Source organism: Vigna angularis, chromosome 5 (assembly GCF_016808095.1).
Source record: "Vigna angularis cultivar LongXiaoDou No.4 chromosome 5, ASM1680809v1, whole genome shotgun sequence".
Taxonomy (NCBI): Eukaryota; Viridiplantae; Streptophyta; class Magnoliopsida; order Fabales; family Fabaceae; genus Vigna; species Vigna angularis.
This window is the reverse complement of record NC_068974.1, coordinates 14504771-14568954: the sequence shown is the minus strand read 5'-3', so window position 1 is coordinate 14568954 and position 64184 is coordinate 14504771. Positions and strand designations below refer to the sequence as shown.

Here is a 64184-nt window from a genome sequence, read left to right as displayed (position 1 = left end):
GGCAGCTCAGTCAATATCCTGTATTGGAAAACATTCTTGAAAATGGATTTGTCCGAGGATTTAATAGCCCCATTTAATGAACAAATTATGGGTTTCTAGGGGAAAGAGTCGATGCTCGTGGATATTTAGATATGAGAACTCGGCTTGGATTAGGAGAAGAAGCGAAAGAGGTCAGAATAAGATTCTTATTAGTAGAAGCACATACTTCGAATAATGCCCTATTGGGACGACCCTTATTGAACGCCTTCGGAGCTGTGGTCTCCACTCCTTGTTTGACTATGAAATTTTCTTTAGACAAAGGAACCATATGTACCGTACGTGCAGATAAGCGAATGGCGTGAGAATGCTATGTCGCTAGCTTAAGAGTCACACCTTTCATTCCCCCTAAAAAGAATAGAGAAGCATAAACAACTACAGGATAACCTCGACACCTTGCTAGAGGAGCTTATTGGCTTGAGTTACTTAATGTGAAAGTCGGCCCTAACAATGGGAAAGCGATCCATCTCAAATTTTACTTCTGTTGAACATTACTATCACGTTTTATTTCAATTTCGTAAGACATAGACTTTTGTTTTTTAATTTCTTTTGTTGGAGTAAATAGTGTCGAACAATTTTTCTTTAATCAAGCGATCAGATACTCGGTCAATCGACCTCAGATTTTTGGCCATCCGGCCTCATAGGTATTTGGCCATTCGACCTCAGATATTCAGTTATTCGGTCTTACAGGTATTCGGCCATACAGGTATTTGGTCATCCGGTCTCACAGGTATTCGGCCATCCGGCCTCACAGGTGTTCTGTCATTCGGCCTCAAGTATTCGGTCATCCGGCCTCACAGGTATTCGGTCATTCGGTGTCAGAAATTCGTCCATTCGGTCTTACAGGTATTCGGCCATTCGACCTCATAGGTGATAGGACCCAACACACAGGCCTCTTGATCAAACGAGAGCTTACCGTCCAAAGAAACCTAGGGACGTTCTCCAGGAACACTTAATACAAAGAAACCTATAGACGTTCTCCAGGAACCCCTAGTCTAGGGAAAGTTCTCCATAACTCCTAGGTCAAAAAACCAAGTGGTGAAGGTAGTCCCCGATGGACGATCACTCTCGTCCACTAGGAAGTTCTCTGTAACTTCTAGGTCGAAAAACTGAGCGGTGAAGGCAGTCCCTGCTGGACTGTCACTCTCGTCCACTAGGAAGTTCTTCGTAACTCCTAAGTCGAAAAACTGAAATGTGAAGGCAGTCCCCGATGGACGGTCACTCTCGTCCACTAGGAAGTTCTTCGTAAGTTGTAGGTCGAAAAACTGAGTGGTGAAGGCAGCCCCCGATGGACGGTCACTCTCGTCCACTAGGAAGTTCATCGGAACTCGTAGGTAAAAGCCGAGAGGTAAAGCCCTCTCACTAGGAAGTTCTCCAGAAACTCTTAGGTCAAAGCCAAATGGTAAAGCCCGTTCATTATTTGGTCATTCGGTCTCATAAGCATTCAGCCATTCGGTCTTATAGGTATTCGGCCATTTGGCCTCACAGGCATTCGACCATTCAGACTCACAAGTGCTCGGTCATCCGGCCTCACATATATTCAGTCATTCGGTCTCACAGGTATTCGACCATTCGACCATCAGGTATTCGGTCCTTCGGCCTCAACTGCTCAATTTTTCATGGCCTCACATCGATCGCTCTTATCCATATGACCGGAGAAAGTTTATTTAGAAAAATATTACTTACAGGATCACAAAGTATAAAACACCTACAGCTCATCCGAGACACATATTAATGTGGCTTCCTCAGTTTGACTTACAAACATTCAACCAAAGACCCAGCGGTCTTATTTGCTTGGCCGACCGGCCTTATAACATGACCTATTTTGACATTAATGCATTGGTTTGTTTGACTACTCTTTTTCTCACCATGTAAAATTTGAATTGTTATATTTTTCAGTGCAGGTGATAGGATCCTGCAAACCACTTGGCCAAAAGGAGTACAAAAGCCGAGAGGTAAAGCCCTCTCACTAGAAAGTTCTTCAGGAACTCCTAGGTCAAAGTCAGTCGGTAAAGTCCGTTCATTAGAAAGTTCTCCACAAACTCCTATGACAAAATCGAACGGTAAAGCCCGTTCACTAGGAAGTTCTCTAGGAAATCCTAGGTCAAAGTCGAATGGTTACAAACGTTCTTTGTGGAATCTAATCCGGCCTTATAAAATGGGACGAACCACTTTGCCAACTTTGAGCGAACTGTTCAGTGAGGAACATTCTCCGTGAACTCTCACCCAAGATTCATTGACCTACAGAATGTTTTAAGTAAACTCCTAGAGTTTGCTTCTTAATGCAGGGAGAAATGAAAGCTTAAGGAGCGCCGAACACAGCCTCCCCAAATACCTTATCATAATTCCTATAGTTAACTGTGGTTAACTCGGACTTGGGGGCATATGTATGCTATACAGTATGGACCGAATGGTTAACACTCAGTACCATTCGATCCCTCCATTAAGGGTCGTTCGGTCCATCCGCTATATCAATACTGGGCCATAATTGGGCCAGCGTTTAAGCTACTATTGTTTAAATCGTTATTGGGCCAAAAGCCCAACAGACGGTTAAAATAACCAAAGATCTTATTAAAGATATTGATAAAGCCGTTTATGAGTAACTAACCGAATCTCCAGCTAAGTTTGTTATTATTTGGTTTATGAAACACTTATAAATACAATGATAGGGCCAAAAGTCAGGTACATTTCACTTATATTCTACTTACGTTTAAATCACTCTACAAGACTCAAATATTTAACTGTGATAAACAGTTCATTAAACTGCTCCTAACTTGAGGGTCGGAGTACCTTTTGCAGGTATCTCCCTCTCCCGTCAAAAGTACAACCAATCGGAGTAGATGACAATCGAGCGGCTCAAACTGAAAACGAACATCCAGATAAACAATTCAAACGTTCTAGACATTCGAAAGCAAGAAAGACATGTCAAAAAGGTTAATCTCTCGATCCTGAACTAATCCTTACAGAAAGAACAATATAAACTAAAGTTATAATAAGTGATGAAGATGACTTCGATGAAATATGAAAAGATTAATTTAGTGTTAAGATTCATTGTCGTCTCCTGTATTAAGTAATTTAAGTAATATTTTAGAAACATATATTTAAAATAAAGAAGACAACCTTAAAGACCACATATCTTATATATATTACACATAATATAATTATCATACTTTTAAAAAATTATTAGTACTTGCGTTAATGAGTGTTTCGAGTTAACTATAGTTAAACTTAAAGACTACAAATAACACAGAATATCAATGATTTTAAATTAATAACTTTAAAAAGGATAATTCTCTATGTCAAGTATACCTTTATTTTTATTTTGTGTTACAATGTAATTAATATTAAAAAGAGTTACGAAAACATAATGAAATACAATTAAACAAATTGATTGATATATAATTAGAACATTAAAATAAAAAGAATAATCTGAAATTTCTATCGAACGTAGGCTTATATTGTTAAGATATAATAACTAGAATCAAGTACTTAAAAATTAAATCACGAGACTAAAATTTGTTTTAAGAATAACAAAATCATTAAATAAAGTAATATCAATTAAATGGACTTAAATAATAATACTCATTACACAAACATTTGAATAAAAATCAAATATAAATAAAACAAAGCAAATGCCTAGTTTACTTGTATTTGAATCTATCAACAGTATTAAACATAATTTTTTCCAGCCAATGTTCTTTTGTCCATTCATCATCATAAGCCAGATATGTTTAAAAATCTAACATTATTCTGAAGAATTTAAAATTGTGCACTAAAAATGGACGGAACGATGACCAATATTAAACTTGGTTTACAAGATAAATATTTAAGTATATAAAATCATTTGGAAAAAGGAATTAGGAATAGTTTTTTCTTGAATTGTGAAGTGAATGCCCTAGGATTCATTCTCATGTACACAAAATAGTACACATTCACAATAGCTGTATGGCTAAACACTTAAACAATTAAGATATTACACAAATGGCATTCCCCGTACCACAAACTAAAATGGGGAAAGTGGGGAAATTAGAAACATCGTGATGCACAAACAGGATGAATCGTGTTTTTCCTGAATCACCTGGTTCCAATAATTCTAAATATACGTACCATGACAAATGCAATTACAGATCTTTGCATGTGATGGCAAAGGAAACCAGGAAAAAAACTCTACTAACACATGGAAGCAATGTTAAGCAACACTTGTACCATTGTCATAACTCTGAGAGAATGGCAGGAATGTAATGTGATAACTCCGCTGTCAGTGACTGGAAACCATTAACAAGCTGTGTATGGAAATCCTGATCTTCCTCGCCAATCAATCTGAAGTGTACGCGAATGGCACGTTTACAAACAGCCATGAACTCAAGAAGGGCTGCTATTAGTTGTTGCAGTTCCTGTGACCGCAACCTTGTTGCAGGCTCCCCAGACAAGAAGGCTGTGCAAACACTCAAGACGCCACTATTCACCTGTACAAATCCAAGTGTGCTGTCACATTAGAAAAACAAAGAATGATGCATGTATATTTAAATATGGGTTTTAATTTCAACAACCAATATTAGGATTACTAGAAATACAAACTATGTTCTTTTGTAACCAGATCGATCAATGAATCAATGTTTTTTACTGAGTTAATGCTTGAATTGAGGTCAAAGTGGTTTTAACATAATAATTAAATAATATAAAAGCCATGTTATAACGTTATAACACTTAATTTTAAATAACCATCATTGTATAGATTTTAAACATTAGTAACATAAATGTACAAATAAAACACAACATTTGGGTCTAAGTTTCAAGACAATACACAATAATGTCTATTAACAATAACAAGTTTACATCTAAAATGAAAGAGGAAATGACAGATACTTTGGTTGACTTTTATTTTTTTATATAAAAAAATGTATTTAAGCAATTATCATCAATGCATTGTTAACAGCTTTTTAGCTTTATCAAGGCCAGTTCAGTAGTTTATTTGGACCAAGCACCCAACCGAATCCCTGGTTTTCCAGTCAAGCAGGTCCAGTCCGATTTTTAGAATCAAGAATACTTGTATCCATACTTTTTTCGAATATAAAGATAGCAGAAAACATACGATAACATATCCGACTACCAATACTAAAACGTACTTGTACTGCAACACTGCCTTGGAGAATTCTTTGTAGACTCTGAAGTCTTGGAAGTTGATCACCCTCAGAGCTTCGAGGCTCTTCAAGCTCATTTCTCAATGCAGCTGTTCGTGTTTCAATCATTCCGATTGCATTTTCCACTGGAGAGAATTCAAGGGACTCGGATTTGATTACCAATAGTCTATTTACTAACGCTGGAAAGGAACCCTCGGTCTGAAGAACAGTACGTCTCTTCCATTGATCTTCCAATCCACCTTGAGTCTTGCCATTTTTGGTAAATGGGGTGTCAAATAAGAATCGGTCAAATACCCGGGCTCGAACACTTCCAGTAGAGAGGGAGAAAATTCTTTCCCTCCTACTTCCCAAATCTTCATCTTCCATGACTGGATCAACAGCAGTAATCTGAAGGTAACAGACACCAGGCTGTAACTCCTCTGCCTTCACTTGTCTAGAATCTGGAATAATATGCAAAGTGTGATTACCATCCATTCTAGACTCGTATATGTGACTAAGTTTTTCCATTATGTCACCTAGACGTACATCACGAGGCTCACGATAGACATACTCCTTTTTATCAAGTTTCCCAAACCTATCACCATAAAATCCAACCCTATAGTATGTTGCATCTGTAAAAGGAATTGGACTAGATTCCTGTTCAAGAATTGATTCATAGATATTGGTAAGTAACGTGTGACATTTAGCCAGCTGTCCATAAGCCCTCCTACTTTTGTAAACTGGGATTACAAGTTCAAGAATGCTTGCACAGAAATGAAAAAGTTCAGCTTGTGAGAAGAGCTTATTAGCAAGCTGCAAGTATTTCACGGCAGAGTCAACAGTTAGTTTTGAAGCACCATATCCCTCAACTTCAGCGGCAGATGCTTCAGAGGTGATCTCATTGCTGACCATAGGACAAATCTTCCGTAAAGCAGCAACGTGGTCTTTGCTCCACACACCATCGTTTCTGGCAACAAGAGCCTGCATTAAAATTTAAAAATGGAGTAAGAACAATAGTATTACCATATAAACCAGACGAACTTTTCTGCTCTAACCCATGGCATAAATTAAAAATGATAATGGTCCCTAAAATGGAAAGGGCAGCCATTACAGTAGTTAAAATATAAAAATATCAATAGTATTTGAAGAATCAAAAGAATGAGCACTACAATTTGGTTTCCTTAAATTTATATTTAACAATGCTAAAATAATTAATAATCTTAGGTTAGTTAGCACTATCCCAAGGCTTTAATTTTTTCTGACAACCCCCAAACAAGCGGGAACAAAACATGAAGAAAATTAATATTATAAAACAAGAAAAAATATTAGCAACAAGGGGGCAACCTATCTATAATCAGAGTTAACATTCGTTCAAGGGCACGAGCAAATTGCAATATAATATGTCTTTAGATAGGAAGAATAAGCATGATAATTCAAAGCATAATTGGTCTCGTCACATTTTACTCAAAAAGAAAAACATCCAAGAATCAATAATTGAAAATCCTCAGTAAAATACACCTTATTTATAATCATGTTGACACTAATAAGATCTGAGTGCTAAATATGTCCCTCACGACCATTTATGTATTTTCTGGAAAAAAGTTGTACAATTCATATATAAATAAATCAATTGCCTTTACCTGCATTACAACACCAGCAACAGCAACAGCACACTGAGCAGCTTCTGCCCATGATTGCATTTCCTGATGTGCATCACATAGATGAAGCAACCACATTATGTGAAGATCAGGGACTGGGGCAAATGCCATGGCCAGTTTATAGAAGCTTTCAGCAGCGGCATATCTATCCATAGTCATCATGGGGGCCTGAAACAGACATTTTAAACCAATTATTTGCCAACTCGGTAATTCTAATACAGACTAAACACAAAGCAAATTCCAAATAGATTCTACCTATTAAATGGCAATTCTGAATAGTAAATCTCGCTGCAATTAAAGCCTACAATGATGCATCAGTAATAAAACTTACCAATAGCGCATGCTCCAAGCTGCCATCAAGGGCCAAAAGAAGGCTATCAGAGAGATATTTCACCTCAGACCAGGACCATCTATTCTCTGTTATTTTTTCTGGTACGACCACAAGAGCATTCTCAGATAATCCACACTCCTTCAACAGGTAGAAACTTTTAGTTTCATCCTTCATTTCATCTAAAGACCTCCTAAGTCGCCGTGCTTCGCCACTTTCCTCTAGGCTCCCATCAGATCTCATCTGAGTAACTTGCACATCAGACATTAGCTCAGACAATGTGATAATCAACATGACTCTCAATCTTGCTGTCTGCATAAAGTAATGAAATGAACTCTGCACAAATTGGACAAACCAAAAATAAGGATTTCATTAACAGGATATGAAACCAAAGGACATAACAATCTATAATGTTTAAAGAGAAGAAAACATACCCTCACAAGTATCTGAAGGCCCACAACTGCCCTTTGCCTAATATTTTCATTTCGGAAAACTGCAAGCCGGAGGAGATGGAAAGTGACTTGTTTTAAAAAACGATCATTTTCCCTTGCCATCAAAGTTGCCCCATGTAAATCAAAAACACTGTTAAATACAGGAAAAAATGCTTTCCAAAATGTCAATGGCTGATTTCTGGATAAGAAGCTCATGAACACGACTGTTATGCAATCAAGTTTTCCATAATCAGTTGCAATGCTGTGGGATTCAGCCATCATGGAAAATTTCTCAGTCACCTCCAAAACCTGAAGACTAACTGAGGCACTCAAGTTTTCCTCCCAAAGTTCCTACAATATGTACACATCCATAACAAAAGAAAATGTAGAGTCAGTTACCAAAAGTAAACAGAAAAAAGAGAAGCACAAAAACAAGTGGGTGGGAATTCTTTCAAATGAACAGAAAATACATCCAAGTTTAAGAGCCATTGCAGCTGATGATTAATTTGAAACTGTGCATAACAGCATGCAAAGCTTTGACCCATAAAATAAAGTAATGATGAGCTTAAAGCATGACCCATAAACAAATTAAAATTTAAAAGCAGAAAGAAAAGTAATAAGGAGCTTCAAGCATAAACAAATTAAAATTTAACTACAGAAGAAAAAGTGTACCAATTTCTGTCTCAAAAGTGGATGTAAAGATTCTCGAAGTGCTTGAGCAGAAGCTCCAATCCTAGAAGACTGTGCTTGAGCTAGAGCCTCTCTCAAAGAATATGGCTGGCTAGGGGAGCTTAACTGGGAATTAACTCTCTGCCACAAATACCCGTTATCTGGTGTTCCCTGAGGCTGCCAAAAAAAAGTTAATGAATGAGATGCACAATATGCAGACACCTACATACATCCAGTACTTAAGCCAAATAAGAAAGCATGATATAGAAAGATATCAAACAGCAGAAAAACATATTAGAACTCTGTACTAGTACTGGCTAATGAGCTCTACAGAAGTTGGCTCACCCTAACTTCTTGCCGTGAGGCCTCAGACAGATAGTTGTTGATTGCAGGAGAAAGTCTGTCAGAGTACTTAGGGGAAGCAGGTGCCTCACCTACCGGATTGCGAGAACTGGAGCCAAGTAACATGCCATCAGCAGGTTTTTTGTGCTGTAAAACAAGACAGTTATCAGAAATATGACAATTGACAAAACCAAGATTAGAGGACAAATAAAGAAATGTTGTCCCAATTAGCACAAATACTCAGCAACATCAAAATTCCAAATTAATCAACAAGGAATCACAGGATTGACAAGTGATAACTGAATTTGCTTCACAAAGTGTAACCTCAAATAGAAGCAAGCATTCTTCCATGAGCTTGAAAAACAATCTAGTCCGGGCAATGCTTTGCTGCCATGCCTTGACAAGGGATGCATCATCAAGGTTTCGAACTATTTGCAAAATTACAATTGAAACTTCCCGCTTTTCAACAGCATTGAGGTTGTAGAAAACAGGCATTTCATCTAATATCTGAAAAGACAAGAATAATACATTAGAGAAATTGCACATTCAGAAACAGTTTAAAAATTGATAACATAATTAAGTGAACAGAGAATCTCATTCATTCACCACGTGATATTACAAAATATATTAACTAATCAAACAATTGTGTCCAACATCATAAGGTTCCCACTAGTCACAATTTTACTTCAAATCCACACATCTGTAATTTCAATTACACACTACTATCACATGAGACAAATATTGGTGAAGAATTAAGTTTCTTCTCTCAAAGATATCTGATTACTACACAGTACTTGTAGGAACGAAACTAAAAAGCAAGAATGGTAAGTAGTTAGTATATCAATCATATTATTAGAAATGTATTGAGCTTAATAACTCAAGAGGGGAAGATTTCCCAAGTATGACATGGGAATCCACACAAATATTTCAACTAAAATAATAAATGCAAGCAAATAATAATTAATATAATTTTATACACCTGTCCGACAAGTGGAAAATATAGTTGAGCAATATACAACTTATCCTCAGGCTTCTGGTATCTCACATCAAACTCATGTTTGCACAAGAGCACTACCAAGATTCTTGCCGCCTACAAATTGGATAGACAAGGTTGATAATAGCAAATAAATGTGTGATGAACCAGAAATTATAGCACTTTGGTCAGGCAGAAGATAATCAAGATTTTACCCTTTATAAATATACTCACCTTTGCTCGTAAAGACACGTCTTCATGATCCCAAGTAACAAAGAGTTCTTGTATTAATACAGAAGAAAGGTAGTTCCTATACCAATAGAATTGAAATATAAAACTTCAGAGTTTCCCCTGAGCAACTTACAACGGTACATTAAAATATCACCAGTAAAAACAGATGTTATTCAATATGTTCCAAAGTTGTATTCATCACCTTTCGGTTCAGTAAAGTATCCAAATGTGACAGAAAGAAAACCAGGTCCAAACAGAGAGGTCATCATAGGTATACTACAACTGATATAATCAATAAACAGTATTGCTAGAAGTACATAATGCATAATAGTGGTTCAAAAACTGATTTAAAAAATCTGACCACATGCTTCATGATATTGTGAAGTTACTATCTTTGTCAAGGATGAAACATGATAAAGTACCTATCTGAAGGGTCCCTTCCAGGCATTTCCACAAAAAGATCTTGATCACATACTATTTGTAAAAAGGTAAGTTTGCATTCATGAAGAACTGATTGACAAACACCAGAAAACTTGTCAAGATATAATGATACCTGCCACACAATTAAGTTTGCATTAAATAGCAGATTTAAAGCAAGGAAAAAGGTTAGGAAAAGAACACCAAAATACAAGAGGCAACACTTCCCAACCAAAACAAGATTTAGCATGTACAAGCAACCATCACAATTACAAAATTAGAAAACAGAAGTATAAACTTTAAATAGGTCTCAAGTATACCAAAGACAAGATACTAATATAATGAACATAATTATAAACACAAACAACTGTCTTACTAACTATCTTTTCATGATACACAGTATGTATATGACCACAACAAAATAACAAAAGCCTTACCCCACCTAGGGGATATACATGTCCATAGACTCTTTTTCAACTACCGGAATGCAATTTGTATGTGTCAAACTTGTGACAAAGAAAACCTATCCAAAGACCTCTTAATAATTTGGTAAACAAACCCAGTGTTTGATCATTTGTGAAAAAATTTGTGTCGGCTAAAGGACAATATCAGTAACTCAAGATTTGCAAAAATCTATTAAATAATTTGAAACCTTAATTTTACTTTCCCAGCACCCACTCACGGAACTCTCTTCCCCTTTCCCCATTTTCGTTTCACCTCCCCACCTCCCGCATTTCCATTCCTTTTTCTTCCCAGTTTTTTTTTTTTGGTTTGAAAGCTTCCATTGCCACCGTGGTGTGGTGTGAAGGAGCGTCGCCGCCGTGATGTGGAGGAACATCAAGGAGCATCCAGAGCATCAACCAACGTGAGGAAGTATACATCAACGGAGGTGACATCCTTCAACGGATGTCTCCTCATAAAACAAACTCTAAAATAAAAAACGTAACTTTTGAACGGAGGTGACATCTTCGACGGATGTCAACATCCGTTTAAGGTAAAACGGATGTTGACATCCGTTGAAGGATGTTGACATCCATTGAAGGATGTCACTTCTGTTTAAAGGTTACATTTTTTATTTTAGGGTTTTATTTCAAGGTTTATTCGAATACGAAGAAGCACGACACGCACTGCACCACTCCATGCACTGCACCACGAGAGTAACACTGCACCACGAGAGGAAGACTGCTTGATAATTCTTTCCACCACCACCAATCTTTGCAACTTGTAGTATCTTACAACGACGAAAGAAAAAGAGGAAGAAATATAATGTTAAAATGAAAGAATAGTATTTTACTCATGTACGGGACTAGAATAGGTTATTAGTGAAATAGGTTGTGAATGGGTAAAATTAAAAAATAATAACCCTAAAAATAAAATTTTACTGAGGGACAAAATAGTAAAGGAGAGGTGGAGGGAGAAAGGTGTGGTGATGGAGGGAGCAACACCCAAATGTTTTTCTACCCCTATGACCCACCTAATAGGAAAGTAATATTTTTAATCTTGTAATGATTCTTCTTAAATTATTTTATATTTTAAAATAAAAATTATAGGATTGGTGTTTATATGGAATGTTTGTCTATCACCACCCTTTCAAAAAAATAGGGTTCTTTGAGTTGGGTCTGGGTCAGGTTGCACTGACTTGAGACTTCTTCCTCTCCAAAGGGATCACAAATTTCCTAATATTCTCTAGACTTTCTTCGTATTCTATTTCCTCCATCTGCGTTCTTGAGGCCAAATGCGACCGCAATGGCACCATGGTGCCATGTTGTGGTGGCAAGCTACAACTCCGCCATGGTAACAACTTACCCGACTTTTTATACCACTGATTATATATATATATATATATATATATATATATATATATATATGAAAAGACCAGAACAAGTACAATGCTACAGCTATGACTCTTGACGCTAAAATCAGATACATCCAAAAAGGAAAGTTTTTTAAATGCTAAACAACAAATCATAAACAATTATTAAACAATCCCCCTCAAGTTAGAAAATATAAATTTTATGTAGCAAGCTTGGAACATGTAACCTAATTTTAGGTCCTCTTAAAGACTTGGTTAGAATGTCTGCAAGCTGATCATTATAGTTGATCATGTAATTTAACTTAGTTCAGGATCAACAACACAGACTGAAAAAGGACTGTCTTATGTTAGTTAGAAATAAAAAGTCTTATTTTATAGTTGATATGCATAAGCTATTCTTAAAGTAAAGAAAAAATAAAATCCAAATACATATAAACGTGGGGAGCAAACTCATAAATTCATACCAGCTCAAAAACCTGTCGTGGCTCAATGATGGATAGAAGATCATAACAAAAGAAAGCCAAACTACTATTCAAGCGTTTTGCCAAGCTTAAACCCTTCTTACAGCGCTCATGCACTTCAGTGAGAAGACAATCATACAACTGCATTATACATCTGAATACACCATCCTTCAACTGCATTGGTGGGATATCTTCACCTTTTCAAAATAAAGGGGAAAAAATCAAGATCAACATTCAAGCCAGAAGTTAAGCCAATTAAGAAATGGCGTAATTCTAAATTTTGGTTATTAATTTGACTTTTAAACACAACAAAAGAAAAAAAAAACACCCTTTCCAGCGAATCTAGTTCATAACCAGCAATGGGAACAACCAAACTATATAATACTAAACCCTTGAGATGCATACTTGTATTGATTAATTTGACTTGCAAACACAACAATAGAAAATAAAAACAAACCCTTTCCAGTGAATCTAATACACAAAACCAGCAATGGGAACAACCAAACTATATAACACTAAACCATTGAGATGCATACTTGCATTGATAAATAAGCATGTTCACTTCTCTACTGTAAAGTCCATTTTGTTGCAAAAAGGCAATATCCAAGTGTTTGACAACAGGCCTAACATATGGTGAGACAGATACATGTAGATTCCAAAATATATGTGCATGAAAAAATAACAGATGCGATCATAAAAAGAGTTGTTCAGATGAAGGCCCACATCCATGTTTCAAAAGTATATGTTACATTGATGTTCATGTACATGAATGAGGAACACAATAGATTGAATTAAACTAATTTTTGAAAATATAATCTTCCTAAAAGAAACCTTTAATTAAACTGTGCTTGGAGAAAAAATTATCCAATATCTGATTTCTATTGAACGTAAACAGTCAAGCTGTTACTTAACTGTTTGTTGGACGAAGTTAGTTTGGTTAGTTAGGATACACAGTCAACTATAACTAGCTGAATATACTAAATTTAAATCATAACTTGGCTTCTCAGAAATACAATTTACACTTTCATCTCTTAATTTTCTCTCTGAATTATCTTTTATTGAAAAAAAATTATTGAATGGTTTAGCATTTGGTAGATTTACAGCAATGTAGTTTGATCCCACCACAACTACATGTATAACACCCTAACTTATTTAATGCATTTTCTAAATAGGTCCGACCTATTTTACCTACTTTTAAAATTTTCAAACAGCCCAGACAAAGAAAAAGCCATAGTTTTTGGAGCCAGGATTGAAAGATCTAGTCCTTAAACCCAAGTTTGTTTCCCCAGCTCCCCCTATACCAATATTCCTCATAGTGGTATAACAAATAGGAAGGAATTAGGTAGAATTGAAAAGGACTAAATTTTTTTAAGAAACCTTGCATTGATCAAACAAGCTTTAAAAGGTACCTATTGGAAGGCTGTGATAGAACAGGCGAGTCTTCTCCAATGCCATTGATTTAACAATTAACTCCAGAAAAAACCAAGCCATAGCCAAAACATCATCATACACAGGTCCAACACGATACCCTTTGGCCTGCAATATAAACCCATTTTATTCACTACCATGAAGGGTGAACAGAAACAAATATTTGAGAAATCATGCTAATCATAATTAGCTGATTTTGTTAGGATCATCTATCGGTAGCAAGAAATTCATCCAAGTACTAAAAGTTAAACAAATAAGAAAGTAAAAATTAGGGAGCACATCTTAAATAGAACGAATGATAATGAACATGCCAGTACCTTACTTCGTGCCAAGCTTCCCCAAACAGTGGACAGTCCAGGATATACAGGTGGTTGACGACCACCAAAATCATCAAAAGCACAGTCAACATAGTTGACTAGAAAATGATTTCTTTCAGCATCATCAACCGACTCCTGCTGCACCCTACATTAAACTCACATATTCCAAACCATAGATACAAAATCTAAGTAAATTTCCCACAACATTAAAAGGATATAAACAATTGTCAAATCAAAGATTTAATGCCTATGAATTCATGTGTCTTTTACCCTACTTATTTTCCATTTTGCATATCTGGTTACAGAATGAGACAGATTGCATGCCAATTTACTAATTGCATGTGACACAAATACCATGAACTATACAAGTAATAACAAATACTTTCTGGTTGCCCGAAGTTCTCCCACTCCAGGTGATAGGATTTAATATGATAGGTTATAATGGGTAATAGGTGTGCAGGAGAGAGAAAACAGTTGAAGAATTAATTGTTGTTGGGTAGTTAGAAGTGGGCTGCCTTTATAAGAAGGTAAGGGGGGGTCTGGTAGACAGAGTTTTTGATATCAATTGTATAAACAGGAACCTTGATCCTGTGGAAGGGGATTATGCTCCCAATTACTGGTTGTACATGACATTGGTTGATGTGAATACATATTTTCATTCTTTTCTTACCATTTGGGTGCTATTGTGTGAGTGTGTGCTGTGAGACAGTTAGGTTTCATACCCAGAAACCTAACACCAGGTCTCCGTCCTTCAAAGTGGTTTGATCAAGAAACTGTATTTGAAGTTCTTAATACCTCTATAAGCAAAGTTGTCACAAATTAAGGATCTCAAACAAAAACATTTTACTCTAGGCAGAGTCAATAAGAAAATAAAGTACTATGGTATAGCAATGCTGTTGGAAAGCCACTGTAATTGTGGTCTCCCTTAGCAAGCCTTAATTGTTGTCTTTTTGGAACAGTCCGGATCGCAAGAAGGATATTATTAGTCTCACATCGAATAAAGATATGACTTACACAGAGCTTAAGCAAAAAATTATACGCACAAATCAAAGAACAAGAGCTCCTAAACCATATGAAAGATTTATACATGAAAACACCAAGAGCTGTTGTTAAAAGTGAAAACAGGAAACTTTTCTTCAAGCCAACCAGCCCCTTAATTTGTTTTCAAACATCAAATTAAATTCATTTGACTTGGATCAAATATAGCTAAAAGGCATACCTGGTTACGATATTAACCATGGCCCGAAATGCAGCAACCTGAAAACAATAGTGGAAAGGTAAATATCATAAAGAAGCAAACCCACTTGAGAAATGAAAGGAGAGAGAAAATTGACCAATAAAATATAAAGGGCTACTATAACTGTCAATGCAACTCCGGAGCACTTTTATCAAAAAAAAATTTAACCAAAAAAAAGAACTAACTCATTTGCAAACCTGGAGTGTTTCTCCACCATTGCCAATAAGATGAAGTAGCATGTTAAGAATTGGGTGAAGAAACTGAAGTAAAGCTGTGGAATCAACATTCTTCAAACTATTAATAGCCTGCATCCAGAATAAGTGAATCTTAATCATTCGAAAAAGAGAAACCCATGAAATATGTATACATTGTAAAAGAAATCACAAAGCAATGAGTACATCACCAGAAAGTCAGCAATCTGTTTAGAAATAGCTCAAAACCTAGAACTTTTCTAAAAAAATTTAAATTTACAATATATTATTAAAGCTTGGCCATTGACTTGATAATAGAACCTATATGACCAGAAAAGGTTGCTAAACCCATTCCTTTAGAAAAGGTGGAACCAAATATAATAAAACATAAAAATTATTGACAAAATAAATCGACTGCAATGATTTTGTCCTATTTTTACCTCCTCTATCAGGACATGTGATACTAAAGATGGTGAAGTTTCCTTTGGTATCAATTGAAAGGTTAGGATCGTTGAACTGTTTATCTTATCATTGTTGTAGGAAGAAATGTTTATCTTTTCATTGTCATATTGAAATACTTATAATTCATCAAAAGGTTCCGGCTGGAACAGTTTGGAAAGACGTTATATGTAAAGAACACCTGAGAGAGGATCAATTGAGAATTGAGATACCATCAAGAGCTATTATTTTTTTCCGGTTTCTCTTTCCTATAATTATTATCTTATAAAGAAAAGTTACGATAAATCTATAAATTTATCCATTAATCCCAGTTAAGTTACATTAGAACATGAGTTAGAATCTAAATCAATCCAGAAAACCGACTTATAATATGAGGATTAACCCTCACTTGCATCTTGTTAGTCATTTTATTAGTCAATATGGGATCTTTAACACTGCTTTCAACAATGGCCAAATAGTGGTTGGTCAAATAGGCCTAACAACACATGCTATTATTTTCAGACTTTATCTCTATTCAATATGAGATTTGGGTTGTTCCCAATGCATACCCCCTCAGACCCATCACTATTGGACTTGGTGCATTTATAATATGCAAGGTGGCTCTTTTAATATTTATAGGATGGGCTCTAATACCATCTTAAAAATGTAAGACGAGAGTTGCCCTTCACTTGTATACTCTATATTAGTCATATCACTAGTCAATATAGGATTTCCAATAAGCCGTAAAAAACCAATAATGTTTTTACCAACATATGAGGGGAAAACAGTGAGAAGCAAAGATAGCTAATTTATGGTTTCCATCAACCATTTTTTCGTTTCTCCACTACTGAAAACAATTATTTATAAAAAGAAAAAGCAATGAGACGTCATTATGAATCAAATAGCGAGTATGCATAAGTCAAAAGGATCCAAATGTCCCCTCCAGTTCAAGAATGAACATGAAAAAGTAGCCCCCCAAAACGAGTACAATATACAACGTACACACAAATCCAGAATAAACAAATACAACAAACAAGAACACCAAAATCAAAAAAAAAAAACAAACTAGACAAGAATGATACCTCCAGAAGTTCAGAACCCCATGGTGGACTTGTTCGAAGAGTATGCCGATCATATTCAAGAAAGAAATCTCTAATACGTTCATTGATAGGGTATAATGAAGAACATAGTCGTAAACGCAATCTGAACACACTTTTCCCATCTTCCAAATAATCCAATCTCTCCTATCATAAATAAGAACTCGATATAAAATGAGCTGATTCAAAATTCAAACATAATAATAGAAACCAATCCAGAGCCACATAATATCAAGAGCAGTACAATACAATTCAAAGACCAGTAACCATCATTACAATTTTAAAAGAAATAGACAACCATACTATAAGTTTACTAATGCATGAAGCACCATTCTAACAAGTTTTGTTCATTGTCTTTGAATATTTAATATCCTCCAAAATTGTGAAAACTTAAAATGTCTGGTACTGGGGGAGTGCAAAATTCCAATAGGGGAGTTTAGGATTCAACTCCTATACATTGCGCTTGGGTCGTAACACTTATGTCAGGATTGCTTAACTTATGTAAAAAATTAACTTGATATATTTGTTCAACTTCTTGTTTTCACCACTGATGTAAGAAACATAAAAATGAATGGATTAGCTACGAGTTCATTGAACTCTCTTAGGCATTTTTCATACTTTCCAGTCTCAAGTAGATATAACTTATATGGGAGGTTTTGAACATTTACATGAGGAACTCTTCACCCTTTCATACAACTCTTAAACAAAGCAAACCTTCCTATCCTTCGTCCAAACATACCATTGGTTCACAGAACCCAGAGAGAAAAGGAATAACAAGTAATGCATGAAAGTTAATTAACATATGTGTACAGTAATAAACACACCCGTCCTGAATCCTGTAGATAATGAGGAACCAATTCTCTCATAATTGGAAGATTTATTTCAGACCGCAGCCTGTATAGAACAACGAAATCATAAGCTGCCATATACCAAGTTAGGAGTATAAGTGCATGTTTGGAGACAATTTTATGGGAGTACTTCTCTTTTCAAAAAAAAAACACTCTGGTAAACTGAAGGAAAAGAAAAGAAAACATTTTGGCCGCAAAGTGCAGAACCAACTATGCACCAAGCCTTCAAGACAAAACTAGTTCTCAGAATATAAAAGAAAAATAGGAAATGGATAAAACATAAATGAAGAGTCTCATTGGCAAAATATATTGAGTATCATCTAGACTGAAACCATAGGAGCGAGAGACATTATCATAAACAATGTAGCAAATAAAGATGTGCAATGCCTGCCGCAAGACTTTTTTGTGTTTTTTTTCATTAAATAATCCCGCAAGCTTTGTATTTTGGTAAGTATACATACAACATATATTTAACTGCCTCACACTCAAATTGGTGCTTATACTCAACTAATAGCTTATGCACATATGCTATAGGCTGAGCTTCTCATATGACCCGTCTCAATTAGTAGTTAATCTGCTTATGGATACCATCAGAAAAGATATATAATATAACCAGCATGCCATAAGAATACGAAAAGAAGTAAATCTTTCTAACTCATCATATGTAAAATTTTAGATCCAGCCTTGCCATGAACACTACGATAATTATTGTAAATAATTAGGACAAAAATATCTTTAGAAACTTCCTATTTATTTCAGCATATTATTTTATTTCCTTATTTTAGAGATGTTGATCGTTACAGAGAGAGGAGCTGAGAATGCAATCAATGTGATAGTTATCGATAAAACTTTCTTGTTTCCCTACATAGTTCTTGTGTAATTAAAATAGTAATTGAGTATGCTATGGTAACCAACCAGTACATTTTTTAGTTTCACTAAGCAACAGCAAACAGCCAAGAACTACCATTAGTTAATATTAACACGTAAGCTTAATCATAGGAAAAAAGACCAAATTAAGGAAACATACTGGGCATGGGAAGATAAAGGAAGGGCTGCATATCCAATTACTACCTGTAAATAAGTATAATTATGAATCATCAATATTCAGCCCCAGACACCAGTGGTAAAATGAAAGGAACGAAAAAACAATAAATTGAGTTGAATGCGTGAATGAATTTACTGGCTTCGGAGACTCTAATTTCGTTTGCAGATCAACATGAAATAAAGTAAATAGAAGGTGGTGCGTTGGTGTCCACATAGCAGGGAGGGAAAGTTTAATCTCATCATGGTAGCAAGCAACCCTAGCTCCAACAGCAATTTGAGTGTGACTCCACTTTTGAAGAGATGCATCCACACCTGGATCTCTAGGATATATTGCCTGAGCAGATTGAGTTACACACAAAAAAATAAGATGAAAGTGTATAAAGAGCAACGGATTTTTTTAAGATAAACAAATAAGGAAATAAAATAGAGGACACTACCTCCAATGGCTGCCTACGGATATCACCATCATCCTCCCTGAGTTCAACCCGTATAAACAAATTCCTTTTCCTACCCAAACTTAGTGTCAACGGATACACATATAGGCAGTGAAAAAGTTGCAAAAAAGGCTCGTTTCTTGTTGTAGTGCGGAAGTCAAATGCATGGAACTATATTTTAATCAATATAAAGCACATTAGCAGAGGCCTGGCATATATAAATAGAATTACACAAAACCACAGTATCATGACCACCATAGCAAAATTAAGCACTGTTGACATCATTGTCTTAACCAAATACAACAGACTAGTAAGATTAGAAGATCCCTAGCGAAGTGAACAAGATGAGCAGAAACAACCAAGAAAGAAAGACCAAGTTTTGAAAATTAGGCCCTCCTTTAATTGTTTCAAGAATATACATAAATTTCGTCTTCTGCTATGACTAAGCCATAAATCATTCAACAATGAAACCCGTATGACACCAGGGATGTCCAATTTAGGACAATTCTGCATGTACACCCCACATCATTAATGCATTTGGTGTAACAATGCACGAGTTATCTTTTAATAGCTAGTAACTTTATTCTCTTATTTTACTCAACAATGATAAAACTTAACATGGTACAGTACACTATAAAGCTGTCTCCATGATCATACACTAAAATATCCCTACTTACCACTATCCTCCTTGAAAAGATCAAGTCAAAAGAAAATGTCAACCAGAACTCAGTTAAAATTCACTTCTAGGACAAAATCTATTATTAATTCGTTAAAAAAAGTAAATTCTACTCTACAAAAACTAATCCAGTCTACTAACTAAAGTCTGTCAGCTCGATAAAAAGACATAATACTTACATCTTCAGCATTAAAATCTGAATTTCCATGTTGAGTTGCTCCATTTCCGGAAGCTGGAGATACTACCCTGGGGATGCTACCCTGAGGATCATCACAGCCATTACTAGTATACTTTCCAGACAGTGAATCTGCAACACGATCCCCTGGGTCAACAGAATCATTGGTTATACTTCCACTTTCTGACACATTCTCCAAATCAGCATGGGAAATCTGGTGTTTCTCAATTTCCAGCCTCAAAACACCTTTGACCGGTTTGTGCACCTTACGTTTAGGATCCTAAACATTTTTCATGAAATACCAGCCACAACAAAAAGATCAGTGTCGAACTCTACTTTTTTAATCATAGCAATCAGAGAAGTCTGTCTTCTCAAGAAAAGAAAAAATGCTCAGTTACCAAAAGTTGAGACTTAATATTATAAGAAGAGGGACAGCAGTGTCATATGGACCAAACCTACACCTCTACATAACCTTTAGAAACCCAAAAAATTAGACCAATTAAAACTGTTAAACTATGTTAGAATTATTGGTTATTGTGTATGAGTTGTGTTCAAGTGTGTTCCAACTAAGAGTGAGTTGGAAAGGAGTGTTCCAACTAAGAGTGAGTTGGAAAGGAGTGTTCCAACTAAGAGTGAGTTGGAAAGGAGTGTTCCAACTAAGAGTGAGTTGGAAAGGAGTGTGGTTAGTTACTTTGTTTCCTATAAATGTAAGTGTAGAGGTGTTTAAGCCCTCAAGAACTATTTTTCTCTGTTTTAGATCTCAAGTTGGTATCAGAGCAAGTTCATCCTGCTCTGGTTTCTGTGCTGGGTTATCCACCAGCACTGTCACTGCTGTTTGCACCTGTCTGGTGCCGTTCGCCGTTGTCCGCGGCTGTCTCGCCACTATCTGCAGCTGTCAATTGCAGTTTGAAGTTCTTCAACTTGGTTGTCCGCCATCTCGCATCTGTCCGCTGCTGTCCATCTGGTTCGCCTCTTCACGCGACAGCCAACCCTACCGGTGGGTTCGCCTGATTCTCCTCCACGCTCCGCCACGCACAGCCTCTTTGTGCGCTACGAACAGGCGCGTGTTGTCCACGCGCCGCTCTCTGCTCACTGGAAAGTCGCCGCGCCACCTCCATAGTTGTCACCCTCTGCTCCTCTGTCCGTTCTGACCCTCAAAATCTTACTTTGGTGTGTCCAGAGCTTCCCTTTAAGAAAACCCTAAGAAACCCTCTAGGGTTTTCTAGTTCTTCACGGTTTTTCTGGTTCCTTCTCCTGTTTTTATCAAAGAATGGCGTCTGGAAGTGCTCTTTCTTTCTCTGGAAGTCCCTCAATCACTTCTGAAAAGCTAAACGGAAAGAATTATTTATCTTGGTCTGCTGCTATGGAAATGTGGTTCCTTGGTCAAGGACATTATGACCACCTTGAGCAAGATGGGAGCCAAGTACCTTTTGACAAAGCTGAACAATGGAAACAAACTGATTTCCAATTGTGTGCCCTATTGTGGCAATCTGTGGAACCCCGACTTTTGATATCACTTAAAGCCTTCAAGACATGTCACAATTTTTGGAAAAAAGCTCAAAGCATTTATGCTAATGATATTCAACGTCTCTATGATACCGCAAACAAGCTTGCCTGTCTCAAAATGACAGACCATGATATGGTCTCCTTCATGACTGAAGCCCAAGCAGCTGTGGAAGAATTGAGAATGTTCTTGGAAGTGGAATCTTCGGAAGATATCAAAAAGAAGCTTGACAAGTATTATATAGTGATGATCCTCCGTGCTTTGCATCCAGATTTGAATCACATCAAAGATCAACTTCTGACAAGTCATGAGGTCCCTTCCTTGGAAGCCTTGACCACATGTCTTCTTCGTGTTCCTGTGCCTCCGTCTCAGGAAGCTCATGAAACAATGGAACCATTTGTCATGGTTGCCACGCGAGGAAGAGGAGGATGTGGCACTAGAGGAGGAGGACGTGGAGGTCGAGGACGTCCACAGTGCTCTTACTGTAAGAGGATGGGTCACACCCAAGAAAACTGCTACTCCTTGCATGGCTTTCCTTCAAAAACCGCCAATATCTCTAAGGCTGAAACTTCCACTTCCAACTCCAAGTTCACTGAGGAAGAGTATCAAGAGTATCTGCGATTAAAGTCTAATAGTTTGGCGCAATCATCTCAGTCTCAAAGTACGTCCACAGCTTGCATTTCTCAATCCATTGAAGGTCTAAATTCATGGGTAATTGACTCGGGTGCTTCTGATCACATTTATGGTAATACCTCATTGTTCTCAACCCTTTCCCTCCAAGAAAAACCCCATTTCATTACTCTTGCAAATGGCTCTAAAACTTGTTCAAAGGGAGTCGGTCAAGTCTCCTTGTCTCCCTCTCTAACTCTGAAATCTGTTCTTTTTGTCCCTAACTGTCCATTCAATTTAATTTCCCTAAGTCAGTTAACCAAAATGTTACATTGTTCAATAACTTTTGATTCAAAATCTTTTGTTATACAGGAGCGTGGCTCGGGGAGACAGATTGGAGAAGGATATGAAGCTGGAGGTTTATACCATTTTGGATCTCGTCCACAGGTATCTTGTGTTGCAGCTCTTCCCCCTAAAGTGTTACATGATCGGTTTGGCCATCTTCACTTGTCAAAGTTAAAAAAGATGTGTCCTAAACTTAGTGGTCTTCAGACTTTAGAATGTGAGTCCTGTCAACTAGGAAAACATGTTACATTTGTCTTTCCTAAAAGGTCTCAATCAATGTGTACTTCTAGTTTCTCTATTATTCATTCTGATGTTTGGGGACCTAGTCGCGTCTCTTCTTTTGGTTTTAGGTATTTTGTTACTTTTATTGATGAGTATTCTAGATGTACTTGGGTTTATCTAATTAAAGATCGCTCTGAATTGTTACCCATTTTCACATCCTTTTTGAATGAAATCAAGAACCAATTTGGTCACGTAATTAAAGTCTTAAGAAGTGATAATGCTAAAGAGTATTTCTCATCAACTTTTTCTTCACTTCTTAGCTCCCATGGTATTTTACATCAGTCTACTTGTCCTCATACACCCCAGCAAAATGGTATAGCCGAAAGAAAAAATAGACACTTGGTTGAAACGGCTCGTACCCTTTTGCTTGGTGCTCATATTCCTGTTCATCACTTGGGGGATGTCATCTTAACTGCATGTTTTCTTATTAATAGGATGCCCTCCTCCTCTCTCAATAATAAAGTCCCTTTCTCCATCCTCTTTCCCAATGATCCTCTCTTTCACACCTCTCCTCGAGTCTTTGGTTGTGTTTGTTTTGTTCACGACATGTCTCCGGGGCTCGACAAGCTCTCTGCTCATGCAATCAAATGTGTTTTTTTGGGCTATTCTCGGCTTCAAAAAGGGTACCGGTGTTACTCTCCTGAAATCAAAAAGTACTACATGTCTGCCAATGTTACCTTCTTTGAACAGAGACACCTTTCTTCTCTCCCTTTGTTCAAGATGTTCATATCCTCCACCAAGTCCTTCCTCTTCCAGTGGTTGAGTCTAATATCTCCAATGCCTCAGTCAATCCAAGTCATGCCCAAGGTCCTCCCGAACCTTCCTCTCCACATACTGATATCCTTCGACACAATACCCCGGTGAGTAATCCTCTTCCAGAAAATGGTGAATCTCCTCCTTCAGATTCTTCTCCGTCACCATCTCCTGTCACGCCTCCTGGTGAAGATGATTCTGGTTGGCCCATTGCTTTCAGAAAAGGTACTCATTCCACTCGAAACCCTCATCCCATTTATAATTTTCTTAGTTATCAAAAAGTATCGCCCTCCTTTTATTCCCTTTTATCCTCAGTATCTCCTGTGGTTATTCCTAAAAATGTGAAAGAAGCACTTGATCATCCTGGATGGCGACAAGCCATGATTGAAGAAATGCAGGCTCTTGACCACAGTCATACTTGGGAGCTTGTGCCACTTCTCCTGGGAAAAAAGGTTGTTGGTTGTCGATGGGTATATGCAATTAAAGTCAGCCCTAATGGTGACATTGATAGGCTCAAAGCCCGGCTGGTTGCAAAAGGGTACACTCAGGTTTATGGTCTTGATTATTGTGACACCTTTTCTCCCGTGGCAAAGAAGACTACCATTCGATTGTTCTTTGTAATGGCAACCATTCGTCATTGGCCACTTCATCAGTTGGATATCAAAAATGCCTTTCTCCATAGTGATCTTGAGGAAGAAGTTTATATGGAGCAACCTCCAGGGTTTGTTGATCAGGGGGAGTCTGGTATGGTTTGTAAATTGAACTGATCTCTATATGGGCTCAAGCAATCACCACGTGCTTGGTTTGGAAAGTTTAGCTCCATTGTTCAAAAATTTAGGCTAAAACGCAGTGAAGCAGATCATTCAGTCTTTTATTATCATTCGTCTCCCGGGAAATGTGTTTACTTGATAGTATATGTTGATGATATAGTTATTACAGAAAATGATACTGCTGGAATGTCTCAATTGAAGGAGTACTTGTGTAGACATTTCCAAACCAAGGATCTTGGGAGCCTCAAATACTTCCTAGGCATTGAAGTAGCTCAGTCAAAAGATGGAGTTGTAATCTCCCAAAGGAAGTATGCTCTGGATATTTTGCAAGAAACAGGCATGATTGATCGTAGACCGGTTGATAGCCCTATGGATCCAAATCAAAAATTAACAACAGAAGAAGGTGAGTTATTCTCCGACCCGGAGAGATATAGGAGGCTAGTTGGAAAACTAATCTATCTCACTATTACAAGGCCAAATCTATCTTTTGCTGTTGGGGTGGTTAGTCAGTTCATGCAAGCTCCATGTGTTGGCCATTGGAATGCTATCATTCGCATTCTAAGGTATCTGAAAAAGGCTCCCGGGCAAGGGCTGTTATATGAAGAAAAAGGAAGCCTTCAGGTATCAGGATATTGTGATGTCGATTGGGCAGGTTCTCCTATTGATAGACGATCTACTACTGGATATTGTGTCTTCCTTGGAGGAAACATTATCTCATGGAAAAGTAAGAAACAAAATGTAGTGGCTCGATCAACAGCGGAAGCTGAATATAGGGCAATGGCATCACTAACATGTGAACTTATATGGGTGAAACAGTTCCTCCAAGAGCTTAGCTTCTGTGACATCCAGAGTATAAAGATGTATTGTGATAACCAAGCTGCTCTTCACATTGCATCAAATCCAGTGTTTCACGAGAGGACTAAGCATATAGAAATTGATTGTCATTTTGTTCGGGAAAAGTTATTGTCAAAAGAAATATGTACCGAGTTTGTTGGATCAAATGACCAACTCGCAGATGTGTTGACTAAGTCATTAAGGGGACCTCGGATCGAGTTTATTTGTTCCAAGCTTGGTACATACAATCTGTATGCTCCAGCTTGAGGGGAAGTGTTAGAATTATTGGTTATTGTGTATGAGTTGTGTTCAAGTGTGTTCCAACTAAGAGTGAGTTGGAAAGGAGTGTTCCAAATAAGAGTGAGTTGGAAAGGAGTGTTCCAACTAAGAGTGAGTTGGAAAGGAGTGTTCCAACTAAGAGTGAGTTGGAAAGGAGTGTTCCAACTAAGAGTGAGTTGGAAAGGAGTGTTCCAACTAAGAGTGAGTTGGAAAGGAGTGTTCCAACTAAGAGTGAGTTGGAAAGGAGTGTTCCAACTAAGAGTGAGTTGGAAAGGAGTGTTCCAACTAACAGTGAGTTGGAAAGGAGTGTTCCAACTGTGAGAAATGGAGAGGATTAGGAGAAAATATCCCCTTGTGTTTTGAATACACTAAGGGTAGTTTTATTTATAGTGAAACATAAGGGCCAATGCCCTTAATACAGAATGGGCTAAGCCCAACTAACAGAAAATAAATCCTTAACATCTAACACTCCCCCTCAAGCTGGAGTATATAAATCATATGTTCCAAGCTTGTTACAAAGATAATCAATTCTAGGTCCTCGTAAGGACTTAGTGAATATGTCTGCCAACTGGTTGCTTGAGTTAACAAACTCAGTCTTGATGTCTCCGGATATGATCTTTTCTCGAATAAAGTGACAATCAACTTCAATGTGCTTGGTTCTCTCATGAAAGACAGGGTTAGAGCTGATATGGAGAGCAGCTTGATTATCACATATAAGTGTCATTTGAGTGACATCTCCAAATTTCAATTCACTGAGTAATTGTTTAAGCCACACAAGCTCGCAAGTAGCTGATGCCATAGCTCTATATTCTGCTTCTGCGCTGGACCTTGCCACAACACTTTGCTTCTTACTTTTCCATGATATTAGGTTGCCACCAACAGAGACACAATATCCAGAAGTAGATCTCCTATCAGACGGGGAACCAGCCCAGTCAGCATCTGAATAACAAACGATTTTTGTATCGTTGTTAGGACCATATAGCAAACCTTTTCCAGGTGATCCTTTAATATACTTCAGTATGCGAACAACCGCATCCCAATGGTCTTCACATGGGGAGTTTAGGAATTGACTCACAACGCTAACTGCGAAGGAAATGTCAGGACGTGTAACAGTAAGATAGTTTAATTTGCCAACTAGTCTTCTGTACCGTTCAGGATCTGAGAAAGGCTCCCCCTGATTTGGTAGGAGTTTGATGTTAGGATCCATAGGTGTCTCAACAGATTTAGAGTTCATTAACCCTGTTTCCTCCAAGATGTCTAACGCATACTTCCTCTGAGATATGACAATACCGGTGTTGGATTGTGCTACTTCAATACCCAAAAAATACCGGAGTTTGCCAAGATCTTTGGTTTGAAAATGATGGCAAAGGTGTTGTTTCATCTTAGAGATGCCAAGATAGTCACTTCCTGTGAGAACAATATCATCGACATACACTATTAAGTAGATACATCCAGCATTTGAGTGGCGATAGAACACTGAATGATCCGCTTCACTGCGAGACATACCAAATTGTTGAACAACACAGCTAAATTTACCAAACCAGGCCCGAGGAGATTGTTTTAAGCCATATAAGGATTTGCGAAGACGACATACCAATCCAGATGACTCCCCCTGAGCAACAAAGCCAGGCGGTTGCTCCATATAAATTTCTTCATGCAAATCACCATTAAGGAAAGCATTTTTGACATCAAGTTGGTGAAGAGGCCATTGGCGAAGAGCGGCCATGGCAATGAATAGGCGAACAGAGGTCATTTTTGCCACTGGAGAAAAGGTATCACCATAATCCAAACCAAAAATCTGTGTGTAGCCTTTGGCAACCAATCGAGCTTTGAGACGATCAATAGTGCCATCAGGACCAACCTTGATAGCATACACCCACCTGCAACCAACAACAGACTTTCCAGATGGTAATTGGACAAGCTCCCAAGTTCCACTTTTCTGTAAAGCACTTAATTCATCCAGCATAGCTTGACGCCAGCCAGGATGAGTTAAGGCGTCACCCACAGAGTGGGGAATGGACACAGAAGAAATGGATGAGAGACATGTATAAAAAGATGGTGACAATCTGTGGTAACTAAGAACAGTATAATGGGGAGAAGTGTTACGGGTAGAGCGTATACCTTTACGAAGGGCAATGGGCAGGTCAGACTCATTTGCTGGAGCCGGAGGAGACACAGGAACCGGCACTGGAAGTGAGTCATGAGGGAGACGATTGCGACGACTATACACCTGAAGGGGTGGTGGTGAAGGACGATCCTGTGGTGAATGAGAGTCCAAAGAAGGAGGAGACAAAATGGGTGGAGCATCACTAGGAGAATCACAGAAAATAGGAATATCAACAGTAACAGGTGGAGGTTCAAAACTCGAAGATAGATGTGAAAAGTAGAAAGAAGATTCATCAAAAGTAACATCAGCAGAGATAAAATGACGATTGAGGGAAGGGGAAAAACACTTATAGCCCTTTTGTGACCGTGGAAATCCTAAGAAGACACATTTGTGAGACCTAGGAGATAACTTATCAAGACCAGGACTAAAATCATGAACAAAACAAGTAGACCCAAAAACTCTAAGAGGTAAAGGATGTAGAGGATCTTGAGGAAACAAGATAGAATGAGGGATTTTGTTATCTAAGACGGAAGATGGCATGCGGTTTATAAGATAACATGCCGTGAGAACGGCGTCACCCCAAAAACGTGAGGGTACTTGACCATGAATTAGAAGAGTACGAGTTGTCTCAATAAGGTGTCTATTCTTGCGCTCAGCCACCCCATTTTGTTGAGGGGTATAAGCACATGAGGTTTGGTGAAGAATACCATGAGAAGCCATAAAATGTGTAAACGATTGAGAAAGGTATTCACGACCATTATCACTACGTAGAGTTCGAATAGAAACCCCAAACTGTGTTTTTATTTCATTGAAAAATAATTGGAAAATAGGAAACAACTCAGAACGATTCTTCATTAAAAACAACCAAGTACATCTTGAGTAGTCATCAATAAAAGTAACAAAATACTGAAAACCTAAATTGGACTTAACACGACTAGGTCCCCAAATGTCAGAATGAACCAATGAAAAAGGGGACGATGCCCGTTGTGAGACACTACGAGGAAAGGAACTACGAGTATGCTTTCCTAACTGACAAGACTCGCACGACAAACTTGATAATTGTGACAATCTCGGGACAAGTTGTTGTAGTTTGGCAAGACTAGGATGACCTAACTGAGCATGAAGAAGGGATGGTGACTCCATGATTACGCCAACATGTGGAGAAGGGCGGAGATGGTATAGGCCATGAGACTCACATCCTGTGCCAATCATGTGTTTCGAACTCCGGTCCTGCAACCAAACAGAATCTTTAGTAAATGAGATAACACAATTAAGGGTACGAGTTAGACGACTTATGGACAATAAGTTGAAAGGAGACCCGGGAACATAAAGTACATGATCAATGGATATGGACGGAAAAATATCAACAGTACCAACACCATGAGATGAGACTCTAGACCCATCAGCCATTGTTACCGAGGGTAAGTTATCCGGACATGACAAAGAAGAAAATAAGGACTTGTTACCAGTGATATGATCGGTGGCGCCTGAGTCAAGGACCCAAGATCCGAGGGAGTGAAAGTGAGTCAGACCAACAAAAGGTGTACCTGTACGTGCAACAGATGCAGATGTAGTGGAACTAGAGTGCTGACGATCCTCATACCATCTGAGAAATTCGTTAAAGATTGCAGGTTTTTCTACGGTATTAGATGAAGTAGGAGGGTCTCCAGATGGTTCAGAATTGGCCATTGCTACAGGTCGAGGAGGTCGTCCATGAAGTGCATAACATTGATCAATTTTGTGGCCTAACTTGCCACAGTGGTCACATTTTGTAACACGTCCTTTATTTTGCCTGCGAGGCCGACTTCGATCATTACGTTGGATAGCCATAACTGAGGAGTCATCAATATGAGGAGATGTCTCAGTGACTGGTTTGCTCGGTATACGCAGAAGAGCTGAACAAGTAGAAGTAAAGTTGGGTATGACAGGAGAACCCAAAATCTGATCACGGACATGAGAGATATCATCAGAGAGTCCGTATAAAGCCAACAACATGAAGAACTTTGATCGTTGTTCCAGTTCTTCAGCAGGAGTGGGAGCAGGAGGTAATATATCATTAAAATCATGAAGAAGGGCATGAATTTTACCCAAATATTCGGCCATGGGACCATGATTGCGTGGACCAATAACAGTTAATAGGTCCTGACAAACACCATACAGGCGTTGAGTGTCATTTGTGTACAACAACTTCGCCTGTGCCCAAACTTCTGAACATGTTTCATATGATCGAAACATTTGTTTCAACGAGGAGTGAATGGTGGATTTTATGACAATGCATAGCTGAGCATCAATTTTCATCCAGCGGGAAGTGTCATCCGTTGTAGCAGTAGTCACATCTTGAGTAAGGTGATCTAAGTACCCTTGACTCTTCAACCAAAGTTTGATGTCAGACGCCCATGTTGCATGATTTGTGCCATCTAACTTGTCAATAGACAAGTGTACATTCACATAATTGGTGTATATTGAAGGATCAGAAGAAGAGCCACCAACATAAGTGTTCGTAGAAGAGGAAGATGCCATGGAGAAGGAGAAACCCTAAAAATCCAAAGTGCTCCGATTGACGCAACGATCACAGATCCAGAAAGAGGACGAGGAGGCGATCACGGCGGTCCAGATCGGCGACGGAACTCTCCGGCGACGCGCCGTCACGCGCGGTGGGAAGTGGCGGCTCCGGCGATTCTGGCGGCGGCGCGTGGAGGCGCGTGACTGGTCCGTTGGCTGTGATATTTGTACCACGGTGGTCGCCCGGGCGAGACGATGCCGATGATGTGGTCGTCGGTCAATTCTGGAACTCCGGCGGCGGCGGCGGCGGAGGCGGCGACAGCGGCAGCCACAGTGGCGCGGCGGCGGCGATGAGTTGTGCCGGAAACTAGAGTTGGCTGGACCTAATCCTATGCTCTAGATACCATGTGAGAAATGGAGAGGATTAGGAGAAAATATCCCCTTGTGTTTTGAATACACTAAGGGTAGTTTTATTTATAGTGAAACATAAGGGCCAATGCCCTTAATACAGAATGGGCTAAGCCCAACTAACAGAAAATAAATCCTTAACATCTAACACCAACTAACAGTGAGTTGGAAAGAAGTGTGGTTAGTTACTTTGTTTCTAAACTGTGTTTCTCAAATAGCACAATGTTTCATTTATATTGAGAAAAAGTAATCAATACAATAAATAGAGGAGATTTGATATCTCTACATGAATAAATAAAAATGCTCCTAATAATACATATATAATCTAGATATTCTTGATTATATAGGATCTGCTCCTTTCTTGTATTATTATAACAAAAAATTGATTTACATATATTGAGTAAAACAAACAATTGATCATAGAGGACGATGCAATCACAAATTAACATTTTAATCTCATGGAGGAGTAGATAGACAAAACCCAAATAAGAGGAACAAATAAATAAATATTTAAAGCAAACTAAAGAAGTGTAATACAGTGCATATGAACAAAACCAATGAAACAATAAGTAATGAAAACCTATGAGACGAAAATTCAATAAATAAAAAATATTTTAATGCATGCTGAATAATTGTAATATCACGCCTCATGATTGTCAGAATCATTGGAAATGGATCTTGACTAGCAGTTAAAAGGAGGTTATATGGCTCTCCATATCCATCAGTACTATTCATAATCACAAGTTATGCATTTACGGCTGCTGGAAACTGTTTCCATACTTATTTATAGCATAATTAACATCTGGGTATAGTGGCTGGTTTATCATTATCCTAGGGTTATATTTTTTAGCTTTACAATTAATGTACCTCAATCTGAATAATAATAATAATATAAATAAATAATAGAGCTGCAGGGGCCGACTAACACAAGCAATTCACCAAATCTCTATTTTCTTCAGCAAATTAAGCGAGAAATTTTGTTCCTGAAGAACAAAATCAAAGACAGGAAACCTGAAACGCACACCTGAAGTGATTCCTCCGTATAGCATTCTTTTACTTTATTTAAAGTTGAAACCTCAACTACCACAGAATTCCCATTAGAGTAACTCAGCTTTCCATCTAAAGACATTTTTGCACTAGTCTCAAAAACACCTTCATGAGAACTTGAACCAGATACACTTGGAGCAAGAGGGCTGCTCGGGGAAGCAGGCCCTACTGAAGCTGCACCAATACTGCTATCAAATAATGATACAATGGTCCATGCGAAGGACTCTTTGTAAGGCATGATTTTAGACCACACCTGAAGTTTTTGCTTCTCTCTCTCAGTCAAGTGCACCTGTCCAAGTGAAGTGAATGTTAAAAGCCCATCCAATGCATCATTTCACACACAAAAAACAGTCACCCAGTAAATTATACACCTAAATAAGCAAGAACCACATTAGGCCAGAAAAAAATTCAGGAACCAAATTGATTTCTCTGAGAGAGAAATATAGAGTACAAGCCAGAAAATGCAGTTTAGGCCTGAGCTCCCAATTCAACCAATAATTAAATTTTGTTACCAGCATCCCATGAACACCTGTCCAAAAAAACTAAATAAAAAACAAATAATGTCTTGCCTCCATTTTTTGAATTGCCCAAGACCAAAATCACATTAATATCCTCAGTTAAAAGCCTAGTTCAAGTGCCTGGCTTCCCATTCTTTTTTAATGTGTTTTCCTGCTGCAGCATATGGTTTCATTAAATCTTCAAGTCCAATATAAAGGAAATTACACTTCTACTCTCCCTTTTCTCTCTCTTCTCCTTACCCTTTTTCACAGTTTCCCTATATAAAGAGCAGATCCCCAAGGAGGATGATCAATATCTTCACCTTACTTGTGAAATCATACATTGTGGGTCCAAACGATGCTCCTATATACTTTACATACACGCATAATAGTAAATGCTCTGCCCAAAATTCTTAGCTAAAGCACAAAAAAGACAACAAAGGGGTAAAATGGCAATACATACTGGATCTTTACGTGAATAAACAGAAGCAGTAACCCCGCCATCTTCAGTAGCATGCTTCTCTAACTGGATTAACAAACAAACTGAAGCAGATGGTGCATCTAAGTAAAAGACTGCGCGAGGTTCATATGTAATTTTGGCCTGGCAATTGTAAAAAACGGGGGGATGGGGGTAAATCATGGTCACTACAAAATCATCCATTGATTTCATATATTAAAAATCCACAAAAGTTCTTTGAACTTGCATAGCTTACATCCTGCATTTCTGTTGGTAAGACGTGAAAGTAAAAGTCTTCTGACAACTTTTCTCTTCTCTCCCTATTGTATAAGCAAATTGTACCATAAAAGGGCTCTACAAATCAAGAGAACAGAAACAGAGCACCGTGTCAGACACTTGAACCCACTTTCAGCATAAACACTAAAATTAAATGGCATAGCATTGGCAGCTTCACAAAGAGATGAAGCAATTTGTCTACCACGTTATCCACCCAATATCAACAACATAACACTCACCAAACAATCCTGCTTGAAATTGTAAAGACTGAACTTTTACAGATATCTTCATTCCACTGAAATGCCGAACAGAAAAGGAATGACAAGGAAAAACTTAGTTGGGTGAAAACAACAGCAAAAGAAGATCAAAATATACTCTACTCAGAAACAACATCTAACGAATGCCATACTGCGATATAGGAGTTTCTGGTATCCTTTGTCCAAATATCAATGCCCTCTCATTTTCCCAATCAAATGCCGGTTCATAAGCAGGAAGGGGAGATTGACCAATATGCTGCACATCCAAGTAAATAAATAAATAAAACCAAAATCTGTATCAATAATGTTTTAACAAGCTTGAGTTGTAAACTAGCAGAGAATCTCCAACAGAATAAAAACAAGGAATTAACCATCAACAACCTTTGGAACATCTGCATGAAGCAAGTCACCATCCGCACCTTCTGGAAACTGCCTTCCCGAAGTACTTGGTGCGTCATCTTCACTGATATCATCACCCTTTGTTCGCCTTGCCCCAGCAAGCCGCATTTCTGCATACACCAATAATTTCGTTTAAAAAAACACTTCCTACAATCATTAATCACCCATATGCTATCCAGTGTGTTATGATGCAGAATGAGAAAGTTGGTATGAGGAAGAAGAAGCAGAGGCAAAAAGAAAGAGAAGCACCCCTTTTTAACACACAAAACCCCTTTTTAATATGCCATTGCCATATGCCATTATTAGTATTAGCCAGTTCACATTAAAACCCCTTATTCATAAACAAAATTTTGTTGGTCCAAATGGATCTAGACTTGAATCTCTTAATCAGGGTATCGCTGATTTTAGCTTTGTAGAAAAAACATGGTTGGGAGTAGAGAAGACCTCACAAAAGGTGATTAGGTTTCTCAGCAAAGACTACTCATCAACAGATGGTGAATACTCTGAACACCAATGTCAAGGTGACATAAATACCCATTTCATAATTTAGAAAAATGAAAGCATAAAATTGAAAAATGCAGAAGCTAGTATGACAGGAAAGGAAAATAAAAAAAAAACAATAAAAAAAGAATGAGTTTCTCTATAAGCTAAAATTAGTTTATGCAGAAGTTATGATGAAAATTTAAAAAAGCTATACGAAATGTGATTCAACAAATAAATTTCGTATAACTTTTTTAAATTTTCATCATAACTTAAGCATAAGCTAATTTTAGCTTATGGAGAAGCTAGTTTGAATTTTTCTTCCTATTTTTCTCTTCTAAAAGTTCTTAGGAAAAAGAAGCGGACTCAAAATGCAAAACTAAAAACACTAACTGCAAATAAACACAACCCTAAACCCACCACCCGCATGATCTCGAGAGTGTTACGACACAGAATACACAGGCTGGTGTGTTAAACAAGAAGCAAAAATAAAAAACAAATTAAAAGTCCAAGAGAAAAAGATACCGATATCAGTTTCACATACTATTATTAGCTTTATCCCAGTAACTAACTACGTTCCCATGTAAACCCCGTTTCACGATTTTAACAAAGCTAAAAACAACAAATAGCAGAATGCAAAAGGTCGTGCTACGATAAACTTATACGCAAGTACTCTTTGGAGAAAATAAATTAAACTACGTTTATCTTTGAGCTAAAATTATACCATGCATAAAATTAAAAACTAGTTAGTAGAATTTTTCTCATGTTAATTTCTCCCAAAGCTTATTTTTTTAACTTATGCTAGAGAAACTTGTTTGATCTTTCCTTACGGAGAATATCATCAAAACAAATAGTAAACTGATACAACGAATGAAGAAGGAGCAGAAGCCAAAAGTAATAAAAGAAAAATAACACCAGTCTCCGTCCATTTCACATGCTATAACTAGCCCTATCCCATTAATTAACCACAATCACATTTAAAGCCCATTCCAAAAATAGAAAAACAAAAATCGCATAATGCAGAAACTAATAAGAATATAAAAGGCAGTAAATAACTATACATAATGAAAAAAAATTGAAAAGAGAAAGAGAAATAGAGGGAGAAACAAATACCGGTCTCAATGTCAGTGTCAGGGCCTTCATATATCTGGTTATGAAACGACGGCGTTCCAACGGAGTCATAGTGTCCGTACTTGTTCTCATCCTTGACCCAATCCGTGGTATAGCAATGGACCAGTTCGTTGAGGTGCGGCCACTGCTCCAGATTCTCCTCAAACTGCACAACAACCAAACTACGTGTCACTTCGAAAAACCACAACGTTTCGACCAGGACTCGCTAACGGTTACCTACCGTGTTGCGCCACCTTGTGGTGGCCGGCGTCGCGTCGCGTCGTTGCCGGAGGTGGAGCATCGTAGATCTAGGGTTTTCCGTACGAGAAACGCGGCGAGACGGCGTCGCTTCGGGATCAGAGGTTAGAAATACAGCGCGCAATGTGGAGTATTAGCCGGATCTGGAAGAAGGCGAAGAAGCATTGCGAGAAGGATGAGAGAGAGAGAGAACCAAAAGAAAAAGGTTGTTGAAGTGCAGAGAGGAAAAAGAAGAAGAAGAAGGACAGAGAGAGAGAGAGAGTGAAATGAAGTCAAAAGAAGTCCAAAGAGAGAAAACTCCAAAGAGGGTTCATATGTACATACACAGCAGAGTGGTGTCGGACCCAACGTCTCTTTCTATTATTTTTTTCTCAGCTTCATTATTCTGGTATGCTATATTTTCTACTGTTTCAAAAATTTCAAGAAAAAAATCACAGTTTTCCTTTTATGTATGCAAAGATAATATAATAAAATATTGTTAACAAGCAAAAGGTACCATAAACAGAAGTTTTAAATAATTCTTTTTATTAATACAACTTTATAATATTTCACACTGATTTGATTTCATTTTGATTTACACAGTTTTTTAATATTTTATTCCTATTATAATAACTTTTTTAACTGTTTACTCTGTTCTGATAACAGTTGATTTTTGTTTTGGTAACATGCAGTGTGTCTCTACTCATTTATTACAAAGATGGTTAAACACCAACTTCTTCAAACAAAAAAACATTCCTTTTTTAAATAAAATATTTTTAAAATTCGATAATTTGAGGAAAAAAAAAATAGGGCTCACTTTAAAAAAAGAATAATATGCCGAAACATATCTATTTTTAAAAAGAAATACAAATTGACAAACACGCACAAAGTATAATTCTACTTGTTTAGTAAACAACATTTCTAAATTGATTTATTGTCTAACACTCTCTAATATTTTAAAAGAAAAACATAGGAAAAATTCACTAAAGTTAAGTAATAATGAAACTCGGTAAAATGTATGTTAAAAGGTGTAGTATATTAATTTTTTTCATTAATTATACATGATAATCTGTAATTGAACGACAAGATAAAAGCCCTCCAGCCTATAATGTTTATATCATTTTCTCTAAAAACAAAGATCATAAATATTTAAGTTTGATTATGGATTTTTTTAACCATGTAATTAATTGAGAGTAAGAAAAAAATATATATATATATATATATATATGTGGTTCGAAATTAGTATACTTTAATTAATAATTGTCTTTAATGTTATATTTGCCAAAATAAAATTATTTGATAATGGTTTATGCAACATCCCAAAAATATAGTAATAAAATCATATAATAGAATTAATTACATTTAATAATAACCCAGTTCAGTCTTATACTAAACAAGCGTACGATTTTGGCCGAACGGCCTTACATAGAGTTTCCAAAAGTAAATTGTACAAAATTAAGGGAAACATGACCGAACGGCTTACAAAAGTCAAAGTACCGATCAGTCAGATAACAAAAAGGAAAGGAAGTGACCGAACGGTCACTTCATGCTAAACTACTAACTACAAACCGAACGTCCTACGGTACGGCCTTTACTTCAACTTCTACGAGGTTCGCATCTTCCAAATTTTCTTCTTCTAGCGCCTCTTCAAGTAGCGCGCTTCCATCTGCTCACATCCACACAGATGATCATTGCAATAACAAGACGGACGTACAACAAGACAACACAAGGAAATAGAGGGTAAGCTTATGTAATTTAATTCAAGAAATAACATACGTTTATCAAATTCAAACACATCAAGTACATTTCAACATACTTATACAAACAAGGCCTACTACTAGACTGACCGTCCAGACTGTATGAATTCTGTGTAGCTACGACGTTCGTGCACCCGGGTGATGTAGTAACTGGAATTCTCATCAGCTGCCACCCGAGGTTAGTCCGTTCCGTCCAAAGTACCCCTAAGGACTAGGACCTCCTGTCGTTCCCACACATGACCTACCCTCCTTTACGTGAGGACGAGTACTCACGGAACATCAGGATGAACCGCCAGCTAAGCATTTCCACATTCATACTTTACCAATTAAAATATTCATCCAAGAGTCGTTCCTCCCCGGAACGCTCGTTCAAATCCACAATCTTACATTCATCTCATATACTCTTCATCCTTTATAACCTTTTACTTAGGTGTCATTTTCATCATCCTTTCTAAACACATAAAATACCGAACGTTCCGCCCCCTTCATAACGAGGACGAACGATAGAAACGAGACCGATAAAATCTCTCGTTCCAGAATAGAATAAGACCAAGAGAGTTACTTTTAGATTTGAGGATAATCCCAGGAAAATATATAATATATATAACGGACGTTATTTACAATCGTGAATCAGTTAAATGAACTGACTCTCGTGAGTTCAAACCCATACTCCAATAATAATTCAAGTACAGAGGATATAAGCCGGATCAAATGAACGTAGAAACATCAGAACGTTAAATAACCATGGTTTAAAATCAATCATATACAGAAACTGAATGTCAGTTAATGACCGGACGCGGTAAAGAAAATGATACTGAACTTGGACGAACGCTATTTCATCAAGATTGATTATACAGGAAATGAGTACGAGCGCTTGGTGTAAGACCGAACACTATTCGGTACGAGCGCTAGGTGTAAGACCGAGCACTACTTAGTACGAGCGCTAGGTGTAAGACCGAACACTACTTAACTTATAATAAAAGACTTGATAAATATAATACGATACTATCGTGGTATCGTTTACGAACAACGGAAATATACCATTATATATATACCTATATAGATTGAGTTCATCACAAGACACTCAGATACACTGTGCTTGGCCGAACGCTCAAGCATAGTATTACCACTCGAGGACGCTCGTCCTCAACTAGGATTCTCTCCAAATGAAAGAATCCCGTTTCAACTAGATTTACCAGAAAAATCGAACGGTCAATGACCGTTCAGTAACGAACGTACTTTAACATAGTGATTTTCATATCCGAATTTATTTACATTCAAACTCATTTCTCATTACAAAATTTCATAACTTTATAAAATTCTAATCATAATCAATTTGATTACTTCATACAATCCATATCATACCAAGAAATCATATTCCACATCAACCACCATATCAGTATTCATACTTAATACATATATTCAACCATTCATCAACAAGCATTCATTATCAACGAACGTACAATCAAATTAGATAAGCTTCCCTTACCTCTAGTGTGAACGGACGTCCTACGGACTGCAACTCGGTTTGTAAAAGAACTAAGATTCCTTCTAGCCTCAACGCTCCACTACTCTTCTAACCAAAATCAAATAACAGACCAGCAAGGATTCAACATTAAACTAAGGACTCATGAAACCAGAACTTGGTTTGCATGTTGACAAGAACGAAAGGTTAAGGAAGAGGAAACTTACCAGTTTCAGAACGCGAAAATGATCGGTTCAAAATGAAGCTTATGACGCTGGGAACACTTCTACGGTTTCTGAAATATGATCGGAGGAGTAAATAGATGAGTTTTGGTAGAGAGAATGGAAGGCGTTTAGAGAGAAGTAGGAGAAGATGAAAGGATCAGAGTTTTGGGGAAGAAATGGTGCATGCAGAGTGAGTGCAACGAGGTTTTCAAAAATTCAGTTTTGCTTCCCACTTTAGGACGATCGTCCGCTCACTCGCTGACACCTGCCTTCCACTATTTGATTTTCGAATCTTCGACGCTTGGCACCTGGCGTCTGCGCAGAGGGTTTTGGGTGCGTTTTAATGAGTCTGAGCAGGGGTTTTGGGTGCATTTTCCGAGGTCTGACAGTTTAGATCTTTAATCTTTTTAATTTTCTCGCAACCCATGTTTTAACAATTGAGAAATTATCATCTCAATTTTTCTACGAGTATTTGAGTTGATTTGATAGTATTTTCTTAGTTATTAGAAGAAGATGTTATAAAATATTGGATGTGTTTTAAATTGATTGTTGATTTTGCATTCTTAATAGTACTATCAAATATTGAAATTAGATGTTCACTATATTTTGTGGAATTGTGTTGTGATTTCACTTTTAAGTTACACAAGTGGTTTTGAATATTTTTTTTTTTTGGTTAGATGTTTAAGTAGACATGTTTTGAATTACTTCATAAATTTGGATATGTAATTAGAAAATATGTATTATAGTAGTAAATGAGTTAAGGTAAGATGAGTAGGAATTTAGAGTAACAATATTTTTTTACAAACCACTTACAAATTTATTGCATCTCGTCATATATATTATTAAATTAAAATATAAAATCATAATTTATTGTTGTTTCCTTGTTAAATTTATGTTTTTATAAACTAAAACTCTCTATAAACATACACATACATTTTTTATATAGGTTAGAATTTTTTTTAGTTGAAATAAGTTTGAATTTTGATTGTCAACATTAGGGATGTTTTTCGACTAATGTTAGAGTATAGTTTTTTTACCAACTCTAACTAGTATTATTTTTAATTGATATAAGTGGAGGTTGTTTTCTTCTAACATTAATTAAAGTGTAGGTAATAGTTATCACTAGCTTTAATTAAGGTTTTCTCAACCAATATTGGAAGAATTGATTTCAGATAAATGCCAATAAAGATTTTTATTTTATCATCGTCGATGAAACTATTTTTCTATCAACTTAAATGATAGGATTTTAGTCAACGATAATAAATGTTATTTTGTGTCTAAGGTTGACATTATTTATCCATAATGCATGTTAGGATTATTTCTCCGTTAACATATGTCAATATCTCTTCAAATAATGTCATTAAAACTGTATTTTATGAACATTAAATAAATTATTTTTCAACTGAAATTTGAAATGATTTTTTTTTCTTCTAATTTTCTTAAGGGTTTTGTTTGGATTGATGTCACCAATGTTGTTAGATGGTAATTTTTTTTGTTATATTAAGTACAATATCAATTCAAACAAAATTTTAAATTCAATACATTTAAATTATCTTATTTGAATAAAATATTTATAAATTAAATAATTGAAAAATAATTCAAATTTAATATATTTAAATTTCTTATATATTATATAATTTTCTTTACAAATAAAAAATTGGTCTATGATTTTAATGTGTCATACATAGGGGTTGTGTTTGTTTTCTATTGAGTTTTCTCTTGTATTTTTCTATCTTAACCATTTCCTATACTCAAACACATGTTAGGGAAAGTCCCTATAATTACAAATATGTTTTCTTTTAGCTTTTGTATTTAAAAATAAATGGATTAAGTCACAGTTATATGAACTAATAGGTTAAAAAAGTGTTAAGAGAGTAACAAAATAAAAAGAATAATAGTATTTTGACATTAAAATTATTTTTACATCTGACATTATCTCCCATTATTTTTCATTTTCTATTTAATATAAATGATAACTTTTTGTTAAGATTTCAAATTATGTCAAATGAATATAAAAAAACTTTTTTCAAATAAATAAAAATTAGCTTGTGTTAAAAACCTAATGTAAAGCGATTTCAAACATAGAAACTGGAGGAAAAATAAAATTGTAACTATAAGATTTTTTATGCATTAAATGTCTTTTTACCTAAATAAATTAGCAGGTAATATTGCAAAAAACAACATCATGATATTATATATATATATATATATATATATATATATATATATATATATATATATATATATATATATATATATATATACACTTAAAATGGATCAGCAAACACTTTTTTTAGAATGCCTTAAACCCTAATTATCTGTTAATTAAATTTTTTAAAATACTTATTTAAATAAGTTATGCGTGATCTAATGAGAGAATAATATTTGCAAATGAAGCTTGTTCTGTACCACGGACAACTATATTATTTGATAATTAACTAATGTGTTTTTGACAGAATAATTAATTATTCTTTGAAGGAAAAGAAAAAGGGAAATGTCCGAACATCCAATATCATCTTAATTAATTATCAACACCAAGACTAAATTATCAAGTCTTTATCATTATTAATTATTTATCAACACCTATATTGAATTGTCAAGCATATATTACTTATATATTCCAAAAACAATACAAGTAAAAGTTAACCACTAGCTTTAAACTGAAGTGTTTTATGGTGGGTTTTTCACATTAATTATAGGTATGACGTTTGTTGTTTTTTTTAACAAACTAACATATGTAGTGTTTATAATAGATGTTAATTTGTTAGTTTTTTTTTTAAATTTTTTTAATACTTACTGAAACTATGAAAAATTAATATATAATACAAAAATAAAATTATAAAGTAAAGAAAAATTGGTGAAAATATTAAAGTAAAACAACACATTGTAAATGATGTAGTTTTTGAAATTTTAGACTCACACTCCCTTTCAAGTATTGGTTAGGGCATTTGTTAGCTCATTTCTAATACTTTCATTTTTAAAATGTCTTCGATTCATAACAAAAGTTATGGTCATTTAAAGCTTTTCATCTTGGTGTCTTCACAAATTTAAATCTGTGACCAATTTTTCAAACACTTTACATTTAAATACAATCTAATAGAAACTATTACAAAAAAAGATTGAATCAAAATCATAGTTAAACTAAAAATGAAACATTTAGAACCCACAACAATAGCTAATGAATAAAAACACCAACTTTAATGTGAAAGGTAATCGAGGAAAATGAAAACTTGAACTCAAATGAGCATTACCATGAAGTTGGTTGAAGAACTTATTTCTACGAGTTTGGTGTCATCCTTACACTTTGTTATGAGGTTTTGTGATAACAAAAAAAAGAAGTGAGAGCATTGATGATATTTATAAAATTTTAAAAGTTAAGTTGACATCGAACCCCTTACATATTAGACATTAATTTCTAATTTAACATTGATCATAGACATAACAAATGTTAAATAATGTCAAACTATCTATTAATTCTAAAGCCAAATTGAATTAAAAATTGACATATGTTATGAGAGGTCCAATATCAATTTGAACAAAATATTTATAAAAATACTACCATGTATTTTTAACATCAGGATCATGCAAGGTAGAGTCGTTGTTGACATTATAAATCTTTTGCAATATAGTATATGTTGTAATAATATTATATTATTGCAAAAGAAATGTTACCTAACGTCATAATTGTAACAATCCTTTTTCTTTTGGCAACGTTCCAATGGCAATGTTCTAAGGGTAATGTTCCTTTTCTAATGCAACAGTCAAAATTTTTCTTATTTTATTCTTCTCTTCTAACTCTATAAACAGAGACCTTTCTCTATTATGAAAATCGCATCAAAATCACTCTTCTCCCATTATCGTTTCCTCTTAATTTCATCCTTTTTTATCTTTTTCTTTTCTAAAAATATTTTAAGCTTATTTTATACTATTATTAGAAATCCTTACTAGTTTTAAAATCTTCAAAAATCGATAAATAAGTTATTAAAGACAGTAAAACTTTACGTTTCAAAAAATATTTTTCGTGTTTTTATCAGTTTTTATAGATCGGTGTAATCTGTAAGGCCTTGTTCACTTGAGTGGATTTGAGGGAGAGTAATTGAGGAGATTTGAGAGGATTTGAAAATAATTCTTTTTGTTGTTTATTTGAGTCAATTTGGAGGTAAGTGAGAATGAATTAAAAAAATTTACTTCCGAATCCAATCTCATTTACCTCCAAATTCACTCAAATAATCAACATCAAAATTTATTTTCAAATCCTCTCTAATTCCCTCAATCACTCTCCCTCAAATCCACTCAAGTGAACAAGGCCTAAGTGTTTTTGTTAGCTTTTATAGAACGGTGTAATCCTTAAGCTGGTAAATTTAACTCTTGATTTTTGTATAACTTTTTTATTATTATACTCTGAAATAATACAAAATTTTATTTTTTTAATCAGAAAAAAAGTTTTTCAATGCAAAAGAAGATAAAACTGAATTTTAAAAATATATACCCATATAAAATTAATTAAAACTTAATACGATAACCCTTCTAACCAAGATAACTCAATGGAAGAAAATGTTACAATGAAAATGACTTAATGAAAGAAAATGTGATTTGAAATACTGTATTTAGTTTTCCCTTATCCAACTTTTTTTCATCAGCTATTTTTGCTTCTAAGAAAAGCAATTATGGTGGAAGCCATCTTTTGAAATCATTTTTTTATTTTACTTTTTTTGTTCAGTAACCTACGCAGCTACGAAAGATTTGAAGGAAAGGTACAGCACGAGAATGATTGAAAAAGGGTTGAATTATTTTATGCTGTATCAGTGTCTTGCATTAAAAGGAATGTATTATTAATATTTTGAGATAATTTAATAGGAAAATGATACTTGAACAACTATTTTTGACAACATTTAGACACGCCACATGTGACATCCCAAAAATACAGTCATAACTATAAATTCAGAAAGTCACATTTAATAATAATTCAGTACAGTTTTTCACTAAAAACAAAGGCCAAGCCGTACACCTTACAACACGAATCACAATCTGAAGTCGAACGTACAAATACAATAAAAACCTGACCGAACGGTTCAAAATAATCTTAAGCGAAAACAAAGGATGGTCGGACGACCACTCAATTCAACAATCACACTACAGGCCGAGCGGTCTCACTGTTCGGTCTTCACTTCAACATTAATCAGGTTCTCTTCATTCAACGCATCTTCCAAACGCTCGTCTCCCTCTGCTCACATCCACACGGATGATCATCGCAATGACAAGACGGACGTACAAGGACAATTGACAACACAAGGAAAACGAAAGGGTAAGCTTACGTAATTTAACTCATGCATCAACATACAATTTCAGGTAAACAATTCATCATACATGCATATTTCAACATACACATTCATTACATAACAACCCACTTAAACGTACTCACTAAATCAAACTCAACATGACTGACTGTCCGGACTGTATAAATTCCCGTGTAGCTACGACGATCGTGCACCCGGGTGGTGTGGTAACTGGCATTCTGATCAGCTGCCACCCGAGGTTAGTCCGTTCCGTCCAAATTACTGTTATGTGACGGTTCCGTCCAAATTACTGTTATGTGACGGGGACCTCCTGCCATTCCCACGCATGACATACCCCATCTATGTGAGGACGAGTAGTCACGGAATATCAGGATCGAATCGCCTGCTAAGTCTGTCCACGGTCATACTTTACAACTTTCAACTTTCATCCATGAGTCATTCCTGCCTGGAACGCTCGTTCAACATTCATAACTTTACTTTCATCTCATATACTGTTCATCATTCACTTTTCATCATGTATTCATATTTTCATTTCATCTCATATACTGTTCATCATTCACTATTCATAATTCACTAGTCATCATTCCATAATCATTTTCATCATTCATAAGGAAGCCATTAAAAACGAACGTTCTGTCCCAATAAGACCGAGGACGAACGCTGTGAGCCGAGACCCAAAAAGACGCTCGTTCAAATCAGAGTACGAACGGCAGCATTTCAATGACGTTCGCGAATGGCTGAATAATATACTGTTCATAGGACGAACGCGAATGGCTATTCGGACGAACGTTATTTACCTTGATAATCAGCTAAATGAACGAACGCTCAATGCAAAACCGAACACCAAACAGAACGAGCGTTCAGTATAAGACTGAACAGCAATTAGGACGAACGCTCATCATAAAACCGAGCACCCTAAAGGACGAACGCTCAATTCAAAACCGAGCAGCATTCTGGACGAACGCTCACATCTTGAGCGAGCGCGAATATCATTTAGTGCGATCGTTCCGTATAAGACCGAACACCAAACAGAACGAGCGTTCAGTATAAGACTGAACAGCAATTAGGACGAACGTTCGGTATGAGACCGAACACCAATTTTGAACGAACGTTCGGTGTAAGACCGAACCCCAAATTTGAACGAACGTTCGGTGTAAGACCGAACTGCAATATGGACGAACGCTCCCATTAAAACCGAGCACACAAAAGGGCGAACGCTCATTTCAAACAGAGCATCATTTGGACGAACGCTAATTGATGCGAACGTTAGGTGTGAGACCGAACGTTAATAACCTTAAATAATAGATTTTACGAACGGAAATAGACTATTTCAAACATACCAGATACAACAAAGCTTGGCCGAACGCTCAACAAGGCAGTGTAACATGAGGACGCTCGTCCTCGACCAGGAATCATTCCAAATGAACGAATCAAACTGTGACTATTTTAGATAAGGAAAAACCGAACGGTTAAAGACCGTTCGGCACCAACATTCATTATCATGGAAGACTCTTTTCAATTCATTTATATTCCAGTTAACCTCAACATGTAATTCTCATAATTTCATACGTTCATATCAGCATCAACTTCCACATTTTATTCAATCCGTATCATGTAAATTCATATATCTCTTTTTACCAAAAATAACGAACGTTCATACATTCAGAAAATCTAATATCATGCATTATATTCATACAATCAATTAACGAACGTTCATACCATTCATTCATATCATCCATCATGCATTTAAATAACGAACGTACATATCATTTGATTTCATCAAACTTCATACAATATATTCATACGAACGTTCATACACATACAACAAACCAGTTAAATTAAATAAGCTTCCCTTACCTGGAAAATGAACGAACGTTCACAGACGCATACAGACGCTCTCCACAGAAACTCAACTCGCCAACGCTCGTTAATTCACTATACGAACGAACGCCAAAAACTAACATCAGAACTACCCATTTTGAGGAAAAGACGAACGTATGACATGCATGCATGAAAACGAACGTCAGAGAGGAAGGAAAGGACTTACCGGTTCAGTATTCACGAACCGAACCTTCTGGAGTACCACGTCGAGCGTCCTTCAGCTGCGCCGGAGATACTGATCGGAGGAGGTGCAGTGGTGGTTCCTTAGAGAGGGAAGGGTGCAGAGAGTGTAGAGAGAAGGAGAAAGAATTTTCAGAAAATGGAGGAAAGAGGGTTGTGCAGAGGGAGTGGAGAATAAGTTAGGATCTCAGATTTGCTTTCCACTCCCTTTCCAGCGCACGTCCGGTCAGTCAGCCACGCTCCCGATTGAACAGCGCACACCTCCACTCAGCCAGCGCACTTCCATTGTCGCTTCTGATAGCCACGCCGGACGCACGTTCTGCATCCATGATTTCTGACTCAGCTCCACGTGCGTCCACGAGCGCCTGTTAGTGGGTGTCAGACGCTGCGGTCGTCCATGTGCGTCGCTGAGGTGGAGCGCTCGGCGTGCAACAGCTGGCGTCCGTCAGGGGGTGTGTCAGACGCTGCTACCTCCATATGCCCTGCTGATGTGGCGCGTCCTCCTGCTGCCACGTGTACTCCACTACGCACGTTAATTTCTGAGACCTGACACCACACGTGTCTAAATTTGAGTGGTCCACGTAGAAAATCAATTTGAAAATGAAATCTGACGTGGAAAGGGGGTGGGCAGGGTTTTCAAGACGTGCCTTTCAAATTCAAATTTGAAATTCATTTTTGGAAGAATTGTAGAGAGAGAAGCGCGAAGGTTGAGAGGGAGAGTGTGACCTAGAGAGAGGCCGAGAGAGTTGGAGAAAGGGCATTCGAGAGAGAGAGAGGTCCGACGGAGTGCTTGCCGGAATGTCGCCGGACAACGTTGAAGGCCGTGTCGGAGCTATTCAACCCCTCCAGCCGGTTCCGATTCACGGTCGCCGCAGCTCCGACGTTGGCCAACGAAACGAAGGCGGCATCGTCTTCCCTCCAACCCAGCGAACTAGGGGCGCGTTCTGAGTCTCGATTCGTCCCACCTGCTTCCCTCCCTGTGCCGAACCTTTGCATTCACCGCCGGAGCATCGCTGGAGTGCCGCCGGAGTGTCGACTGTTCGGTGGACGAAAAAGAGGGGTTTAGGTTTAGGTTTCTTTCCCATTTGGGGAGGTTTAGGGTTTGGTTTCTTTCCCATTTTCATGTATTGAACTGAGTCTCTTTGAAATTTTCTAGTTGAATCTGTTTCTCCACTCAAGTTTCTTATTCATTTTACGCTTTAACTGTTCATTGTACTGCAAGTTTTACTGTTCATCATCTCTTTCACGCTGCCATGGTAGGATTTTATTGTTCATGCTTGCTTTCAGTCGCTGGTTCCATTCAAGTTTGTGTTTCTGGGTTTGCGTTTTATGCTTAAGTTTAATTTGTGCATGAACGTAAGGTCATACTATGCGTTTTATGTTTCCATTCAAATTTTGATGTTTCAGTCTAAGCGTTCGGTTTTGATGTTTTAGACTGAGCGTGCGGTTTTGGTGTTTTAGTAATTTAATATATTTATTTTATTGTATTTTCCTAATAAAAAGAAAAAAATAATATATATATATATATATATATATATATATATATATAAAAATAAACAAAAAATAACGTTCTTCCTCGACCGTGCACGTTCAGCTCCTTCCCCTCGAATGAAACCGTTCGTCCTCTGTTGCAATGTCTCAGACCGTTCGTCCTCGTTCGGCTCCTCCCCTGCATGCTCAACCGATCGTTATTTATTGACCAATATCTTCACCGTTCGGTAAGATGTTAATCTGGTACCGTTCGGTCAAACCTGTTAACGTTCGTTTCGGAAGTTCAATTGATACCGTACGGTTAAGTGAGATTTTAGATACCGTTCGATGAAGCTTTGATTTATGCGGTTAAGTGTTGATGCAGTATTGGTCGGTCATGTGTTAAGTTTTGACCATTCGACCATGATTCTAGACGATCGTCAAGAACGCTATGTGTTCGACCAAGACTCAAAACGTTCGTCCTAGTTGTGTCAGAGCTTTAACTTTCGATCTTGGTTCTGTTTTAATGCTTGTGAGCGTTCGTTCTTAATTTCGATTCTTAGGTTTGAATTTTAAGGGTCCGGTTTTGTGTTCTCAGGTAACGAGCGTTAGCGTTCGATCTTGGCATGTGTTAGTGATTGTTTGCGTTCGACCTGGATCGGAGTGTACCTTTTGAACGTTCGGTCTGTGTGTTAGTGAGTGTTAGAGCGTTCGGTCGTGTAATGTGAACGGTCGTTCGTTTTCGTAGCGTTTCCTGTATTGCCCGAGCGTCCAAAAAGTAGTGGTGTCTGACACTAACCGCGTTCGGTCGTGTAATGTGAACGGTCGTTCGTTTTCGTAGCGTTTCCTGTATTGCCCGAGCGTCCAAAAAGTAGTGGTGTCTGACACTAACCGCGTTCGGTCGTGTAATGTGAACGGTCGTTCGTTTTCGGTAGCGAACGCTCAGTCTAAAACATCAAAACCGAACGCTCAGTCTAAAACACCAAAACCGAACGCTTAGGCTGAAACACTAAAACCGAACGCTCAGTCTAAAACATCAAAACCGAACGCTCAGTCTAAAACACCAAAACCGAACGCTCAGTCTAAAACACCAAAACCGAACGCTTAGGCTGAAACATCAAAGTTTGAATGGAACCATAAAACGCGTAGTATGACCGAACGTTCATGCACAAATTAAACTTAAGCATAAAACGCAAACCCAAAAACACAAACTTGAATGGAACCAGCGACTGAAGGCAAGCATGAACAATAAAATCCTACCATGGCAGCGTGAAAGAGATGATGAACAGTAAAACTTGCAGTACAATGAACAGTTAAAGCGTAAAATGAATAAGAAACTTGAGTGGAGAAACAGATTCAACTAGAAAATTTCAAAGAGACTCAGTTCAATACATGAAAATGGGAAAGAAACCAAACCCTAAACCTCCCCAAATGGGAAAGAAACCTAAACCTAAACCCCTCTTTTTCGTCCACCGAACAGTCGACACTCCGGCGATGCTCCGGCGGTGAATGCAAAGGTCCGGCACAGGGAGGGAAGCAGGTGGGACGAATCGAGACTCAGAACGCGCCCCTAGTTCGCTGGGTTGGAGGGAAGACGATGCCGCCTTCGTTTCGTTGGCCAACGTCGGAGCTGCGACGACCGTGAATCGGAACCGGCTGGAGGGGTTGAATAGCTCCGACACGGCCTTCAACGTTGTCCGGCGACATTCCGGCAAGCACTCCGTCGGACCTCTCTCTCTCTCTCTCTCGAATGCCCTTTCTCCAACTCTCTCGGCCTCTCTCTAGGTCACACTCTCCCTCTCAACCTTCGCGCTTCTCTCTCTACAATTCTTCCAAAAATGAATTTCAAATTTGAATTTGAAAGGCACGTCTTGAAAACCCTGCCCACCCCCTTTCCACGTCAGATTTCATTTTCAAATTGATTTTCTACGTGGACCACTCAAATTTAGACACGTGTGGCGTGTCTAAATGTTGTAAAAAATGGTTGTTCAAGTATCATTTTCCAATTTAATATTCAACTTAAGCAAACTTAGTATTTTTTATTTCAAACTAAAGTTTAATAACTGTGCATTAAATTAATATTCAGTTTAAATTTTTTATGTTATTTTACATTCCACTTTTTAAAATATATTAATTAAATTAGTTTACTTTAATGACATAGTAGAAGAATAATATAAAAAAATCAGTAGAGAATAATCAAGCGTAAATCTTTAGTTTTATATTAAGTTTTACGTGAAAATCATCTAAAAATTATTGATATATTTATTAAAATTGTTAATATGAAACATGTTTTTTTATGTTTTAGATACATTAATTTATTACGTGAAATGGTGCTTTTGCTTTATGCAAAAGTAAAAAAAAAAAAGATACAATGAATAAGGAGACAGATATTTTCAACTCACAGTTTAACAAAAATTATCACAACAGTGCACATCTCATTCAAAACGTTATGAAATGATAAAGATCGTAAACAAAATACAAATTTATAAGGATTGAAATATATTTTTTTATTATAGGCAAAATGTAAGCAAAAAAAAACTTATTGTGGATTACAAATAAAAAAATGCATAAGTTACGCGTATTCATTCATTATCTTTAATAAATAATTATCAAATAGATATCAATAAATGGTAATCTGAAAATTAAAAAAAAATCATAACATATAATATTTTATTAATTATTAAAAAAATTAATAACCAAAACGATAATTATTTTATTGAAAATCATATACAAAATACCCAAATTCATAATATATATATATATATATATATATATATATATATATATATATATATATATATATATATATATATATATATATATATATATATATATATATATTCAAAGTCACATTAGCATAATTAAACTTTCGACTACATTATTAAAGGACATAAGTTGTGGTGTCCAGTAATAATGTATTAAAGATCTTGACTTTAAATCTCAAACGTCCTAAGGAGAAACGAGACTCCGGATAATTGATGGGTAAGATTAATTACTAAGTAAATATTTCATATCAATAACATAATTACTTTCTTTAGTTCATAAGTTTAAGGATATAAAAGAAAGAGTTACGTAATATATATAGTTATTAAAAGAAGAGTTTCAATTATTTTATTATTAAAAAACTGAATTATAAATAGTTTTCTAATAATAAAGTTTTATTTTATAAAAAAACTATATATTTTTAGAAATTTTCTTAGAATCATATTTATGTTTTTTTTAGGTTTCGGACCAAACCGTTTATTCTTTTAACGACCTGGAACTATCGATGAAATTATTTAAGAGAATTCTTTATATTTGTTTGATCATAACTAAATATATGGTAAGTTTGTAAGAGAATTCTTTATATTTGTTTGATCATAACTAAATATATGGTAAGTTTGTAGGTCTAAGCGTCAATACCCAAGATAATGGTTCTTTTAAAAATCATGTTTTTGGTTAAAACTTTTATCTAACCGTTGGTAAATAATAAGAGTAGAGTAAGAGAAGATCACACAAAATATTTTATCTTGATTCAAATAAAAAGATTTTACGTCTAGTCGTTAATCACTTTAAATAGTGATTAACTTTTTCACTAAAATATTGTTGTTACAATTACAATCAGATGAATAAAGATAAAGAACAGAAAACACTTTCCTTCGACAAATGAACGAAAGAACATGCTCAATCAACTTGAAGAGAACTGTTTCGACCTTAGACACACTAAGTGCAAGTTTCTCCTATTCATAAAACTTGATTTGAACACTTGAAAACTTCCTCAGAACATATCTATATTCTCAGGTGGCTTAGATAAACCTCTAAGAGGTTTGGCAAGGAGTATATAAAGCCCAGAGGTCTGAAACTGAAAGACAGTGTTGGGTATCCAAGTGTGAGTCCAAATCCCACATTGGATGAAAATGCTAAAATGTAGAACAATATATAAAGATGAAAGACTCATTAACTCATTGCACTAGTGCAAAAACAACGTATAACGTCACACATTCAACGTTGTAGCACAAAATATGCAACGTTAAAAATGATCGGTGGCATTTTCGTAAATAAATTGATTCGCTCCACGTCATTTACTAAAATAATGACCTTAGAATCACATAACGTCAACTTAAGAAACATCTGACGTTCAATTTAAAATAAAAAAACAAAATAGTGGTTTGCTTCCAGCAGTAATACTCCTACCCACATTTGACGTCAACCATGACAATACTCGAAGTTTTATATGCCAACATGAGACCAAAGTGTAAATCCCTTTTTTATTTTTTATTTCTTTTCTCTTGTAAACCAAACATAACGTTCCAAACTTTATGGGGTCAACGTTTAAAACAATATAGAATGTCAAACAAGTTGGGGTTGGACGTGATGGTCGTAATCACATAACATCATTAAGGAAGTAGTCGACGTCCAATACAAAATAAATAAATACTAAATATTGATTTAATTAGTATGACGTCAACCGTAACAACATAAGGACGTTGTATATTACAGCAAGCAGTTATTTGTTTATTTTTCATTTAAATCAACCCATAAAATGTCAGTTTTATACTGGCTTAGACGTTTTGTTATTTAGTTCCTTTTTTATTATTTTTTCTTTTTCTTTTAAACCAACCATATAACGTCGAATTCTTCTTCAGGTTCGACGTTGTATTTTCCAGAAATTATGTTTTTAATTTTTTCTTCTAAACCAAACGAAAAAACGTCATTGTACTCTAGGCTTCGACGTTTTATTAAGCAGAAGAAACCAAATATCAAGTGAAATTATTTGGGGATTTGGCTTTGATGTGTACTCGCGTATATTGTCAAAGTTCAACGTTAACAATAGTAACGTAAATGCTATACATTTTAAAAGATATGGTAATATAGATAAATTATATTATCTTACTTTATTTAGTAAGACTTTATGATTCATTTTATGTTATAACCTTATTTAATACGTGAATAAATTATATCATAAGTCATAATGAAAGTTCTAAACAATGATGGATGTTTTATGTTTTTTTATTTTCTCTTAACACAAACACATTTTCTTTTAAAAACTCAAATGTTTCATGGCTGATTGTTTTAAAGACCTAAAAAATGATTTTTGAGAATTTTGTAGTTTAAAATGATGATATTCGATTATTTAATTAAATTTTTTAGCATAAATAAAATTTTAATAAACGAGTTTTATTATTTTAAAAATACATATTTTTTTAAAAAACCACTTTTCTAAAGTTTTTTGCCTTCTTTATACTTTTTCTTATCCTTTTAAAGACATGAGACTGTAAGAGCGTTCTTCTTGACAAGTTTTTCCTACCTATCCAATCAGTTTCTTTATTTCAGTAAGTTGTTTTTATGCCTTTTTCTTAGGTAATTTTTTTCTTTTATTGCATGTAATTTTCTTTGTTGCATGTGTCTTGTGAGTCTTTGACGATCAATGATCATAATTGTATAACTTGATCATTTTTGTGATGTTTCTATGTGTAAATAGAGCATCCTGTGAAATTGAAGGTGTTTGAGTGTTTTAGAGTGTCTAGAGTTGTCATACCAACACTAGTGCAGAAAAGACCTTTAACGTCACCCTTTAGACGTCTGACCCTCGATTATCAAATGTAAAAAATGACCGGTGGCATTTTTCGTAAATAAAACAACTATTTAGACATCGGCTATGGAGGGGCTCGACGTCTAAATACTCATATACGTCGACTCCCTCGAATAGACGCCAAAACTAAACGAAAAAGTTAATAAAAAATAATTTTTTATTCTATTTAGACGTATGTTATGGGGAGAACCGACTTCTAAAGCCATTTAGACGTCTGTTGTTGGGGGAACCGACGTCTAAATACATAACCCAGAAATTTAAAAAGTCACTTTTTGACTCCATTTAGACGTCTGATCCCGCCACTCCGACTTCTAAAGCCCTTTAGACGTTTGTTATTGGGGGAACCGACGTCTAAATCCTAAACTTAGAAATTTAAAAAGTCACTTTTTGACTCCATTTAGACGTTTGATCCCGCCACTCCAACTTCTAAATACCTTTAGACGTCTGTTATTGGGGGAACCGACGTCTAAACCCTAAACCCAGAAATTTAAAAAGTCACTTTTTGACTTCATTTAGACGTCTGATCCTGCCACTCCGACTTCTAAAACCCTTTAGACGTTTGTTATTGGGGGAACCGACGTCTAAACCCTAAACCTAGAAATTTAAAAAGTCAATTTTTGACTCCATTTAGACGTCTGATCCCACCACTCCGACTTCTAAAGCCCTTTAGACGTATGTTATTGGGGAAACCAACGTCTAAACCCTAAACCCTAAACCCAGAAATTTAAAAATTCACTTTTTGACTTCATTTAGACGTCTGATCCTACCACTCCGACTTCTAAAGCCCTTTAGATGTTTGTTATTGGGGGAACCGACGTCTAAACCCTAAACCTAGAAATTTAAAAAGTCAATTTTTGACTCCATTTAGACGTCTGATCCCACCACTCCGACTTCTAAAGCCCTTTAGACGTCTGTTATTGGGGAAACCGACGTCTAAACCCTAAACCCAGAAATTTAAAAAGTCACTTTTTGACTTCATTTAGACGTCTGTTATGGGGGGAACCGACTTCTAAAGCCCTTTAGACGTCTGTTATGGGGGAACCGACTTCTAAATGTCGGCATTAAAACACCGTGATCGTGAGACAGCCGTTACGCGCACTCGTTGTTCATCATCTTCGTCGCGTTTTCTCTCTAGGGGTTATGCTTTTCAGGTTCATTCTCTCACTTTTGCACCATTTTAAATTAATTTTACTCCGATTACATCACTCTTTGATGCATTATCTTTCATTTGAACCGATTAAAATGCGTTTTCGTTGGGTTTTGGTGTAGTTATTCTCGTGTCCTTGGGCGGCGTTCTTTGGCGGCGATTTCTTGTGTTTTGCACTCTCCAATTCCCTCCACTACGTTTTTAAAACCATCCAATAAAAATAATGTACAATACATTCTCTTCAACTAAAATATAAAGTTGTAAACTCGAATCACCATGAGTCAGGAGCAACCTCAGAAACGTCTGACCTGTATGGATCGGACGTCCATATAGACGTCTGACCTATATAAGTCCGACGTCTATAGAGACGTCTGACCTAAAGGGTCTGACATCTCATTAACGTCATCCATATAGACGTCTGATAGAGATCAAACGTTAAAAACCCAAAATAACAGACGTCTAAAATCCTTTCTGTACTAGTGCAGGTGTAGGAAGCTAATTTTTTCTCTTTCATGTTTGTTTCAATTGATTTTTGTTTGTGTATTGAATTTGGTAAAGTTATGGGAGGCATGCTCACTGGTGAGCAAACTCTCATTAAGTAAAAGCCAAACTTGATTTTAGCAGAGAGTCGGGAGAAAGAGACTTGCTAAATGAATTATCATGTAATTTATTCCAATGTTGGATTTCAGGTCGTTGAGAGAGCAAGTGGTTTAACTTAGCAAGTCTGTAAGATTTCAGATAAGATATTTGTGGAGAAAATTATATGATCTTAAGACAATTCTGATTATGTTTAGAATATAGTTTAATGTATGTATTTATATTATGGTTTGTGTGAAAATAGTATGCTCAGATCCAAGATCGATTAGGCATGTATTTTTTAAGGGTATACATTAAAGTATGAATTCAGGAATGGGATACTAAACATGCAAGACTATGGTAAAATAAATGAATTAGTTGGTGAGAGAAAATAAAAAATTATAAATTTCTTATTTTACATCAAAATCTTTTTTTTTTCTCTAGCCAATTACGATTTAAGATTAAATTATTTTTAATGACATGCCACGTATAATAATTGTATTGTTTGTATATGTGGTCAAACATAATTGATTCTTAAATAAAACCATACGTTTCGAAAGATTATTTTGCATAAAATTTACTTAATTATGCAAAATGTAATATTTTGAAATCAACATTGAAATGATTTTCAAATTACTTTTTTATAAAATGCGTATCTCCAAATACTTTTATGTATTTTTGTTGTCATTAAAGTAAATTGATTTTGTCTGATTAAATTAGTATTAAATAATAGTAAAAAAAGTTAATTTTACACCTGCCTTTCCATTCAACGAAAAAAAAAGTTTTAAATCAATTTAAAATTTAAAATACAACTTTATAAAAAGCACACGCCTTTATTCTTTTTAGCAGTGCCACGTTTACAAATTTTAAATATTAGTTATATTTAATCGTTTCTTTTCCATTTTCTTGAAACGAATAATAATATAGTTGGAAAGAATTTTTTTCCTATTTTCCAATTGAGGTGTGTTAGTTCATAATTTTTGTTTTGAATTATTTTCATTAATCTGAAATAACTATAGATGTTAGTTTAATAATAATACAGATTTTAATGAATAAAAAAAAAAGGAAGATGAAGGAGTAGAGGCATGATTGCATATTGCTTTCATCCAACTAGCTAGTTTTTGTGGAGTGGGTTATGTGTAGCTTTATGGTGTAGGTGGGTAATGCATGATAGAGGGCTGACATAGTGTTAACATCACATTCAATTAACAACTCAACAACTATAGCTTAAACTAATAATATATTTCTGCTTCTGTCAAAACAAAATTATAATATGAACTTCTTTCCCCTTTTTAATTTTACCTTTATTAATTTCAGTATATATATAATAAAATTATAAAATTAAAAAAAAAAATGGTAGCTCTTTAACGAATATGTTAGGATTTTCAGTCTCTTTTACGATGGACTAATAGTGGAACAGATTGATATTTATCAAAAGCTTACTTTGTAACTGAGAGGGTATAATATAATGTATATATGATTTATGGAGAAAAGAGTTTCAATTTAAGTTACAATTTTTTATTTAAGATATTTATGTTTAGAAAGTTTTGGGTGGGATTTAAGACTGGTGTTTTATTTGGATAGTGTAAAATAATATTATTTCAAATAAGTGAAAGACGATAGAAAAATAAGTGAAATTGATATAATTTTATTTATTATGACTTATTATTGTTAGTATTATTTTTCAATCATTTATTATTATTATAAGAAAATATTTTTCTTTAGTTTCTACGTAACAACAAAATTAGAGGTTTACTTTATCAATACAACCTATTTATTGAAAGTTATATATGCATTCTGCTATAATCATATTAACAAAATCTAAATCAACAATACAATGTTTTTTCTAGCTATTAACTATGTCATATATGTAAAACCTCGTTTCTTTTAAAATCTCAAAGTCAGACATTAGAAAAACACAAACGCAGTGCTCACCTTTTCAGTTTTTTACAAAGATAAATTTGTCTTAGATATTACAAAAGTAGACAAAAAAACCCGCAAAGAGGTCCAGACAATTTCTAGTGAAGAAGTCGTGTTCCCTGCACGATTTCGATTTCACCATGTAGCTCTGATCAGGATTGAAATCGTGTATCCTAAAAACGACTTTATGCCGTTGTAATCGATTACCAAACATTGTAATCGATTACAACGTGCTAAAGTCGTACATTGTAATCGATTACAACGACAAAATCGTTTTTGGGGTGCACGACTTCAACCCTAGTTCGAGCTACAGGGTGAAATCCTGCAGGGCAGGCACGACTTCTTCACTGAAAGTCGTCTGAACCCTCATGACTTGCCTATTTTCGTATTTGTGAGTTTTTTTGCCTACTTCCGTAATATTTAAGACAAATTTGCTTAATTTGATACAAAAACCCATCTTTTCTTCAAATAATTTGATCTCTGAAACCTCAATCTTCTCGGTAACTTGAATCTTAGCTTCTCTTCAAACAAAGCCTACATTTAGTATCATTATAAAGGGTTCTACAAAATATAATAATCTAAATTAGAAGTTCAATTTGTGTTTTTCCCTTTCGATACTTTTTTTAAGTCAAAGTTAAGGTTCTTCTTTATACAAATAAGGTTGTCTTGTTTGTCGTGATTGTTTGAATTTATACGTTTTGATTTCATGTTTTGGTACTATAAAAAATATATTTCATGTGTGAAGTTGGAAAGGAATGAGTATGAGTAATGCATATAAGATTTGGGACTGGAAATGATGTTTTCAAGTTGCGGTTAACGTCATCAATGTAACACTATAGTTGGGTGGCCGTTTGACAGTGGATCATTGTCTTACTGGCGTTGGACGCCGCTTACCAACAATGGGTGCTACCTAGTCTTTTGCACTACGTGCTTTTGGTAAAATGAAAATTCTCTCTTTGCTAATTATCAGATATTGTTGAAATTTTAGCATCGGACTCGACACACAATTTTTTACTTTGACCAGTCACATCTTGAATTAGAGTTATGTAGTGGAAACAATTTTTTTTGTTAGATTTTCATGGATTAGGTTGTTGATAGCTTTGAGCCTTATTGTTTGTTATGTATATATATTTTTATAATTATATAATATGTAACATCCCAAATTATATAGAAGCATATAATATAATGAGTCCACATTTATATAAAAGAAGACAGTTAGAGTAAACTGTAAATAAGGTAGTTAAGTTTACAGTCATCCCAAAATGAGACATGATTTAAAACTTAAACGCAAATAGAGTATTTCAGAAGGATAGGAATCACCGGGAAAATCCTCAACAACTAAATAGTAATTCAAAATACAAGAAATACTAAGAGAATCCTAAGGAGACTAAGCAGCAACATTGTCTCCCTCCAAAGCCTGCTCCAGAGGCACCTCATCCATCTCTGCTCACATCCAAGTGGATGATCATTGCAAAAGAAAGCATACCCAAGCAAACACAAACACTCAAGCAAGGGTGAGCTAGATATAAAAATCATGTTATAACAGTCACAAGCAATATGCAATCAAAGACAGATACAGTACACTACACCCACATGACTTGTTGCACTTAAACTTGACTCGTCCGGACATAGAATGATTGCCGAGCTATGGCGGGTTATGCACTCATGGTGGCCTCTACTACTTTGCAAAGCCATTGTCAATGGGTTTCACCCTACCACACTCACGAGGTTAGTCCCTTATCACTCACCTTGAGCCATACTGGAAGCACCCAAGACTAGGACATCCTGCTACTCCTCACCACATGGATTAATCCTCTCTACTTGAGAATGAAAGACCATTGGAGCGTCAGGAAAACCCCCAAGACTAAGCTACCATGCAAATCATTCTAAACACACTGAAAGGGCACCACCATGTATCCCCCCTTGAGGATCATGGAATTACGTCCAATGATGATACTTTTCACTTTAACACCAACATGATAATGCGCACATAAGCCCTTAAAGCAACTGGAACCATTAATTAAAATAGCATACTAGGATAAATAAGAATATAGGCCGAACAGAAAACATCAACACATAATGAGCAAGACTGAACACCCTGTGAATGATGGAGACTGAACGATATCTCACTTCCCAAAGGACAGGACCGAACGGTCCATAAAGGTAAGACTGAAGAAGTGGCCGAACACTACTTAAGACCATCCACTAAGACCGAACGCTACCAAGACCACCCACTAAGACCGAACACTACTTAAGACCATCAACTAAGACCAAACGCTACCAAGACCACCAACTAAGACCGAACACTACTTAAGACCACCCACTAAGACCGAACGCTACTAAAGACCATCCACTAAGACCAAACGCTACCAAGACCACCCACTAAGACCGAACGCTACTTAAGAGACCGAACGCTACCTGAGACCGAGCACTATCAAGACCGAACGCTACCTAAGACTGAGCACTATCAAGACCGAACGCTACCTAAGTGACCGATCGCTCAACAGCGCATGGCCGAACGATTATTAGTTCACTTTCGGCGAAACTGCATAATTCTGCAGAATTTCTGCAGAATTATGAACAACACCTAACATAACCATTCCTAACCATTTTTACTAACTTCTAACACCCTTAATTCTTGTTTTAAACTTAATTAAACTTATCTAAATGATTCTAAGCATTCCTACTACCATTCTAAAGTGATTAAGACTCAATTTCAACTCTAAAACACCAATTTTCCCAACTTAGGGATCCAAAACCCAATCCTACTGCTTTGCACCTATTTTGATCAATTTAGTGACTCAAACAAGTCACAATACACTAGCTAAGACTGCTCCAACAGCCCAATTGCGCTTTAGGCCCCAAATGCCCAAAATCACTACCTCACTTCTCCCAATTTGCCCTAAAACACCATAATTTCACTTAACTTTCCATTTCATTCAAGCTATAACAGATTTATCACTCTAAGCACTTCCAACACGCCCAATTACAACAGCTAGATTCAACCAATTAAGTTTACAGACCTCACGCTACAATTTCATACATCACACTCATCAACATGTGTGACCCACTTACTTTAGAGCTTAAACAAGCAAACCAAACAACACACCCATTAAGGAATTTAACATACATACAAATACTGCAAGCAAATTGAAAACAATATCTAGCTCCCCTTACCTTGGAGTTGAGCAGTACAGTCCATTAGAATGCTCTAACAGTGCCTCACACAACAAGGACCCGACCAAACCCCGCTGAAGAAGGAAAATCTAATTTAATGGTTGCGAAGCTCACTGCGCCGCGGTCACTTGAGCACCACCTAATCCAACATGCAATGGCTGAATGTGAGGGAATGGTAGAGAGAAGGCAGAGCAAGGTTAGGGAAAATAAGAGTTCTAGAAAGAGAAGGGAAAGTTGGCTAATGAACTCAGATTTTGAAAGGTCTCTTCTAAGGTCATGATGTCCTTAGTTTTACGAACCTGGCTGCCTCAACATAAGGCCCAACTGCTCTTGGTCCATTTTTCAGATCCTTACATAATAAGGCTGATTTTTTTTACATTGAGTTCTGGACTTAATTATCTTTAATTTGACTTAATTATTTTTAATTTGAATGTAAAAACATAATTTTTGGAGTTTTATGAAATCTACATTTTTATTCCTAAGGTCTTGAACAATTTGTAAAATGTGCAGTTAAATTATTGTGCAATATAATTGAGAATGTTAATTTTTTAAAGGATGAGAACTAGTTATTCTCAAAAGAAACATATTTTTGTTGTATAGATCCAATTGAAATTATATGCTTGTGTCATTGTTTTTTGTTTAGATTATTGAAAATATAAGGGAAATATGTAATTGTTTTTTTTCAGCTTTTATGATATTAATTGTTAGCCTAATTATGTAATTGGTTTGTAAAGTAAAACAATGGTATGAATGACGACATTTTCAAGTAGGAAATTCAATTGAATTTGTAACTTTTTAGTGTATATATTGATGTTGACGTGTGTGTTTTGTTAATCTATATAATATTTATATAAATGCTATATTATTATAGTTTCATCATTAGGATTACTGTATTAATATATTTCATATTATAATAATGTACCTTTAATATTGTTATGAAATATTTTAATAGTATTATGAATATATAATAATTTTAACGTGTGAATATTATAATTTGTGTGGAAGTGCGATGTTGATGAGGTTGGAGAAAACATGTGGTGTAAAGTTATGTAATAATTAGAGAAGATGAAGATGGAAGTGGAGCTTTTATGAGTGTTAAATGTTCTATGGGTCAGAAAGCTTATCACCAATTAAGCTGGAAAAAGTGGGAAAAGTTGAGATAAAAGTTTTCTCACAATTTCTTATTTTTTTTTTCTTTTGCTGTGTTCGTAAGATTTGGACCACTTGGATCTAAAAAGTCTTAGCATACTTGCTTAACTTTTCTTCCTATGTTCAAATTTTACTTTTTTTCTATTTTAGTAGTGTTAGAGGAATCATGCAAAATGAATTTGACATCCTTTCAATTTTACATTTTATATTAGGAGAAGCATTTCAAATTAATTTTCAAATTTTGGGTTAGTTATTGTACGAAAAGTACATTTTCTCCATGCGAGTAGTTTTCACCTAATACTATAATACAATTCTAATAATAATAATAATAATATTATTATTATTATTATGGTCAACCTTATATTGTAAAAGAGACTTGTGAGTCGACTTAAAGAAAAATTGACATTAATTTTGTAGTATGGTGAAATCTATCTTATGATATAAATTTTATGGATGTTGTTTATTTGATAATATTTATGTAATTATATGAGTTTTTCTTTTTCTTGATAATGATATTGAATAAAAAAAATCTATAATTTTTTGACATTGAATTATTAATAATATCATATTTTATTTTATTATATTTTTTATTTTACTTGTAAAATACGTATTTGAAATAATAAGGAACGTCTATAAGCACAATACATGTATTTTTAAATATTTAGATATGGATATAAATAAATTTTTATTTAAAATTTAATAACAAACTTTAATATATGTTATTGTGTTATTTGATAGACAATGATAAAAAAAAATTAACAGTTGAATGATATATCAATACTTCTTTTCAAAGATACTGTGAGATTAATTTATTTTATTCCTTCATGCATTCAAGTTTCAATTGAAACCAACAAGCACATTCTCCCATTTGAAACCATTCGAAACCATAGACAGTGACCTTAAAGCAAATGTTTTCTACCAAACCAATGCAACACTATCTTTTTACTTACAATACAATTTACTTTCATTTTCTAACACAAAAGACAAAAATCATATCTCACAAGTGGTTGTGGGATGTTGACACAGCACTTGTTTTTCCTTCATGATTTTCTATAAATTGTGATATATTCTATAATATTGTCATAACAATAATCACATATGTTTTAGCTTATTCATAACTATATGTTATGTGTAATTTAATAGCTGAGACTTATTATATATATTTTTAAAAATCTTAATATCTACTAAACGTGTTTACTAAATAAAGTGTTAGTTTCTGAATTTTATATATAAACTCAACCAAATTAATGAGAGATTACTCTACAAAAAATTTAGATTTTTACCAGGGTTATTTTTGTTATTTTCGACGGTTTTAACCCCTGGAAAGTACATTATCCGTGGTTACGAAAACCTCTACGGAAAACTGCACTGCTAAGTAATTACTGGCAGTTTTCTCAAAACCCCCGCTAATACCGGCGGTTTTCTAAAAACTTCCACTAATACCGGCAGTTTTCTCGAAATCCCTGCTAATATCGGCGGTTTTCTCAAAACCCCGGCTAATACCGGCGGTTTTCTAAAAACTTCCGCTAATACCGGCGATTTTCTCGAAATCCCTGCTAATACCGGCGGTTTTCTCAAAACCCCGCTAATACTGGCAGTTTTTCAGAAAACCGTCGATAATTACTTACCGGGGCTAGAAGAAACCACAGAAATTAACTGGCCCAAAACCACCAAAAACGTGTATAGATTTATTTTTTTTTAGTTTTTTATTGTAATAAAATGGGATTATGATAAAATTAGTTTTATTAACCAAACAGACAATGAAATAATATGAACAAAAACTAAATATTATATATAAAATATACATTGTTCAACATATTAATATGTTCATACAACTAATTGTTCATATATTAAAAAGAAAGATATTCAATACTAAATTAAAATACAAAAATATGACCGAGATGTTCATTACATTACTAAAAAGGAAACGATGTCTAATTTTGATCTTCATTACTTTCATTGTTTGACATGCTCGCTTGATCATATCCCTACAATATTAACATAATAGTTAGTCAGTAATATATTTAATAAAAAGAATCATACAAATGAATTTAGCAATTATTACCGGTGATAGTTGAAAAATGACAAACTATAAAGACAATGGAATCAATACAATATATAAAGGAGATTTTATATCTAATACTAACAAAAAGATAAGATACAGGAATAAATAAAACAGTTCCTAATAATACATATATAATATATATTTCTTTATTATATAATTTAGATGAAAATGTTCCCAACATCTAGCCGACACAGTTTTAAAAGAGGGTTTAGATATCATGTTAAACTCTATGAAAAAGATAAACATTAAGTTGAAAGAGTGTGCTGTTTAGAAAACACAGGTGGTTTATTTATATTAACAGAACATGAATCAATAAAATATGATGGGAGCAAAGTAATATTATAATTTGGAGCATGTTTTAGAGCTGCTGGTGACATCATAAGCAGAGCCTTAGCTCAACCCACAAATGCAACGGAAGACTAAGACCAATACGAACGGAAGAGGCCTTGTTTGAAGAACGTAAGATGAAGGTGGGGAGAGAGGGATGAGCTAGGGTTTTGGAGAAGGATGGGAAATGAAGGTGCAGACAGGAGAGGAATCTAATTTGGAGAAAATAAGTGATAAAAAAAAATCTAACTGCAGTTTTAGTCATAACCGTCGAAACTCTTCGGAGTTTTTAAAAGCGCCAAAAAATAACTTCTCTTAAAATATATTATTTTTGTAGTGTTAATGGAATTTGCTTGAAGAATTTAGTTACAATTTATATGAATTTACCACTTATATGTAGGTATTAAAAACAAACTTACATGTAATTGTAAAGTTCTTTTTAATAACCTACCTATTTTGA

At 35.7% G+C, this 64184-nt stretch overlaps 2 protein-coding genes across 3 annotated transcripts; one reads left to right on the top strand and one right to left on the bottom strand.

Moving 5' to 3' along the window:
- Positions 1-3893: 3893 nt before the first annotated feature.
- On the bottom strand, positions 3894-35839 carry LOC108319083 (guanine nucleotide exchange factor SPIKE 1). Of its 2 annotated transcripts, XM_052878011.1 has the most exons (30): positions 35522-35839; positions 35284-35446; positions 33673-33800; positions 33444-33547; positions 33274-33329; positions 33015-33112; positions 32765-32902; positions 31782-32093; positions 20369-20644; positions 19517-19684; positions 19216-19413; positions 19063-19106; positions 18012-18081; positions 17173-17334; positions 15659-15766; positions 15444-15481; positions 14225-14369; positions 13889-14015; positions 12483-12676; positions 10211-10341; positions 9792-9867; positions 9564-9674; positions 8909-9091; positions 8588-8731; positions 8246-8419; positions 7577-7924; positions 7146-7478; positions 6797-6982; positions 5163-6137; positions 3894-4502 (listed from the first exon to the last, which is right to left on the bottom strand). In XM_052878011.1, exons 1-30 carry the CDS (start codon positions 35579-35581, stop codon positions 4248-4250), a joined length of 5505 nt encoding a protein of 1834 aa, XP_052733971.1. In that variant the 5' UTR covers positions 35582-35839; the 3' UTR covers positions 3894-4247. The 2 variants fall into 2 exon arrangements, with proteins under 2 accessions (XP_052733971.1, XP_052733972.1); XM_052878012.1 differs by lacking the exons at positions 33015-33112; positions 33274-33329; positions 33444-33547; ... (1 more) ...; positions 35284-35446; positions 35522-35839 and having other exon boundaries at positions 31782-31978; positions 32058-32093; positions 32765-32864.
- Positions 21105-23252, top strand: LOC128196586 (uncharacterized). Its single transcript, XM_052878013.1, has 2 exons — positions 21105-22613; positions 22850-23252. The coding sequence occupies exons 1-2, from the start codon at positions 21635-21637 to the stop codon at positions 22885-22887; spliced, it is 1017 nt and encodes a 338-aa protein (XP_052733973.1). The 5' UTR covers positions 21105-21634; the 3' UTR covers positions 22888-23252.
- Positions 35840-64184: the final 28345 nt, after the last annotated feature.

Bases quoted from the DNA above. Each gene is read 5' to 3' on its own strand.
- LOC128196586 (XM_052878013.1), top strand. From the start codon at position 21,635: ATGGCGTCTGGAAGTGCTCTTTCTTTCTCTGGAAGTCCCTCAATCACT. The intron at 22,614-22,849 runs GTAATACCTCAT...TTTGTTATACAG, and splicing joins TGCTTCTGATCACATTTATG to GAGCGTGGCTCGGGGAGACA.
- LOC108319083 (XM_052878011.1), bottom strand. From the start codon at position 35,581: ATGCTCCACCTCCGGCAACGACGCGACGCGACGCCGGCCACCACAAGG. The intron at 6,983-7,145 runs GTAAGTTTTATT...TGTCTGTTTCAG, and splicing joins GCTTGGAGCATGCGCTATTG to GCCCCCATGATGACTATGGA. The intron at 6,138-6,796 runs GTAAAGGCAATT...ATTTTAATGCAG, and splicing joins TTGCTGGTGTTGTAATGCAG to GCTCTTGTTGCCAGAAACGA.